General features: G+C 35.9%; 1 protein-coding gene across 1 annotated transcript; it reads left to right on the top strand.

The window, feature by feature from the left end:
- The first annotated feature begins 51,885 nt into the window (after nt 1-51,885).
- Pkib (cAMP-dependent protein kinase inhibitor beta) lies at nt 51,886-67,388 on the top strand. The gene is made up of 3 exons (XM_077801479.1): nt 51,886-51,898; nt 53,381-53,557; nt 67,321-67,388. Exons 1-3 carry the CDS (start codon nt 51,886-51,888, stop codon nt 67,386-67,388), a joined length of 258 nt encoding a protein of 85 aa, XP_077657605.1.
- Nucleotides 67,389-72,089: the final 4,701 nt, after the last annotated feature.

Here is a 72,089-nt window from a genome sequence, read left to right as displayed (position 1 = left end):
ATCTGTTCCAGTAATTATGAAGTGTCACATCTTGCACGATGAAAGCAATCCAATATAATCAACCTGCCACCAGGTAATGGTGCCATATAGGAACTCAGTGTTGGCATCTTCTACTGATAGATTGGGCAATGGCTAGCCAGGTTGGCTTTGGTGAGTGGAGTCCATGTTGCCGAACCCAGGTATAACCTCTTTCCTTGCCACCATGGTCATTATTCATGAGTCTACTGGAAAAAGACAGGATTGGCAGGGGGAAAAGGCACAGTTTCCACAAAATGGTTCACCCTCCCATTTGATTGTTAGCATCATCCTGTATTGAGATTACTTTTTGGTTAGTATTTACATCAGAAACAAATATCTTCATTTTTCCCATTCAGAGATGTCTACCAACACACCTCTTCTCTAGACATTCTTGCCACCAATTATTTTTTTTTCTTTCAAAATTGATGACCATTTAAACTGATGAATATTTAAACTGGTAGTCATAGCTCATGAGTCTAAAGGGTCATATACCTCTGACTATTTCTCCATTTAAGTAAAATTAACACCCAATTTCACCACTGGAAATTATTCTCACTGGAGGGATTTTTTCTTTACCATTCTTTCAGAGATTATTAAAAATTTTACCATTCTTTCAGACATTATTTAAAAGGGGGTCTAGTGCAATAAATGTTCACTTTCAGGTGGTGCCTGAATATCATACATAACCATCTGTGTACCAGGCACAGGTTTCTTTTTCAGTCAACTGGTTTTAGAGGACTCCCAATGAAGTTGTAGGTATGAGTTGGTATAGAGAAGGTAATGTGGCAGAAATGGAGACCATGGGCATTTGTGCTACTTCCTGATATAAATTATTTGTGTATCGGGGATTCTTGAATCCAATCTTGTATATATCATTTCCATTTAATATTGGAGTACTGCTGTGCATACCGAACTTTAAGGGTTAGTGAGTCAGAGAATAATTAGCTCATGACAAGTAGATCAGGTTTCCTGGTAACTAGATGGCCCATGGTTAGATGGCTTGTTACTTGTTACCAGTAACAAGCCAAAAGCTCTTTCTTAAAAGGAAAGTAGTGTCTGCAGAGGATGGCAGGATGTTATGGTTTAGATGTGAGGTGTCCTCCAAAAGCTCACTTGTGAGACAAAGAGAGAGAGTTTATAGGAGAAATGATTGAGTTGTGAGAGCCTTAACCCAATAAATTAATTAATCCCATAATAGGATTAACTCAGTGATGACTAGAGATTGGTGGGGCATGGTTGAAGGAGTTGAGCATTGGGGGTGTGGCTTTGGGGCATATATTTGTATTTGGCAACTGGAGTCTCTCGCTTTTTGATCATCATGTGAGCTGGTTCCCTCTGCCACATTCTTCCACCATGGTGTTCAGTCTAACCTTGAGCCCCGAGGAATAAAGCCTACTGTCTATGGATAGAGATCTCTGAAACTGTGAGCCCCTAAATAAACTTTTCCTCCCCCCAAATTGTTCTGGTCAGATCTTCTAGTTGTAGCAGTGAAAGAGCTGACTAAAACACAGGGTTTTGCTCCAAAACCTCAGGGTTCACTATGACTCACATATAGGGGCCTGCCAAAGGCTCCAAACCACATCCCTATCTGCTACAGACACTTCAAGCACCATCAGATATTAGGAATCATATACCCAAATGGCAGTTCAGCTTGCATTGCAACCTGAACTTGTATTTTATTCAGGGTATATTCAATACTAGCAGATTTTTGGACTGTTCATTAATTGGGCTAGAGTAGAACACCCAAATGAAGAGTATATTGCTTTCCAAATCCAGAGGCCTACTAGACATTGTCCTTGCTTTTGGGTTGTAGGTGGAGCCAAATGCAACAACTCATTCTTTACCTCTGAAGGGTTATATCAAAATGCCTCACATCATTAAATACATATAGAGACATTTATTGCAAAAGATCAGTCTACAAAAGTCATTACATATACAGACAGATGTAGATGTCATATCTGGAAAAATTATGATTCATTGTACACATAGGTTGTAGAAATTGGCTTCTTGATTAGATTCTAGGCAATAGTTTGCTTTTTAGTTATTTCTTTTTCCTTAAAAATAGAATGGGGTATTGCAGCTTTAATAGCGGTTCTTCTCTTCCTCCTTCACTTCTCCTCTTCCTTCTTTGTTGTTTTTCAAAAAGCAGTAACCGAAGTGACTTTTTCTCAACAGATTTTCTCATCCAGAACAGAAAATCTTCTTACCTGTAGTCTGAAAATATTAATCTCTTAGAACTGACACACTATTTAAAACATCCATAATATTGTTGGACCGTCAAGATCTTTGGGTCCAGGAGTCTTTTTCCACGTATTGCTGCCTAAAAAGTGGGGCTGATTCTGCTAATGGGTGTGAAATTTAATTTCATTTAGTTAGTAAGGAAAAATTCTAGAAAAAGTCCAGAAAGCTGGTTCCTGGACTTTGAGCTTTCTTAGTATGCTGTTTGTTTAAAATGTACTTTAAAAAAAAAAAAAAGAACAAAAGAAAGAAATTAGGTTGACATGTGACATGTGACTAGAGTAATATCTCTGCTGAGGAGTGAAAGGAGCACATTCCTGAGGGAACATTTGATTACTCATCATAAAACAATGTGACAGGGCTTCCTGAATTGTTTTTTTCCAGGTGACTACCAGTTTCTGCAGCTCATGTGACCTGCCTATGTGGAGTAATGGAGTGTACTGGGCCATTCTTTCTTTCATATGCTCTGGTAGCCAAGAAGCAAGACGTAAATTACTTTCACAGGATTGCAGTCTGTGGCTGTGGTGTTTTATGGGAAACTGCTAGAGCAACTTTACTGATGTTTTACAATTCCAGCCTGGTGTGTCAGGGGTAGTATAGAGGGAGTCTAATTCCAAAGTATGTATTTTGCCCTTTATGTTAAACTCTTTGAAATCTACTTGGCTTAACACAGAAGGATTATTTGAAAACAAAGAATTGAGGTGGGGTGAGGGCTTCCTCAAAATCAGCTCCTTCTTTTACCAGATGCTTTTCTTCCATCTCCATCCATGAATGGTAGGGCATCACCTCTGTTTTACTTTAGAATAGATAATCTTGGTGTTTGAGGCCCTCCAAACTCTCTCTTGCATCCTCCAGTCTTTTCTAGTCCTAATATCTTTGTTCTGCTCTGGCAGTAGGATCGAGGAACTTAGGCTTTGGAGTCAGACCAGGGTTTGGATTTTTATTAAGATGGTAGTTGAATTTTCTAATCCTTAGTTCCTCATAAACAAAATTCAGAAAATCAAATATGTTGGAATAAGATCATACATGTGTTAATTACCTGGTATGAAATACACACTTACAAAATGCTATTTTCCTTGCTTTCATCCCTTCATTCTCTGAACAGAAATATGTGAATAAACAGCATTTATGGTGGAGAGGAGAGGTGTTGCCCCTGCTAGTTCCTCAAGGTTTTCAACCTTGGCTCCATACTTTACACTGTAAAAGAAAAATCACATTGGTTACTAGTTGCCTCTAGAATTTTGTTTATATTAATAATAGGTATTTATTGAAAGTCTATGTTTAGGATTCCAAACCATATCTAAAGAAGACCATCAAGGCTAACCAACATTATTGTGTATTGCAGCTTTTAAGAACATAACCTGCTTAAAAAGAACAAAAAACAAACAAAAGAATATAACCTTCATTTTAGTTACAGGAATCAGATGTAACCCTTATTCCTAGTCATCAGTTGCTTAATTTTTCTGTGTTAATTACTCACAACTTGTTGGAATATATTATACTAGCTGATTATTTATTTTACTTTCATATTTTTTGACAACTTTAATATTGAGAAAAGAAATGTCAATATCTAAATACTTCAGATTTTTTTTCATGTAGGAAAAAAGCATGGTTCATGTCAGTTTACTTTTACTGTTCACACTACTAAAATGGCTATTTGATTAAATTACTTTTGTCCTTCATGTTTTCTCTCCCATGTTTCGATTCTCTACAGGGATTTCTAAATCTTATACTGAATTACCATACCGTCTATCACCATAAAATTCATTCATTCAATAATGAATAATAATACTGGGGCCTGAGGATATGGAACAAAAATGGAAATGATACATGCCTGCTATAGACTGAATGTGTTTTGTCCCCAAATCTGAAGTTAAAATTCTAATTCCCAGAGTTATGGTTTGGATGTGAGGTGTCCTCAAAAGCTCACTTGTGAGACAATGAGAGAGAGTTCATAGGAAAAATGATTGAGTTGTGAGAGCCTTAACCCAATAAGTTAATTAATCCCATAATGGGATTAACTGAGTGATGACTAAGAGGTAGGGCCTTTGGTGAGTTAGGGATCAGTCCTTTTCTCAGAGACCCTGGAGACCTCCCTCACCCTCTGTGAAGTCACAGCAAGAATACAACTACTTATTAACCAGGAAACAGGTCCTCACCAGATGCCAAATCTGCCAATGCCTCTTTCATGGACATCTCAGCTCCAAAACGATGTGAAATACATTTCTGTTATTTATAAACCACCCAGTCTATGGTATTCTGTTATAGCATCCCAATGGATAAAAGTACTTCCTTGATGGATGTAACTAACAGACTAGTAGTGAAAACAAACACAAAGAAACATAGGAGTAGATAATTACTAATCATGTTGAGTGTCATGGAAAAGATGCAGATTGCTAGAGTATATATCCTTAAAATGTATAATACTTATTTGTAGTGCTGATTCCTTTTTTAAAAGTTTTATTTTATTTATTTATTTTTATGTGGTGCTAAAGATCTAACCCAGTGCCTCATACATGCCAGGTGAGTGCTCTATCACTGAACCACAATGCCAACCCTAATACTTATTTCTTTTTAAAAGGAATTAGATAGCTTATTAAGATAGTTCATAGGAAAATATTTCTTTTAGGTTTTCTTTATAACATACTGAGAAGGAAATAGTCATTTGTACTCTGTTCAGCTACAGAGCTTGTAAACTTAAAAACTTAAAAGTTTTGAAATTGTAAAATTGAGCTCAATAACAAGTGTTGCATTTCAGTACTTTTTAAAAATCCCCCTTTATATTAATTTATCTTTCTTTTGTGGTATTGTGAGTTTTATTTGTCTAGATATGCTTAGGATAATTTTTTTTCCTCTCTTTGGTAGGATATCTTCAGGCTTAGCACCTCAAATATTTGTACATAAAAATAGTTGGTTGTGGAGCTATTTTACACACCATAGAACATGGTAGAATATAACCAAAATAATCTTTGTCTCCATTAAATAACACACACGGTAAATGTGTTACATAAAATAATATTGTATTGTAGACATATTGTCAAAAATTTAAAAAGAGTAACAATTGCATAAATCTCACTTTGTTTTTATATAAACTGCACATTAAGATTTGAAGCATATTTCTAAACAGCTGAAAAATCAGTTTATGGAGAATTCAATGAAATTTGCTTACTTAAATTTAATAGAGTAATTGAATTTGAGAAAAATAAATTTTGCCAAGATTTATCCTCATTGGTACCACCTACCTGGTTCTCACTGACTCTGGCCCCATAGTGCAGATGACCACTCAGTTATAGCTCCAGACATGCAGCTAGTCAGCCAGGAATTCATCTGCGAAGAATGGAATGAGGATTCAAGAAGGATTAGCTGAGAGTTGGAAGTCTCGGAGAGTAGAACAGAAGAGAAACAAGCGGATCCCTAAATTACAAATGTGGTACTTAGGTTGTAAAAACAGAACTGGAATATAAATGAAGCAAAATCATTTCCAAGGCCAGCCCCACCAAAGATCTTATGTTTATGCACACTGAGTATGTTTACCATGTGTATCTCCACCTCCCTTACCTCCTCAAAGAGATTGTCTTTGATATCTCCAAGTGATTTAAATCTTCTTTGAGTTATCATTATGCCTAGCAACACATTTTTTTTTCCTCCTTGGTATCCTTTATCAAAGTTGTACCTTATACACTTGCTTATTTTTTGGGTTCTACCTCAACTATGTACTACCACAGCTACTTCTAGTTCAATAAATATTTGTTAAAAGAATGAATGATAGTTAAAATTTTAATTAGTTATCCTTGTTGTTTCTCTTTATCCAACAGAACATGAGTCTAAAATTGCTTTTAGTTACATATTCATTGGGATCTTTCATCCATGTCACCAAAATGCTTGGAAAAGTGCATTTCCCCCCAGAGTGGTTATTCAGTTGGCTTGTTTGTGATCATCTACCCCCAAAATGTAGCTATTCATCCTGATCTAGTGTCACAATTTATGTTAATTTTATTAATTTTTTATATTGATATCACTGATATTTGGGTGATATTTGGGGGCCAATTTGGCTTTTTTAGTGCAGTTTGTAGAATTTGATAGTGAGGGGGATTTATGACTCAATGATTGCAGATATATTCGGATTGTCTCTTGTTTGGGGGATATCCATATTGTCGTTTCCTTTCTCATTACAGCTTGGTAGGAGTTGCTTGGACTTTCTTATGTGAATTTTTCAAGAAAACTGTTATTTGTCCTTAATTGAACACTTTTTTTTAGCTGTGTGTTTCTAATCTTTGAAAGATTAGGAAGTGATCCAGCTTAAACATTGGCTTTCAGTCACATCTCAATGTCCTCATAAAACCAATAAAATTTCTCTCAGTAAAACTTTACAGACACAGAAATCATGTGGCTCTTGTTTGATTCATTAAAGCTCATGACTAAACATCAGGGGTTTGCCAAATATCAGATATGTTGTGGTGCGTTTGATAACCTTAAAGAACCACAAATTCTAATTCTCTACCGTTGCCATAATTCACTGCAAATTTAACGTCTTTACATCATGCTAATTAGTACGTTTAGTTATCCCCTTATCTCCATGGGGGATATGTTCTGAGACCCCCATCAGATGCCTAAAAGCACGGAGACTGCTGACTTCTATTGTATATCATGTTTTTTTTTCCCCCTGTGAATTATAAGTGATACTTAGTTAGTGTGCTTAGATTTAATTCAGGATCTGAATTTTCAATCCTGACCCTAATACACATAAGATTATGGCTTCAGCAACCTCTTTCAGTCTGTTTTCTCATCAATAAAATGGGGATGATCATATCTTTCTAGAGAATATTAGGATAACTCTGATAATAATTAACAATTAATTGTCTACTATGTCTTGGTTTCTCTAGAAATTGTTTTTACTATATGTTTATGCCTTTGTTAGGGTACCACCAAAAGCAGAGCGTGGGAAAGTTTTATATTTTTTTTTGAAAAGTTCATAAGGACTACAATTATTCTTTGACTTATTATTTAAGGAGGGCAATAATAAAAACAAGCTTAAAAATTGGGAATACTTGAAGGGAGGAAAGCCAGAATAATATACTCTGTATGCTCATCTGTAAATTGGGGATAATAATTTGATTCATAAGATTGTTGGATTCAAAATTAACATGTATAAAAATTTAAAACCATGTGGAGTGCACAGGGATTGTTCAACATCATTATTAATATTTATATCATTGATAGTATTAGTGTTATTCATACTACTACTGCTTCCTTTAGTTCAGATCAGTAATTAGGGAGAAATGAATTTAAATCCCTAAAATTTCTAAATGGGCAACCTTGGGTATTAGCCTTTCTGAGCTTAGTCCTCATGTATAAAATGTAGATGACAGTGGTTGCTATCCAGTAAGGTTGCTGAAGGATGAATAGTCACAAAGTGCACAGAGATTTTAGCATAGTTCCTGGCACAGTCAAAGCACTTGGTGATGTGCTTTTCTGGGCCCGTGGAGAGACAGTGTGTCATGGCTAGGGCACATAGCAAAGCAAACCCACTCACCTCACAGCTTGGAAGTAAGGGAGGAAGATGAAGGGACAGGTTCCACTATTCCCTTCTAGAACATGCCCCTAATGACGTAGAACCTCTCACTAGACCTCAACTCTTCAAGTTTCCACTACCTCTTTACAGTACTACTCTGGGGAACAACCCTTTAGCAGGGGTCTTTGGAGGACATTTAAGTTCCAAACTATTGTAAATATCTTAGAATTAAATAAGCACATGATTACTCATACTAAGAAGATTCTGTTCCTGGGATAGTGCTTTAACTTAGTGATAGAGTGCTTTCTTAGCATACTGTAGGACCTGGATTCAATCTCCAGCAGTACACACACACACATACACACACACACACACACACACACACACACACAGTCCTTGTTCCTTTAAGCACAGAATCTTGATCAAAATAAGAGGAGGCAATCTTCTCCCATGGTTTTTATAGACTAAAGGATAATTGTGTCTATTATGTAGCCAAAGGGAGCATGTGTTTGTATGGAAATGTATGGTTCTTTAAGAAAACAGATTTGAAACTGAGTTGTAAATAGAAGAAAAAATCCCAGTAATTCACATGTTCATGAAATCAATGTGACTGTTCATCTAAAAAGCCAGCCATTTAAATGAAACTTTATGTATACATGGCACTTACATTTATACACTGGATATTCACACTTTGACATTTCTAGCTATTTTAGAATAATCAAAAGGTAGAACATATAAAGACATGTTAAGTGAAACAAACAGGCATCATAATCTACACTGAATGTTTCAGAAAAAGGAAAAATAAGTTCACGTTGGGATCTATAATCAGTGTTTTTCTCAAAATGCTAAAAGAATAAGTAGCTCCATAGATAAACATGATTGAAATATTGCACACTGTAATTCCCATTCAGAAATTCACTGAACATTAACATCATCTGAGTACATTTGTAGTAAGTTTATTTAACCTTTAAAAATATATTTATTAACATGTAATTCATTCACCATGAGAGTCACCCATTTAAGTATATAATGCAATGGATTCTAATACATTCACATACCATCACAATCCATTTTAGATCATTCTCATTATCCGAAGACAAAACCCTATAATCATTACCTGTGACCCCTCATTTTCTAAGCTTAAAACACCTCCCAACTAGATGTAGGCTACCTTGAACCTTCTTGGTCTGTATAAATTTACATATTTTGAACATTTTGTGTAAATGGAATCATACAACATGTGGTTTATTTCACTTAGCATGAAGTTTCAAGGTTTAACTGTGTTGAAGAATAAATCAATATTTCATCCCTTTTTATTATGGATATACTGCATTTTATTTAGGCATTCATCAGTTGATGAATATTTGTAATTTTACATCTTTGGCTATTGTGCTGAGCACTGCTATGAACATTCCTGAATGAGTTTTTGTGTGTGTGTGTGAATTTTTACTTTCATTTCTCATAGTCATATATGTAAGAGTGGAATGGCTGACTCATATGGTAACTATGTTTAATTTGAGAAAGTGCCAAAATGTTTTCCAAAGAGCCAGCACCATTTTACATTGCACTAATTGAAAATCAATTGGCCATAAATATGTGGTTTTATTTCTTTCAGTTCTGTTCGATAAATCTACATCTGTCCTTAGGTCAATAGCACATGGCCATGGTAACTATAGCTTTGTAGTAAGTTTCAAAATCAGAAGGTGTGAGCCTCCTGTTTTTTTCTAAGATTATTTGGATGTTTTGCATTTCTTGTATTGTAATTGAATCTTAGGAATCAGTATGTTGATTTCTGCAAAAATAAATAAACAAACAAATAAATAAGATGAAGAATTTTGATAGGGCTTATGTTTGATCCTGTAGACCTGTAGATAGGTTTGGGGAGTAATGCCATGTTAACCATATTCAAATACAAGATTCATTTGTACAAGCCCTGTCTTTATTTCTTGATGAGACTTATTTCAAAGTGGAAGAAGATTTCTAGTGGCATTCTCCATAGCACTCTTCTTGGTGGAACTCTGTTCAATACTAGAAGGCATTTCTGTCAACAGTGCAATGACACAAGACTGAGAAGGATATCATACAGTAGACTTGATATTTATCTTAGGACAGATTGATGGAAGAAAAATCAACAACAAAAAAAAAAAAATCTTTTTTTTTTTTTTTCTGATACTGGGGATTGAACCCAGAGTGTCATGCATGCTGGGCTAGTGCTATACCACAGAGCTACATTTAGACTCAAAAGTGTAACAGTTTGAAAACGTTTTAAAAAATATCAGTTATATATAGTTGCTATCTATTTCATCTCTAGAAGAAAAGATTTAGGGCATGATAGCTAGGTTTTTAGATGTTGGAGACTCCACACACGGAGTATGAAGCAAAATAATCAACATTATAAGTGGACAGACTGAGAACTGGGGACATGCAATGTACATTGTAAAAGTCTATTCTGGTATATTTACTAACATGTTTAATGTAGAAATATCATGTTAGTAATATTTGATATTCATAACAATAATCATCAAAAACTACAATAGGCTCAGTGATCAAAAAGATACTGCTGTATTGAATATCTTCTGTTTACCAAACAGGAGAAAAAGATTACAACACTTTAGAAAGATACTTCAAAAAATTTACAAAAGTAAAAAGAGTAAAATTGTCTGATTACATTGCCCAAGTGAGGTTATGGAAGTAATTTTATGGCACCATGGGTATTTTTTGGAGTTGATCTATTTTGTATTTTTCTTTCTGGTTTAAAAACAGAAAGCAGAGGCTTAGGGAAATATGTCTTCCATGAGTGAAGTAACAAGTTGGGCCAACTTTGAGATTAGTAATAAGTTTGCTGACAATTACTGAATACTTTATGAGTTTGGTGGAGTTATTAGTCTTATATTTCTAATGAGTCAACTGAAGTTTAAAGAGGGTAAAAGACACAGGGATTGTCAGTAGGGGTTCTGGCATGATTAAAGGGTGTCTGGTTCTAGCAGCTGTGTCTTGATGCCTTCCAAGGGAATACTTTGTTTGAATAAAGAATCGTGAAGGTTTAATTTAATGGCTCAATTCCTTAGCCTATTTCTGTTGTTTCTCTTTTTTTTATGATTGTGTCTTTTCTTCTATATTTCATTTGCTTTGAAGGTCTTCATAGAAATAGAACTTCAATGATTTTAAATGAGTGTGTTGTAATTTATGGGCATGATTAACTGTGTCATGGCTTATAAAGTTAATTACTAGAGGTCATAAGATGACACCTGGGAGCACTAGAAACACAAACCGTTATGGACATTTGGTTCATCTCAAGCCATTTTTATGTGTTCTTTAATCTACAATCTGTTAGTTTGGTTCTGATTTTCCTGATCCTAGGAATTAGCTACACCCTCAGGAATACTCTAATTCAAGGAAAGTCTCTAATCTGAGAAAATGTGACCTGAAAGAAGAGTCTATGATGCCACTGTGGTTTACTGGTTTAACCCAGTTTATACCCATCTCCTCTAAGAACTGCTAATAGTCTGTAGTATTCCCAAATAGAAGTCCCCAAAGTACTACAAACTGGGTGGCATAAAACAGAAATTTACTTTCTCACAATTCTGGAGATCAGAGTCTGAAATTCAAGTGTTAGCAGGGCTAGGAAGCCTACCGGGGCAGATGCTTCCTTGCCTCTTTGAGCTTCTGTAAATTTTTGAGTATGCCGTGGTTTGTAGATGCACCACTCGCATCTCTTCCCATGATGTTTTCCCCATGTGCCTGTGTCTTCACACTTGTCTTCCCTCTTTTCATAAGGACACAAGTCATATTGGATGAAGAGCCTACCCTACTCCCATGTGACCTCATCTTAACTTGGTTACATCTGCTAAGACTGCTTACAAATAAGATCACAGATACTGGAGGTTAAGACTTTAACATGTCATACTGGAGAACACAGTTTGTTCCATAACCCCAGATCTGTTATTGTTGTTACTGCTGAAGTGTGACCAACTGAGATTAATCCCTCAGAGAAATGTGGAGCTGGATGGAATTATTTTACTGAAAATCATGCATTTAGGATGGATGCTCTTTTCACCATCTCTTTCACAATGTGAATATATTTTCATGATTATATAGTTATTTTGATATTTGAAAATTCTCAATATGATTTTATTTCAACTAGTACAGCCTGATATGACAACAGTAATACTGCAGTGCAATGAAAAGATCAACACACGACAAAATCAATAGACTGGGCTGCTGATGTGTCTGAACAAGGTGCGACAATCAGAGAATGATTGATGTTTGGAACATAGCTTGCAGCAGCAGCAGCTACTTAGAGAATTAGTTTTAGTGAATCACCACAGCAGCTGCCATTTTTCTCAGAGCCAGATAAATCCTGACATGAATAAGATGCTGTTACAGGAAGTATAAATTCAGCTAGTTGTGAATAACACTTTGTATGAGACTTGTAGTCATTCTCAAATTTGGGGAAAGAGAGAATTTTGACATGAAATATATTTTTGTTGAGTTTTCTTTTGTTGTTCCTTTTTGAATTTGTTTATATCCTTTTAGCCTTAAAATTTAATTGAATTGAATGCTTTAAGGGGAAGCCTATTTAAAAAAATTGATTCATTTTCTAAGAAATCAAGTATATTTGTGTAATGCTTAGAATTTAACATGCCTGGTGAATAGCATCCTAGGGAAAAAATGCATCTTCATACAAAGTATATTAAAATATTTTTTTGTTCTGAATTTGCACTTTAGAGACTGTATGATTCATCTTTATGTCTCTGTGACCAAAATACCTGACAAGAACAACTTAGAGGAGGAAAGATTTATTTTGGCTCATGGTTTCAGAGTTTCAGTCCATGGTTAGCTGTCTCCATTGCTTTGGGTTTGAGATGAAGCAGGCCCAAGCATGTGGTGGAAGCATGTGGTAGAGAATGCTTTCCAGCTCTTGGTAGTCAGGAAGTTGAAAGAGAGAATGAGAGGGAAGGAGGGCCTAGGAAGAATATAAACCCTTCTAACAGGCTACTTCCTCCAACTAGGTCCAACCTCAACTTATAAAAAGAGACACCAAATTATAATACTTTGTTAAAAAATAATTTTAAACTTGGGAGATGCATTCTGGTTCTGTTTTGCTCTTCTCCTCTTTCGAACTATTATTCTAGGAGATTATTAAAATACCTGTTACTCTGTTAGTCATGCAAGATGGCAACATATTTATTGATGGTCTTGAGCTGCCTTAATAGATACATTTCTATGCTTTTTAAATGAATCAGGCTCCTCTAAACATGTTATTGATATTATCAAGGTAGAGATGGAGCATCTGATATCAAATATAATGCTAATAGTATATTTAATAAAAAAAATCATGAAAAAATATGGGATCTATCCACAGAGGCCTCTGAAGTAGAATCCATCAATTTTACTTTACCCCAAATTTCTTCTTCTCTGGTCCTGACGGTTGATGTAGTAAATTACTACTATTAAGTCGGTATGGCTTTGTGCCAGGAAGACTTGGATTCAAATCTTATCTCTGCTTGACATTAATTCTCTTAGAATTCAGGCTCGAAGCTTCAAGTATCCCATACTATTAATATTTATTTCTAGGGGCTTTTCTAAGTATTTAGTGGGAGAATGTTTAAACTATCTTGAAAATCATGGGCACTCAGCAATTGCTCCCTTCTTTCCCAACTAGTTAGAGTGTTCACTTTTATGTTTGATATAGTTTTCATCAGCTTTCTTTTATGAGCATAATTGCTTGTTTGGATGTCTGATGTAAATCTTCTACTATGGATATAATAATGTTGGGGGTAGGCTTACATTTTATTTCAATTTATTTTATAATTAATATAAAATTATTTTATTAACTATGATGCCTAACAGTTAACTCTTTAACCTCAGATACATCTTTTAAAAATATTGTAAATGTGTGGAACACATATGAGATTTATAAGCTGATTTCCTAGTATTTGAAGATTATGACATTGGTAAGAAACTCATACAGGCTAAAAAGTTTAATATCAGTGGAAACATTTAAAAGTTACTATCTTTACTGACGTTTTGCATACAAATGATAAAAAGCAGTGAGTGCCTTATAATAAATGAGAGTTCTCTGCTTTAGTGCTGTGTTTATGTGACATAAGGTAAGAGGGTAAGAAGAGGGACTTTCCTGGTTGGTCTGAGTGGTCTCAGGTCATAGTATAGCACCAGCTCTGGAACCACACAAACCACAACTGTGGAGGTACACAGACAGATGGGAGTGGCAATGTCAGTTTTACATATCAAATGCTAAGTATCTTAAAGCACAAGCCCCCAACTCTACTGTTGCTCCCACTCCTGACAAATACACATCTCCTTATAACTCAAAACAAGCAGAAATCTACACAACCCCAAATGCACAGCAACATTTGCTCAGGTATTTTGTTAACCACTTATACAGGAAAGGTCATTTTAGGGCAGTCCTTTCTACTTGGAATAGAAACAAGTAGTGTCTGAACTTTATGTAAAAAAATTGAGGGGGTGTGGGATTCCAAAATGTAGGCCAGTATTAAGAACATAAAAGGAGACTGATTATGAAACTCCAGGAGAAAACACTAAAAACAACAATAATAAAAACTATCCCCAAACAATTAGAAAGACCATGGATAATGCAATCACTATGTGAAAAGGAAAAGAATATTACCAACAGATTCTCTTCAAAAGAAAGAAAGGGAATATCAATTTCTCATACAAAACCAATTAGTATAATTGATTTCAATGAAAACACTGATAAAAAAATTCTGGAATCTCCCCTTTTGTCCCTTGGAGAGATATAACATACATTCTGCAGGCTAAAGAAAGCAAGAAAGTAATCTTCAGGAAAAAGCAAGTATGGTGTTTTTCATCCATATGAAGTAGACAGTGGAATGAAAAGCAGAAATCTTTGATCTACCTGCTTCATAGAAAATGTCCTCCTGGCCAAGTGTGGTGGTGCACACCTGTAATCTCAGTGTCTCTGGAGACTGAGGCAGAAGGCTTGCAAGTATGAGGCCACTCTCAGCAATTTAGTGAAGCCATAAGCAACTTAACAAGACTGTCTCAAAATAATAAATAAAAAGGTCTGGGGATGTGACTCAGTGGTAAAGTGCCCTTGGGTTCAATCTCCAGTTCCAAAAAAAGAAAGAAAGAGAGGGAGGGAGGGAGGGAGGGAGGGAGAGAGAGAGAGAGAGAGAGAGAGAGAGAGAGAGGGAGGGAGGGAGGGAGGGAGGGAGGAAGGAAGGAAGGAAGGAAGGAAGGAAGGAAGGAAGGAAGAAAGCAAGCCTTCTGATTGACTGATTGATGGGCTTATTGGCCCAGGCCAGGTGAGAAAGGTGAAGGGCATGATGCAGTGTTGCCTGAATGTTCCAAAATGCTGGTGACCTTTCAGCAATTAGAATGCATTTCACAAATGACATGGCTTCCGAATTCTTGCCTCTTAAGCTTCCAACATTGTATTATCAGCTTCGAAGCTTAATGTGAAAATGTGAGATCTACTAACACAATAAAAGTTGAGGAGGAGGATTTTGTTTTGATTCGTCATTTCTGTGCATTAACATCAGCCTCCTAGAAAGGATGAGTAAGTAGCAAAGTGACTCTGCTTCCCTTTCCCTTTGTTGTTCTTACTTCATTTCTTCCTCTATTGTGAGAATTAATAAAAGAAAGAATGATACAGGTAACTGTTGTTTGTTCTTTTTACTCTTGAAATTCTGGAAATTTAAATAGAAGCTAAAGTATGATTGAGACTTGGCTTGTTCAGAACCCTGATGAATGCTTTCCTATTTCAAGAAATGATTGCTTTAATTTTTCATGAAATCTTTAAATGGATTTAAGACGTTTATAGACCACATCAAATTCCCTTTAAATTTGTTTGTCAGCTTGAGTCAAAGTTAAGCTTATTATTCCATATTTTTAATCACTACCTTGCCTACGTAAGAAATAACATTCTTATTTTTTTCCTCCATTGATCACTGCTGCTTCTTCCTGCCTGTGTGAAACCAACCCATTGTTCAGTTTTTAGCACCTTCTGATCTCTGTTAGTTTGAGATTCTATTAATTCTCACTTTTTAAACTGTATGTTCTATACAAAATTTGCTGAAATTTCCATTTTCAATTGTTTCCTTCAGTCTGAATCCCAGGCCCATATTTCCAGTTACTTACCAAACATTTCCCCCTGGTTCTTCTGCTACCATCTGAACACCACCAGTTTGCCCTCATCTGTTATTTTGTTATTGGTTCTACTATTGTCCTAGCTCCTTAGAAAATCTTGGGAGTGTTTCAGCTCATCCCACTTCTTCGTTCAATGTAGCTTAGAAACACATTCCATGAAATTTTCCATTTTGATATATATTTTTTGTATCCATATATACTAGTTAAGACACGGGTTTGCAATTATAACAAAGTTGAAAAAATAACAGTAGATTAAACACACTGTAAGTTTTTTTTCTGTCTCATTTACAGTCCAGGTATGTGGCACCAGGCTTTTTAGAGGCTTGACAGTGTTGGAATGCAGGATCCTTCTGTCTTGCAGCCATGACATTCCCAGTGAGTTCTCTTTGACCACCTTATGGAGGTGCAATCCAGTTTGTAGGAAGGGGAGAGAGGAAGAGAATACTCTGCTTTCTTTCATTAAGCAACCTAGAAGTGCAATGTATCAGTCCTGCATGGGAGGCTTGGTTTTTCAGGGGAAGATGGCCAGCATCTCATTGGAGGGTTCTTCTGCCCAAAGGAATCTGTGCCACCGTAAAAGCCACCCTAAGTCTTAATATCTCAAATAATTAACAAACAATAAAGCACAAACACTCAAATTATATTTACAAAAGTGAAGCCCCTGATAGACCTAGTCTACATGGGTTTTGGAACTAGACTAGACCCCCCCCCCAAAAAAAAGATACATCAAAGACAGGGGTAAGGTTTAAAGGGTGGAGTCTTGCTTCTTGATGTCTTCTGGTCAGCAGATTGATTGACATCTTGGCAGGTCACACCCATCTCAGGTGCTGTGTGGGATCTTTGACAGAGCTTAAGGAGGTTCACCTGCATCAGGCGACCATTCTCTGAGGGGGTCCTACAGGGAGTTCACAATGCCAGACCTATTCCCTCAGGAGGGTGCTATACACAACAGTCCATTTACAGCCATGGACAGGTTATGACACTTGGTAATATCATCTTTAGCTGTATACCCAGCTAAACTTTCTCACTCTGTAGAAGGGAAAAAGAAAAACTATTGGCAGTCAACTAATATTATCTGCCATATCTTCCTTACTCCAATTTTACCATCTAAATCCTTTGGTGGATTTTTATTGCCCATTACCAACATTACTTCTAGAGACTTTTAGCTGGATTTGTCTTTGCTCACTGTCAAGCAACCTCTTCTTTTAAATATTCACTTTTGTTGTTGCTGTTAAACCTTGTTAAAACTGATCAGTAGCTCACTAATACAAAACTCTTTATAATCTGAACCTAGTTTACCTGTTTCCAGTCTTTTTTCTGCTTTTATTCTATGATTAATTAATCTGTTCAATAAAGGTGTGTCAAGTGCCTACTCTGTGTCAGACAAACTCACTCTTCTTAAGCCCACTCTTTTGGGTTCTGTGGATAAAAAGCATTCATTTGTCTAGTGCTACCATGATTCAGCTCTTTGATAATTACTTTCACCATTGTCCTGCTGGAAAGTTTAAATATTTTACATCTTCTTAAGAACAGCCTTTAAAACTAGGTCTTACAGTTGAAGTGGTTAATTTGTTTTACAGAGTTCAATGATGTTCACCTAACACATTTCAACTTTCATGTTTTTATATAGTTTAAAACAGTGATTTGCTTTTAAAAAATAAAACATAATGGAAAAGAATACTTGTTGAAGCAGCAACAACTAAATTTAGTAGTTCACTGAAATTGTAGAATAGTTGAGTGCAAGCTTTGATTAAATTATAACTCATGTATTATAATTGTTGAGTTGCTTATTTGTTCCCAAACAACTTAACTTAATTCCCAGTCCTCCAGACTGATGTGTGAAGGTCTTTGAAGAAGGATATGCTTTTTACTGGGTTTCTCTTTCAAGCAACATTTCCTCTTCACAATCCTAGTTAGAAATTTACATAACTAACCTGCCATCATTTTTATATTTACACTTCACTTTTCAGAGAAGTTGCCGGATGAGGTGAGATATGTATCTGTTATATAAGTTCAAGAGCAAATATGTATTTAAGATTTGGTAGTTTATTTATCATAGATTTATTTTGTACAAATTTTGATTTTTTAAAATATATTGCATTAAAATAGTATTTGTCATGATTTTTGAGCACCTCCAAAGTTTTGTGTTAGAAGGTCAATGGATCTTTCTTCTTTGGGCATGTTGTTTGCATATTGACATGGCTGGCTGCTTGAGTAATTAAAACTTCCAAATTATAAACTATTAATTTGGAAGAGAAAATAAGTATTCATTATTTTACCAAACCCTAGTAGAAGAAATGACCTTGAGTCTTAACCTGCTTATAGTTTATGTAGTGACAGCTGAGATTAGATCGGGATATTCAGGTTAGCTAGTCCTTGAAATGAAGGAAGGGGCACCAAAGCAAAGAAGGACAAGTATCAGAATTTATCATGTAAGCTACTTCATTGTATTCTGTCTTGAACTGGCTACATTTCTTCTGTTTCCAGGCTGATAGCTTCATTTCTACAGCTGTGTGTCCATATTGTTTTTAAACTGTAGCTCCATTGGGATAAGGAGCCTGGGAAATAGGGAAAAATGGGTGGAGCCTGGGGCCTATAAGATTGTGGTCCCTATAGCAGTCCTATATATAACATCTATATTATACTATGGCTTGCTGCTAAAGAGTTTGTTTGAGAAGAAAATATTCTTCAGATAAAAAAATATATATAGTTTGAAATTACTGATCTAGGCGATATTTAAGATCTCTGCTAGTTCCCACTTTTCAGTGTTTCTAATGTGAGGGATTTTAATGGTAGAAATAGGTAGAAATCATGAAATAAAATTAAAAATTTAATTATGGAAAGGGTATAAAATTATAGGAGTTTTAAAAACACCTTTAAAAATGCAGATAGCAGTTTTTTATCTAATTGACTTTATATAGAGAATTCCTGTTTGCAGTTTCTACTGGGTCTTTGCAAAGAATTCAATGCAAATAGTTGAAAGAATTAGAACCATTAAAGTTTTTTATCTTGTTTTTTAGGGGTTCATATTTTCATTTTCATATAAAACTTTGAATTTTAGACATTTTTACTTTATTACTACTTCCTATATGATCATTTCTTCATTTTCTTTTCTCTTCCTCATCTCAGTTCCTTATATCTGGTCTTCAGATATAGGACTCAACTAAAGGGAAATGGTCCCAGGTTGAGAGTGAGGGGAATAGCAAAAACCATTTGAAAAGTTTTATATAGGAATGAAGTTAAAATTTGTCTGCTTTTGATATTAAAATTCCTCCAAGGTGATAAAAATCTGCAATCAGGCAGCTGTTTAGTATGAAAAGCACCTCATGCACCTTGACTTTCAACAAATTATTTATTACATTCCTCCTACCTTCTGCAAAACACTGTGCTAAGGATAAGACAAGTGAGTCACCACCCATGCTCTCAAAAAGCTTAAAAAATATAAAAAAACAAACTTGTGTGAGGCAGAAAGGTAGAAAGGAATTAGAAATTTACAAAGCATGTGATAAGTGCAATCAGAGAGATGTAACAGGGTGAGTACAGAGGTGCACCCTATCTATGCTGAAGGTAAATACAAAGCTTCTGGAAAATGGGTGCCCAAGTTGACCCAGAGTGGATGAACAAATATTAGTATGTGTTGGGGAGGGATTGAGGTCAAAGGCTTCTACCACAGCATCAATTTAAACAAAGCACAGAGGTTCTTTTAGCTGGGTACAACTCCAGAACATTGAGCATGGGTGAAAAAGGAGAGGTAGACAGAACCAGCTCCTGGAGGACAGCTTCTATCATATAAAAGACCTTGGACTTGATCCTGTAGGTGATAGGCTGAAAGGGATTTATCCTAGAATGGTCTTGAGAAGATATAATGGAATTAGAAATATTCCACCTGACATCCACATGAAGAATGGATTTGTAAGGGGCAAGCATGAATTAAAAAAAAAAAAAAAACAAAAACACTTAGAACATCTTGATAGTCCAGGAAAAGTGAGTAGCAAACAACTAACCCAGTAGGAGTGTGGTGGAGGGAATTTACAGGGTGCCCTGTTCTTATGAGTGGCTAATGCAAATACTAATGGGTCATACTTTTATTATTTTTTACCCTTCCTCATCAGGTGCTAAGCCTCAAGATGTAGGGCCATTCTGTGAATGGGAATTGTATGTATGTAGTTTATTTGAATTTCTAGAAGCCAGTTAGTTAGATTCCTTCCACATGCTCCAAACATATGTGCTGAAAGCTTGATACAATACCTCAGGAAACTCATGAAAGGTGTCAATGATTCTCATATTCTGAAACTGTATTGTATTTCTACAACCTCTTCATGGTATAGCCCATGCCACATATTTTCTTACTGTGATCTTTTCCATATTCATGTGTACAAATTTTTGCTGTAAATTGGTTAGTTTTATGTGATGAGTTTTTCAATGTGCCATTGAGCCCATTGAGCCCTGGTAGCACTTATGCAGTATTCATCTACTGGGTTTTGTAGCTGGTAATATCTCTCTCTCTCTCTCTCTCTCTCTCTCTCTCTCTCTATATATATATATATATATTATACATAAATACATAAATATATGTACTATTATATACCTATATACATAAATATATGTACTATAACATCTTTTTAAAAAAATTGTTCTAATTATTTATACATGACAGTTGTAGCTGGTAATCTTGGGTGTTAACTAACACTAGATGTTAAACATTAAGACCTTTTGAATTTTAATAGAAAACTGTGTCATCAATTGGAGGTTCTACTTTCCCCAAGAAGGTAATACAAAAATTTACCAATTTTAATTCAACCTAAAAAACTCACACAGCCAAGATATTTAAAATTTGAATATTTATTTATTTGTTTGTATTATTTTTTCTAATTAGTTGTACATGAGAGTAGAATGAATTTTGATTCATTGTACACAGATGGAGCACAACTTTCAATCCTCTGGTAGTACATGATGTAGAATCAGACCATTTGTGCAATCATACATGTGCCTGGTAATGATGTCCATCTCCTTCCACCGTCTTTCCTACCCCCTCCCCTTGCCCTCACCACACTCCCCTTTACCTTATCCAAAGTTACTTTATTCTTCCCATGCCCCAATCCCCCATTATGAATCAACATCCACTTATCAGAGAAAACATTTGGCCTTTGGTTTTTTGGGGATTTACTTCACTTAGCATTATATTCTTCAACTCCATACATTTACCTGTAAATGCCATAATTTTATTTTCTTTAAATGCTGAATAATATTCCATTGTGTGTATATACCACAGTTTTTTTAAATCCATTCAGCTATTGAAAGGCATCTAAGTAAGTTCCACAGTTTATCTATTGTGAATTGAGCTGCTATAAATATTGATGGGGCTACATCAGTATAGTATGCTGATTTTAAGTCCTTAGGGTAAAAACTGAGGAGTGGGATAGTTGGGTCAAATGGTGGTTCCATTCCAAGTTTTCTAAGGAATCTACATACTTCTTTCCAGAGTGGTTGCACCAATTTGCAGTCCCACCAGCAATATATGAGTGTATCTTTTCCCCTACATCCTTGCCAAAATTTATTGTTGTTTGTATTCTTGATAGTTGCCATTCTGCCTGGGGTGAGATGGAATCTTAGAGTAGCTTTGATTTGCATAAAATTTTATTTTTTAACTGGACTATCATTTTTTTCTGATCCTTCATAGTTTTCTTTTACTTTGCTTATTTTTTTTTTTAAATTTACAGGACGTAAAGTTTTCTTTCTAAGCTTGCCTTAGAAATAACTGCATGTTTTAACCAATGATTTGTAAGTATCCTTTCTTCTCTATTTAATAAATTCAATATTGATTTTGTAGAAGAAGTAGTTCCTTTAATAAAACACTTGGCCAAACATAGATATACAATCTTGAGCTGGAATGCAAAATTTATAAATTTGTCATTCTTCATAAAACAAAAAGAGGTCTCAATCAAAAAATATTCATAAAATCTATTTGTAGCTAGTGAATATGTGATTTATTCTTTAGAAATTTCTATTTCTTGGGGCTAGGGATGTGGCTCAAGCGGTAGCGTGCTCACCTGGCATACAAACAAAGGTGTTGTGTCCGCCGAAAACTTAAAAAAAAAAAAAAAGAAATTTCTCTTTCTTGATGTCACTTCTGTTATCTTTTTTCCATTTGTCGAAACATCTGTGTCTGCATATTTTAGAAAGTTTGTAACATCAGTAAGAAGGAAGATAGGGATAAAGCATGAACATGAAAGGGGGAAGAATTTGTATTTTTTAAAAAAGTTCCAAGGCTTTGGACAACTTTTTTATTTTTCATTAACACTTTTAGTGAGTTTTTTTTTTTTTTTTAAAAAAAACAAAGGTAGGTCTCACATAGCTAAGGTCTACTCAATTTCATTTTATTTATGAAATGCTTGTTCATGTGCCATAATTATAATTGTGGTCAAACTGGTTGGTTCAGGATAGGGAATATAGGAGGAACTTTCAAGAGTTCAAGAGAAGCACGCATTTTCACAAATCTCTTAGAGGAATTTAGAGACATCAGCAAGAGAAAAAAAAATCCTCTCCTTATAATATGTCTAATAGTGATAACAGTTTTATACTTTAGTCCCTGAAAGAAATTGCACTAAAGCAAACAATCAGCATTTGAGTTTAGGAACAGAAGGTCCAGGACCCAGGGTGTAAAGACAGACCAAGAAATCAAGGTCCTATAAGTAAATTCTGCAGAGTGGGCTCCTCACTGACTGCCTGAGATCCTGGACAAAGTACTTCCAGGCCTTTTCAGGATAAATATTTGTGTCTGAAAGTTGCTGACTCAAAATGATGCCTACCTTAGATCATTTTATGATTCCAGGAAGTCCATGAAACCTTGTTGCTTAGTAGTTGATAGTCATTTTATCTTCATTAATCTGTGATTGTTATAATGACCCTAACATTTGTTGGTAGCCAATAAAACCAACCAACAGGAACTGAGACATATTTCTTACTTGCTTCATCAGATAAGATCTTAGCAAATTGTTTAATTAAAAGGTGGACTCAGCTCTTAAGCCCACATTATGTAGCAAGATAGGCTGCTTCCTAGCTATGTGACATTAGTTTTTGGTTCTAATCCATCCCTTTATTGATCTTGTGATCTTGGGCAGGTTACCTGTATTCTCTAATGCTTTATTTTGTCAGAAAAATGAATGAAACAATGTTTATATCACAGGGTTATTATGGGGATAAAATGAAACGATGAAACCATACAGTATAGACAGTGAAATAAACCTATATAGAATCATGACATTGTATGTTTTGTATATTGTTTTGTAGACCTTGGTAAGCATGTATAAGCTATTTTATGATTGAAATTAGTATTTATAAAATCACTGAACAAATTGTAAAAATGTAGCTTCTTGGCCCCACTCCCTGGTATTTTCAGCAAGTGTCTTAGATAATACACATGAAAGTGATCTATAGGTTCCCCTCTGAGAAACATGAATTTCCCTTTAAGGACGATCCTCAAACTAATGGATTATCAAAGCGAAGAAAAGCTTTGTAAAAAGTAAAAGTAAACATTCCTTGTCTCCACCTTGGAGTTTCTGCAGATTGGAGCAAGATTTCAGAATTTATGTGTTTTCAAAAACTTCCCTTCCTAAATTTTGACATTGGCAAAACACTGCTTTATCAATTCTCTGTGTCTCTAATTTTTTAAAATTTTTTAGAAGCAGCGTGTGCTTCAGCTAGTCCTGATCAGATGACAGGAGTGAAAAGAATGGGTGTGGATGTCTGTACTGAACAAACTAGGAGATTGACAGTCTTCTCACTTCAGAGATGCAGTTTTCAAGCCTGTACATGCCAGACAAGAACTTTTCTCAGTCACAAAGAACTCTTGAAGACCATTTAGTTCAGTTCTCTTATTTCACAAAGGAGGAAATGTAAATTTAGAGATTTGTCTAAGGTCACTGAACAAAACTGGGATTAACAATTGGATTTACGTTCCAAACTCAGCTTCATCTCCATCACAATTGGGTGACAAATTCTGCCATTTCAGAAACAGGTAATACTTGTGAAACCAGTTTTTCTAGTGCTGAGTTAGGCTTCAGAGCAGGTAAGCAGGTGAGCAGGTATACAGAGTGTTCTATGAGTCAGCTTTCCTAACTGTCCAGCTGTCTGAAGGTGAAGAGTCTTCCTTTCCAACTCCAGGTTAGCAGGAAGGCCACTGAGGGACTGCCATGGTCTCCAGGAGAGGGAGTTTGTTCCTGCAGTGTCTTCTCTGTTGCCTTCTTGACGCTTTACCTTGTCCACAGCTGGGCCTTTTCTAAAATCCCATGTCTTTGCTGTTCACTGAGAAAGAAAATCCAGGAGAAGGAACAAGCTTCTAAAAGAAGATGGAGTTCTCTAAAATAAAGGGTGAGATCAGCTGATCTGTCCTGGGGCTTCTCAATATTAATCCGTTGTCCACATGCTGAGAATATCACGTACACTGTCACAGTTAATCATATCAACTGCAGGAGGCATAATGCAGACTCCAAAGACACAGAAGCTGAGGTTTATGCACTTTGCATTAAGTTCTCCTCATTCTCCTTATTAATAAATAGTGGTACCCTGGGTTCAGACAAGATTTCTAAACTAGGCATGTCTATTCCAAAGCACATGTATCTAAGGTTAGATCACTCTGCTTTCTCTTTCGCTCTGGCACATATAATTCTGTGGAAATAGGCCAATTGTAGAACACAAATAACATGAGACTTTATGGATTGTTAAAAAGAACACAAAAACTCTACCTTCCAAATTACCATCATCTCTTATTTAGAATAGAGACGATGCCTCCAGACACATCTCTCCAATCTACTTTTCCTCTTTCTCAATCTTTTCCATTTGCTGCAGACAGAGTGACTTCCCTAAAACTCGATTTTGATTGTCAGACTAGTGTTTAACATCCCTCAGTGACTTCCCATTACTATTAGGGTAGACCAAATCCTTAACAAGTCTGAGTGATGTGGACCTACTAATCTACTCACTTCATCTTTCTCTTTTTATTTGTGCTCTGACCGAAATAGTCTTCCTTCAGTTTCTGAAATGTGTTTTTTTTTCTTTTCTACACAAAATATTTTTTGCTCCTTCTATACCAATTCCAACTATGTTTATCCCTTTGTTTTTCAACTCGGACCTTTAATGAGTCAGATCCTGACATATGCATAACACCTAATAATTTTTATTTAAAATTTACTACAGTTTGTAATCATATGTGGATTTGTATCAACTACTTTTGTTTTGAGTTTTTTTGTCCATTCAATTCCATAATAACAATTATAAAACTGTTTTCCAGGGCATATGATTGACACTCAATAGATATATTTTTCATGTGAATTAATAAATTCACAAATGAATGAAGGTTGTTTTGGATTAATTTGTATTTGGTAATTGGTTTGATAAAAAAAATAGAACATTTCTTTTATTCTTGTAAAATAAAGTGAGTTTCCATCATATATAATATTATTTTTATACCCTAATGATATAAGATAACCCTTGGCATTATATTGTAATTACTTTTCTATTCAAACAGCATAGGAGTAATTACCAAATTGGCATATTTCTTTTTGAATAAAATCAATTAAAACAAAACAATTAAAACTTGAAAATGGTAACTATAAAAGTACAATATATCATAATTCAGTGTACAAGTGAAGGATGGAAATGTGTCATGCCTTGGTTTTAAATGTCACATCTTTATTACATTTGCTAATTAAATGAGGCTTTTTTATCTCAGCTTCCCTGGGGGGGGAGGGTGGAGCAGAATTTTCAGGAGTGATAAATTAGTGTTCTAGAGATAGATTCAATGACATAGATATATAGCAGAAGATTTATTGGAACATTTGGCTCTTGCAATTGTGAAGACTGACAAGTCCCTTGATAGATGGTCTAAACTGGGACCCTGAGTGCTAGTCACATGGCTTAGTTCAAGTCCAAGGTCTCAAAACCAAGGACCCCAATGGTGTAATTCTCAGTTTGAGGCTAAAGGCTGAAAACCCAGGAGTAAAATAAATGTACTATTTTTTCAGTTCTTGCTAGTGTAAGTCCTGGAATCCAAAAGCCAGTGAATTTTGGGTTCTGATGTCCAAGGACAGGAGGGGAAGAGTGTATCCCAGCTCTAGGGGATGGAGAAATACAGTCAGTCACCTTCCCTGTGGTTTTTGTTCTTTTTAGCCTCTTCTCCCTCATTCTTTGGGAATTACCTGCACACATTAAGGGTGGATCATCCCCAATTAGTACACTCAGATTTGCATACTAATATCCTCCAAAAACACTCCCATAGACACATCTCAAAATAACACTTTACTAGTTTTCTAGGTATTCCTAATCCAGTGAAGTTGACACGTAAAATTAGCCATCACAAGTGATATTTTATTTTTTCCATCAAAAAATATTTTATTTTTCCATCAACCATGCAACTCTACATAGTAACAAATGAGGCTTAAATATGGCCTCAAGAAGAATGTCTTAAGTGGTGATGGGCTCAGCGCTCGAAATTGGCTCCCAGAATTTTAACTGAACATCTGTTTCGACTAGGGGATAAACTCTAATGCAGCTCATTTCTGCATTCGGTTCTCTAGATGTGTTACTGGGGCACCCTGGGATTGTCTGCTGAGTGCTGACAAACTTAGTTGTCTAACTTTTCAATATCTAAAAGTCTACTGAGAAGAACAGTTTAAATAAGCACTGAAAAAATTTTTTTTATAGTTTGTAATTCTAAATAAAAAGGGGAAACTAAAGATCAATGGAGAAAGTTTTAAGAGTTAGAGATTAAAGTTATAGTTTTCATAGAAAATAGGGTTCTAATCACAAGCCTATGATTTATGATATAAGCCAATGTTGCCAACATGAGGGTTCTGGTATCCTAGAATTCCATAAAACTATGTATCTGTGTCTAAATAAATGCTGTCAGTACCCATATACTCTACAATTTTCCAAGTATATATAGATAATTGCTGTGAAAATAAGAATTTCTTAATTCAGAAAAGCATTTTTCATTGGTTATATATTTTCTCAATTGACAGAATATCTAAAAAAATGTAGATTCTTGAAATTTAAGAGGTATCTTGCCATTAAACTTCAATAAACATTGTCATAGTTTCTATACATTAGGACATGCAATCTTTTAAAAATTATTATTACTTACATTTATTTAGTATTTCTTAAAACCCCCAGGTTCTATAAATCTGTCCCAAGTGCTACCTATTACATCATATAGTCCACTGCTCTCTCAGCTAACTACTTTCGGCTGTCTTCTAATGCTGCTCTAATCTATGTCATCTTAGGGTCATCTTGAGTTTCCCTTTATTTTCCAAATTAGAAATATCACTAGGATGGTTAAACTTTCAACACAGTTGACTTTACCAAAGCCTTGAGGATAATACAAAGGAATTATAGTTACAGAAATGGGAAACCTGGAATTGAATATTCATTACCACTGCTACTAGAATCTGTTAGATATGCCCATCCACAGGGATCCTTAACTAGTTGGATCTTTGCTTATCTTCTCACCTTGTTTAATGTCTGTACACCTTCTACAGGCAGGATTGTTTCAGATAAATCTTGCCTCTCTGGAATCCCATCTTATGTATGAATGATCTGGTGTTGAAAACTGGTCTTTACTCTTGAAAATACTGAAAGTTTTTTATTTTCTTCTATTCTCTTATAGAAGAAATCTGGCCCAGATATCCAGCAACATAATATCCAGACTGAATTTTGAAACTAACCAGGTGTTCAGTCAGAACAGTAATCTGGTATCTTTTGCTTGTCTTTGAAATCAGGATTGCTTGTTCTTATTTATTTATTAACTAGCTGATGATTAACATTTTTTCTAATTCCCAAATTTTCAGATGTCAAAAAGTTACTTATGGTGTGTTTTGTTTTGTTTTGTTTTCTTCTGACTATCTTAAAAGCATTGATTAGTTTGATTTTGCATCAATTCCATTAAATCATAAAATAGGGAAAAGAAACTTGATTAAGTATGTGATGATCAAGGTCAGATATACCTGTGAGTCTCTTATGCAAAATGTACATCTTATTATTAAAAAAATCTACTGAAACATTTCTATACACTTTTTAATTCTGAAAACACACTTATTAATCTCCCCCATATTGAACTTTACAAGATCATTAAAAATGTGTAATGAAAAGTGAGTCACTTTTCCCTAAGTCATAGACAGTGATAAAATTAGGAGCTGCATCATGTTTCTACCACTACCTTTTAAAATTTTTAATTTCTTATCAATTTTCTTTAGTTATATGTGACAGTAGAATCCATTTTGACATACTTATAAAAGAATGGAATATCTTGTTCTAATTCAGACAGACCCCAGTACATCTCCTTCCCCTTCCCTCTCCCTTCACCCTGCTTCTTTCCTGCTATTGATCTTGCTGCCATATACCTGTGCTTATTTTTTTAATTAATTTTTTGTTGATGTACATGATGGTGAGATTCACTGTGGTACATTCCTATATATACATAAGAAAGTTATGGTAGGTTCATTCCATTTTTTTCCTTTTCCCATATCCTCTCTTTTCCCTTCATTCCCCTTTGTTTACTGAACTTCTATCCCCTAACACCTTATTGTTGGTTAGCTTCCATTTATTAGATAAAACATTTGACCTTTGTTTTGGGGGAAACTGGCTTATTTCACTTAGCATGATCATCTCCTGATCCATCCATTTACGAGCATATGTCATAAAGCCATTCTTATTTATGGCTGAGTAATACTCCACTGTACATGGATACTACATATTCTTTATCCATTCATCTGTTAAATGGCACCTATGTTGGCTCTGTAACTTAGCTATTGTGAATTGTGCTGCTATAAACATTGATACATCACTACCCTTAACTTAAGAAATCAAAGTCACCACTGAAAGAAATTGTGCAAAAACACAGGTAGTACAAAAAACTACACTTTTAAAAAAACTAAAAGTTCTATTTATAGTAATAATTATTTTGTGTATATGAAAAATATAGACAAGAATGACCCAATTTATGTTTCTAAGATATTTTAGGAGACAAATTTTAGAAAGAAATTAAGGAAAAGAAGAATCTCAGGCTTAAAAGAATTTATAGCATGAACAAACACAGCAGCAAAATGCCCATCAAACTTGACCTTAGTTGAACAAATGCCTAATGAAAAAGAAATACTCGATATTTCTGCTATGACTTGCATAGCTTACCTTAGATTACAAGTACATCAGAGAAACATGATGTCTTCTGCCGCAGAATCTACTGTGAATCAGGTATTGAATGTTGGTCATGGCAATTAACAATACTTTAAATTATAGAGACTATTCAAGTCAACTAAAGGTAGGCACCTTTGCTTTCTCTCCATGCTCTGTAGAGGATGTGCTGGAGAAAGCCACACGTGCAAGTGTGCATCAACAAAACAAGCACCTTGAACATCACACTGTTTCTCATTAGTTCCACAGCTTGCACTAGAGGCTTCTGAAAATGCCAGAAGTTCCCCTCTCTCTGTGCCATGTGAGGGATGATTATCTTCACAGTCCACCAGACCCCAACGTGCAAGGCTTCAGGTCTCCTGAAACTTCAGTACTCTAGGGTGGAGAATGTAGCTTGTAATTTAAGGGTCAACTTCTCTGAGACTGAAAGACCCAGGGACAATCTACTGGTGACACTGTAACTTGGAGAAGAACTTACTTCATTTCAAGAGAAATATTCATGCTAATTAGATTGGTTGTTAAATTCACACTTTTTGGTGCAAATAAAATAATATATTTTAGCTAAAATATATTTCCAACTAAAAGATATTCCAAGATTTTAAGTTTGAAGTCCAAAGCTTTTCAAAGGGAAATGAAGTGACTTTCAAATACTTAGAAGTGAATTAGAATAAGCTTTCATCACTACTTCCTTCTGTAGTTTCCCACTGTTTCTGATGAATGGTTGGAAAGCTTAGGTGGGTTTTATTAAAGCAGGTTTGTGTGTAAGATAAGAGGAGTCAATGAGATGACAGGTAGCAGCTACTTAATTACTGGAAAGAAAACTCAAATCTATATTCCCCTGCCTACAATGCAAAAACAAATAAGAGGATATTTTGGTTATTGAGGGAAACTTACATGAAAAGAATCAGGGAAAATGAGTCAAAGAGATTACAAATCTGCTAATATTAGACAATTGATGGTGCTGGGAACACAAGTTTAACTCTAATCCCTTGACCAACTTTAAAATCAGGTAGAGGATAAAATACTGATCACTCAGAAAGTTATTTCTACCACCTTTCCCAAGATAACTCTCCTTTTCTTTAGTTAATTTATGAAAAGGCCACCATTGATGATTTGATATTATGGCTTAAGACTTTGGGTTTTCCCTTGTAAGTGAACCACATATAGAGCATAACCCTATTGATGAATAAATGAATGATTCCCCAAAAGCTGGGTTGGGTAGAATGACAAGGAAGAGTATATTTGAGGAGCCAGGAGCTGGGAAGGCAAGCCAGAAAAGCTTGATGAAGGAAGATGATGAAGGGGTACAGGGCAGCTGGTCTGGGAAAATCTGAGAAAGAATAATAATTGCAATTGATCAGAATGTTGCAATGAGATTGTCTCTAATGGTTCCGAAATAAGCATACAGTGCCTCTTTTCCCTGTTTTCACATATTCATTCTCAGTACTTAACTTACCACAAAAAGTTGTTTTATACCAACCACATTTCCAAAGATTGCTTCTGTTTATTTTTTATTCCGAAAGTGAACATCTCTAAGTGATGCACCCCAAAACATTAGTTGAATCCAATGAGATCTTCTTCAATGTGCCTTTTCCTTGGTCCATTTTTTTATATGTTTTTGAGAGATGTGGAGATTTTAGTCAGTAGCATTCAGAATATCCAGGGCAACTCTTCAGGGCAAACAACTTTTGGTGAGCAATAGTTTCCACCATTTTTTAATATAGCCAAGCTTCCTTTCCTCCCTATCTTTTCCTGCTTAGGAGGATGTTGAGAATTATCGTTAAGAACAGTAATTTGCAGATCACTATGGAGGTAGATTTTCTGTGGGGTTTTTTTTCTTTTAGTTATTTTAATTCCAATGAATTTGGGGGAATTTTCCCATGCTAGAATTCTTCAGTATCCTTAATCAAATATAAAAGGATAACAGTGAAAAATCTAATGTGAAACAGAATGGCAGTATGGCTTGAAAGGTTTTTCTTGGTTCATACATGCTGCCTAGAGTATAAATGTGGTGGTACTTAAAATGCCAACCAAGTTCTTTTATCAAATTGCTAACAGCATCTTCCTGTCTGCACAGGCAGAATTTGCAAATGAAAAGCATAGCACAATGTCACTGTGATGTGATGTTCATTTAGAAAGCATCCATCGGACACTACTACCCACTGTCCACCCTTAGAGTCGGTTTGATTGGCCTCCAAGGAGGTTATGGTCTTCACAGGGAAGATGAATCACCCACATAGAATTGTTCATTGAACATGATATTAAACTGGTTTATTGTTGAAAGGATTGGTTATCAGAGATAACATCATTGTATGTCTTGACAGAGGCAGTCTAGAGATAGTTAATTCTGCAATATTGTTCAATTTTTAATTTATTATAAGAAAAATTTAATAAAGTTTGAAATTGGATGGGTATGTCTCCAAAGCTTAGTATATGCATTGTTATATTAAAAAAACAATAGGTCTGGGGATGTGGCTCAAGCGGTAGCACGCTCGCCTGGCATGTGTGCGGCCCGGGTTCGATCCTCAGCACCACATACCAACAAAGATGTTGTGTTCGCCGAGAACTAAAAAATAAATATTAAAAATTCTCTCTCTCTCTGTCTCTCCTCTCTCACTCTCTCTTTAAAAAAAAAAGATTACTTAAAAAAAACAATAAATAACCTGTTAATTTGGATGATAACATGATGTTAGACACTAATGCAATATGATCTATAGATTTTTTTTCTGGTGCATTATTTCAGAAATATGGAAGAGATTATGACCTAATCTTTCTCCAACTCAGTTACTCTCAAACTTATTAAAATAGTCCCTATGATGTTTGTGATACATATGGTGTCAGATGTACTGAATCAAAGCTGTATTTAGGAAGGTACTGGGAATTAGTATTTATAACAGATTTCCCAGCTGAGGTTTGTGAATAGACAATTGTGTGAAACACTGTGCTAGTTCATCTGGCTCAGAATTAATTTTCAATAAGTAAGCTTTTTACCTATCTATTCTCTCTCTTGACTCCTATATTTATATCTATCCACCCCCTAAATGTATTTTTTAAAAAATTTAGAAAGAGCATATTTGCTTTAAATTCCTTCTGTCGGTCTTCAGGCTGGCACAGACAAGATGAAATTTTCCCAGAGTCCTCATTTTTTTTTCCTGTCTTCCCTTTTCCACAATTTAATCAAGTGTTAAGGTGAAAAATCTGGTTCTTAGTGGAATGGCACATAAGAAAGAAGAGGAATTAATTTACACTACTGGTGTCAGGATTTAATATGATTATGTTAGCAAAGCTATAAAGGGAAAATATCCAAAGGTTATAAAAAAAACTGAAAGAGGTCATTGTTAGAGCAGATGGATGGAGCAAAGTACCTGATCATTTGACAGCTACTGAGCTGAAAGGATATTCAGGTCTCCATGTGCATAGCTGAGAGAAGGTCATCAAATCTTAATTAGAACTTTCAAGGGGAAAGTTCAGAATTTCCCAGTAAGCTACATATTGATTTGTGTTACTGTATAAAAATAACTAAAAAGACTGGTAAGTAGAAGGCAGTCACCTGTCAGTTACCCCAGGGAATATAATAGTGTCTTTTCCTTTGCTGTGTTTTTTGATGGCTTCTTTTCTTTGTAACCAGAAAATCTCTTTCCTTAAAATAGAAATTTGTTTTCACATTTTAACAAAAAACTGAAAGGTGAAATATACCAAAAAGCAGTCCAAAATTAAACTTTAGAAAACCTTAGAATCATTGGTCTTTTACAATAATTAGTGAGTTCTGCCAATTATTGTGACATGTTAGATAAGTAGCTGGTAAAACTAACACACCTAAAAATAACATAATAATTAAGTAATAGATAAGGTTATATCATCAGTAGTAGGAGTTTGCTTCCATTTTATTCCATGAAAGAATTTTAAGGTATCTGAATGCATGCATGTATTAATATAGGGATTATATAATAGTTAATAAGAGATATAGAGACCAAAAATTCATTCAAAATTATGCATATTATTTAAATCACATGACCTACATTTTTAAAATCTAAAAAAATGAATAAAAGTTTTCACATCAGAGGAATTGCACAAATAACATTTTGAATTTAAAACTCTATGGAGAATATGTAGTTCAAAGAAAAGGAGAGAGAACATTTTTTTGAAGTGATTTGTGCATATGGCAAATGGCTGAACTAGGTGAGTTATTGGTGGCTTGTTTAGAACTGGAGGCATTTCTATTGTATTTTAATCCCTTCTAAGCTTATGAGGTCTCTCGAAGGGAGGTAACATAATGAAATAATTGTCAAGGTCATTGTACTGTCATGTGTAACTAATTAAAACTCATAAAATAATAAATAAATAAATTTAACACACTAATTAAAAAAGTTCATGTGTCAAAATTATGCATAACAGGCTTAAATCCTAACTTAAGCAAATTTTCTAACCATCTGGAAAACTCGATTTTGTTTCTCTCACACACACTGACTTTTGTTATAATGATAAATAAAACAATGTAATAAATAAATGTATAACTTACAAATGTATATAATGCAACTGCCTAGCTAATGGCTCAATTATAGTTGAGTGTGGTAGCACAAACCTCTAAACCCAGCTACTTGGGAGGAGGAGTCAGGAGGATCTCAAGTGTGAGGTCAGCCTCAGCAATTTAGTGAGACCCTATCTCAAAATAAGATATAAAAAAGGCTAAAGATGTAGCTCAGTGGTAGAGCACCCCTACGTTGAATCCCCAATAACACCAAAAAAAAAAAAGAGTGGCTGTTTAAATTTTTATGGCTGATAATATTTTTAATTATCAAATTAAAAATTTCTTTACTCCTTTGCACTTTCTGATTGCTTTTTATAGACACTGTTCACTGACAAATGGTATAAATAATCTGGAACAAATGATCTTCTAAGTTTCTAATTCTATTTAAAATGCAAACAAATAGGCACAATCTTGAAACATTATTTTTGACAACAGTCTGACTTTTTAAAAGAAAAGCTGAGATTGGGGAACTGAAAACAAGGATTAGAGTGAGAAAAAGGTATGTGATGACAAACAGTTTTCATGTTTCTGGAAGGAACACGAATCATTTCTTAGCTAGTGGGAGAAGTCAAGATATGTTGAGAAGCCAGCCATTGTCTGAGTCTTGAAAAAAGTCTCAGGGACTCTCTCTGAGTGGGTGAGCAGGAAGGGGATAGCAAAAGAAAGTTAACTGGGGTTAGCAAATCAATGTGTAGAGAAGACTACTTTCTAAAAATTTTGTTCTAATTAATTATACATGACAGTAGAATGCGTTTTGACACATCATACATAAGTGGAGTATAACTACTCATTTTTTCTGGTTGTACATGATGTAGAATTACACTGGTTGTGTAGTCATATATGCACATATGGTAATAATACTCAATTCATTCTATTATCCTTCTTGATGCCATACTCCCTCCTCTTCCTCCCCCACCCCACCAAATCTAGAGTACCTCAATTCTTCCCTAGCCCCCCACCATTGTGAATTAGCAACCATATTAGAGAAGACATTCAGACTTTGGTTTTTTGGAATTGGATTATTTTGCTTAGCATGATATTCTCCAGCTCCATCTATTTACCAGCGTATGCCATAATTTCATTCTTCTTTATGTTGGAGTAATTTTGCATTGTGTATATCTACTACAGTTTCTTTATCCATTCATCTGTTGAAGGGCGCCTAGGTAAGTTCCATAGTTTAGCTATTGTGAGTTGAGCTGCTTTCAACATTGATGTGCTTGCATCACAGTAATATGCTGATTTTAAGTTCTTTGGGTAAAAACATAGGAGTAGGATAGTTGGGTCAAATGCTGGTTCCATTCCAAGTTTTCTGAGGAATCTCCATACTGCTTTCCAGAATGGTTGCACCAATTTGCAGTCCTACCAGCAATGTATGAGTGTACCTTTTCCCATATATCCTCACCAACATTTATTGTTGTTTGTATTCTTGATAGTTGCCATTCTGACTGGAATGAGATGAAATCTCAGTGTAGTTTTGATTTGCATCCCTCTAATTGTTAGAAATATTGAATTTTTTTATATATGTTGATTGACTGAATTTCTTCTTCTGTAAAGTGTCTGTTCAGTTCCTTAGCTAATTTATTAATTGGAATTATTCATTATTTTGGTGTTAAACATTTTGTGTTCTTTATATATCCTGGAGATTAATGCTCTGAGGTGCAGGTGGCAAGATTTTCTCCCATTCTGTAGGCTCTCTCCTCATTATTGTTTCCTTTGCTCAGAAGAAGTTTTTGGTTTGAATTCATCCTATTTATTGATTCTTGGTTTTACTTCTTGCATTTTAGGAGTCTTGTTAAGAAAGTCAGCTCCTAAACAAAATGCCTACTTTTTCTTCTATTAGGCACAGGATATCTTTTCTAGTCCCTAAGTTCTTGATTCACTTTGAGTTGAGTTTAGTGGAGGGTGAGAGATAGGGGTATAAGATCATTTTGTTACCTATAGATTTCCAGTTTTCCTTGCACCATTTGTTGAAGAAGCTAGCTTTTCTCCAGAGAATGCTTTTGGCATCTTTGTCTAGGATGAGATAACTGTATTTATGTGGGTTTGTCTCTGTGTCTTCTATTCTGTTCCATTGGTATATATATATATATATATATATATATATATATATATATATATATATATATTTATGTGCTAATAGCATGCCATTTTTGTTACTATGGCTATGTAGTATAACTTAAGGTTTGGTATTGGATGCCTCCTGCTTCACTCTTCTTGTGAAGGATTTCTTTGGCTACTCTGGGTCTCTTATTTTTCCAAATGAATTTCATGATTGCTTTTTTTAGTTCCATAAAGAATGTCATTGGGATTTTAATAGGAATTGCATTAAATCTGTATAATGCTTCTGGTAACATGGCCATTTTGACAATATTAATTCTGCCTATCCAAGAACATGGGAGATGTTTCCATCTTTCTAAGGGCTTCTTGGATTTCTTACTTTAGTATTCTATAGTTTATATTGTAGAGGTCTTTTATCTTTTTGTTAAATTGATTCCCATGTATTTTTTTTGAGGCTATTGTGAATGGGATAGTTTTTCTAATTTCTTTTTCAGTGGATTCATCACTGATATATAGGAATGTTTTTGATTTATGGGTAATGCTGAAAGGGAGAGGTGTCCTAATTACTGAGGAAGGGATGTGATTGACTTGTTTAAATAATTTTGTAGGCAGCAGAACTAAAACTGCTACTCAATAATGAGCAGAAACTGTGCCTGCTTCCTTTGATAAGGAGGGCTGTTTGACTTGGGAACCTTATCTATGGGGAAGGATACTTGTGAGAGACTTTTTGAGATCATTTTAGCATATGTCAAGCTTTAATTTTTGACCCCTTGATTGTTGATGTCAGTTTAAATCTTGATAATAACTGGGACTTCTAGGGATTAGCAAAGGTATTACTATAAGTAAGCAAAGTAGCTAGTGGACCAGGAAGGAGAAAGAAAACCTCTTGAGCTGGCAATCAAAAACATAAACTTTAGAAATGTCTGCAAGTAAAGCCAGTAAATGCAATTTAGAGACATGTATAGAGTAGGTATCCTAAGGTACGCTAATCAATGCCTGTGACCATAGTGACACTCAAGGGGAAGGGGAATGATTCCCACTGTGTGGTTTAGAGAGGAGTTCTTTAAAAAGCATCATTTTTCTCAAATAGGCCACCCCCTGGGGCTGATTACCTGTGTCCTAAAGAGGAGGTTAAATTTCTATCTAACGCCTGCTTCAAGATACCAGCATTGTGTATTGTATGAAGTGAAATGAGTACCCTGGTCACTATCATTAGTGTCAATAACTCTAAAAGGGATGGCATATTCTGATGAGGTCTTGAGTTGTTGGCTTAACAATCTGTTAACTTGATTTATGTTTTGAGTGTCTGTGAAGAAAGAGATTCCCGTGTTCTTAATAGCCTAAGAGTTTGTGAAAATGTATAGATGAGGCCAACTGGACAACAAATCCAGTGCAAAGATGAATGTGTGAAGAGAGCCAATTGTGCCAACCATTGGGTTTTCTCCTTATTAAGAGATATCCTGGCTAAGGGATGCAAATTGGCAGGCCCCACTGAGCTCCTTTGTATGTGGTGGTGGAAATGATCACCACTGCTTTTCATTCAGTTGATTCCAAGGGACTCCTCAGGTAATCAAGGACTTCCTTCAGCATCATGCTTTATGGCAAAAGACTGAGTATATCACCTCCTGCAGATAAAATATGTAAAAAGAACCAGGTTTGCCTCCAATTTGTAGGAAGGTAATCTCAGTAACCATGCCAAGCTCATCTGGGTGCTGCCTCACTGACTCAAAGCATAATGAGTATCATTGTTACTCAAGGTCTGTGAGATTTTTTATTCTCAGAAAAGCCCCAATATGAATCCAGAAATTGTCACTTTAATGGCGTATAATGCAAAGATAGGAAAGACATATTTTTTGCAGCAGAAGCTCATGGGAACTTATGACCATCATAGATCATCATAGACCTCCAGGAGGCATGAGCTGAAGTTGCTGAAACCTCCAAGGGTGCTAACTGGAGTGTTCATTGCTAGCAATTTGGACGATTCTGTGTTTGCTTGGAGGGATTCTATGAGATGGGACAATTTGTCAGTAATTGCATTAACTAGATTAAAATTTGCAAATGAATATGTTGCCTCTAGAACCCAAAAGGAATTAAAATATTTTGGACTTGACTTGACCTTGTGGATTCTGAGAGAGTCAATGACTGTTTGTTTTTTGACAGTGTCAGGGATGGAATAGTCCTCAGTTTACCAAGATACTCTTACAAAGAGGCAAGGCCTTTTCCTGTGGGCAACATAATGACCCATGTGCTTTTTGTGATTTTTTTTCATTTTTACTGTTGTTACTGCTGGTCACTGGACAAATTTAGTGGTAATGATGGGAAGGGTCCTCTCTACCCTGATTATGTTTATAATTTTCTTCATTCAGAGAGCATGAGGTGAGTATCATCAGCAGCACATATTAAAATTAATTCAGAAGCAATGTTATATAGACAAAAAAATGCTAATCAGTGCCCTTTTATATTGGCTACATAAGATCTTTTGGTAAGTTTTTAATTTCAGTTGGGTCAAATTGTGGAACTTTGTTTAGGTCATTTTTGTTGTTTTCCTTTCTCTGTATCTGGATTTTTCATCTTTCTTTTTTCATTTTTACTGTTGTTACTGCTGGTCATGGATAAATTTAGTGGTAATGGTGAGGAGGGTCCTCTCTATGCTGATTATATTTATTATTTTCTTCCTTCAGAGAGCCTGAGATCAGTATCATCAAATTCAAGGATCTTTCCCTATGATAATGGTTGATTACATGGTTTAAAGATGCTGGACTGGAGTTTGAATTAACCCCTTCACAAAGTGCTATAAAGGTGCCATGCATGTGTTCCTCTAACACCATGGGTTATGTTCTTCATTGCTAGATGGACATGGTTCATGGGAAGAATTCTAGGTCTACAACTCAAACTTGGATCAAACTACTCTCAACCAGATTCCCACTTTTTCTGTCTTATGAATATTCTTTTCTTTATTCTCTGCACAAATTCCTTGAGAACATTTAAGGTTTCTATCCAGGAGAATTTGCAGATTTCCATTTCTGTCTTTGTACAATCACTTGTGGTACAGTCCTTTGGAGTGATTATGGGGAAATGTTTAGGATTTTGGTGCTTCCCTTGTAAGTGCTGCCTCTGCAGGAATTGCCAGTCCATCCCCCTGGGGTTGAGGCTCCCATCCAACAAAGTCATTTGTCTGTGGATTGGATGCTGTGATTTTTCACATTATAAAAATCTTCATGACTAGGTCCATGATTGCAAAACTAGCTTTTTGGTGTGCTAGCAGGCAGTCATGCTGAGCCCAGGCACATTGGTTTGAGGTTCATATTCAAGTAGCAATTGATCAGTTGAGTACCAAATATTCTTCCTCCTCCCAGTTCTTTTTTTTTATCACATCGGTACCTGCTCCATGAATTGTGCACCTTGATGCCACTGGGGGTCAGGAGAGTTTGAGAGATGAAATCAAGTGAAGGAGTAGCACAAGAGACCAGCAAGGTCACTACCCTTGCATGAAAAAGGAATGGCAACCTGGATGCCATGCTTAATTCTCCACAAGTTGGTAGCTTTCTTCCTTTTCACAAACCTTGCAAAGAGTTATCCTTGGGCCTGTTTCATAGGTACGCAGTTTTACATGATGTTTGCATAACTGTCCCAAACATCCAGTGGTAGTTACCAGACTAGACACAGTGACAAGAGAGCATAGCCTGAATTTTGCTAAGCAGGTCTGATGTGCTGTCTGCTTGAGGTACATTTTTTGCTGTTCTTAGGTGCAGACCCCATCTTCCAAACATAGGATGAACCTAATAACACAGCTTGCCAAGGTATAGTTATAAACAATTTTCATCTTAGAGATAAAAACTTTGTAGTATGGAAAGAGAAGAAAATGGTTTACAAAGACCGCACAGTGTCAAACAGGCTTCATTCAAGATCCCCAGCAATTAGCAGTTGTCTCAAGTAGCTTTTGCCATATCTAAGAACTAGTTAGCCAAGACTAGTTAATTAAAACTGACCAAGTACCCTCAGGACATGGTTGGGAATGCCATGTGGTTCAAGATACCAGTGTTCATTATTGCTTCCTATTCACCCCATTGGTGAAGAAACCATTGCTGCATGTATTCATTTTTACAATTAACTCACACATACTTTCAGAATGGGGATGAGATATTATGCTTCTATCACAATGTTTTGTCTTTTTCTTACTATTTCCACAGAATATTACATCAAATAAAGGATATAATAGAGGTTTAAGAATAAATGGTTAAATGAAGACTCAGTCTTTGCTCAATAAATATTTGGTGAAGTGTAACTGAGGAAGGAATGAATGAGGATAGAATGGGTTCTGGTCATGCCCTGTCCCTTTCTAGCTAGGTTTAACCAAGCCATGTCATTTCTATCATCCTCATCTTTAAAATGTAGATGTTAATGACTACCCCACAGCACAGGATGAGAGAATTCTCAAATTACTTTAAAACAGTGTTGATCAACACAATGCTGTGATTTTTCACATTATAAAAATCTTCATTATATAAAATTTAGAAAACAATAAAACTTAAAGAGGAAAGTAGAATCATTTATATAGAAGACCACCCAAAAAGAACTATTAATGTTTTCAGTGTATTTTCCTTACAATGTTTATTCGATATATATTTTTTAAATTAATATATACATACTAGTTTTGAACTTCTTTTTTCATTTTAATGTTTTCTTAATGTTTTATTTTATTTTTTTAAAGACAGAGTGAGAGAGGAGAGAGAGAGAGAGAATTTTTAATATTTATTTTTTAGTTCTCGGTGGACACAACATCTTTGTTGGTATGTGGTGCTGAGGATCGAACCTGGGCCGCACACATACCAGGCGAGCGTGCTACCGCTTGAGCCACGTCCCCAGCCCTTCTTAATGTTTTAAAATATATTTTAGACAAAATTTTTCATGAACTCCTTTTTTGTGTTGCATTTATATAATACTAAAGAAACAATAAGAGATTATATTTTTATTAAAGATTTTTGTTCAAATAAAATACCTCCACTAAAATAATTTTGCTTCTATTATCTTAATTGCAGGTTAATGCAAAAATACATAATTTGATGAATAAAAATATTTTGATAGGATGATTTTTCAGTATAAGTAGTTTACTATTTGGGAGTTTATTTTTTTCCTTTTTTTGGCTCTATGACCCAGAAAATCCTCAAAACAACTCTTAAATTTTTGCTACTGTGATTTTGATTAAATTTTTTGCTTGATGAAACACTAAAATGATTTCTTCTCCTATAAAGAAAAAATAAAATACCAGAGAGGACTTAGAAAACAAATCAGAGCTTGAAAACACTCAAATCGTTTTCTGTTTTTCTCAGTTGGAAGGAAAAAGGGAGATGAAAGTTATATTCATTCAAAGAGGTACTAGAAGACATCCCAAATAATTTTTCTTTAAATTTATGATGTAGAGACATTACTGAAACTTTAAAATTGTGTAAATTTTAAAAAGCATATTATCTATAAGTCAACTTCCTTTATTTGGTATAATTAAGGAAAGATCTATGAATGATTTCAGTCCTCAGTTGTGGCCCTTACATTTGCCATTGTGTTTCACTATTTTTGACTGTATTTAATTGACATAGTTGGTATGTGCTCTAAAATATTAACTTCCAATAAAATTTCTCATTTTAAAACTTTGATTAGAAATTTAGCATTATGTGGGCCTTAAAAAGATTTTATTTTTAGAGATTGTGTTTCTAAGATATAATAAAATTTTATCAAATAATACAATATAACTTCTAACCAAATAATATGCAGAAATGTATATATTATATGCTTGTGCATGTGAGCCCTGAAAAAATTCTGGAAGCATATGTACTAGAATTGCAACAGTGCTATCATTGGCCAATGAGATATGAGGCATTTTGTTTTTTCTTTTCTATGCTTTTCAGAATTGTCATTTTTTCCAACAATGAACATATATAAATGTCATATGCAAAAAAAAATTTCAAGAAAGAAAAAATGGAAAAATAATTCTTTCATTCAATAAACAAACATATATAGGGGTACTTATTAAGTGCCAGCCATGTTTTTTTTAATTAGTTGCTCATGACAATACAATGATCTTGACATATCATACACTTGATTCAAATGGGGTATGAATTCTCATTTTTCCACATGTACAGATTGCAGGATCACATGCTGTGTGTATATATGTGGCTGTATGACCAATGTGATCCAGCCATGGTTTTTAGTGCAATGAAGACATCAGTGAAACAACCTACAAAAACTTCTGCTTTATGGTGCTTGAATTTCAGTGATGGAAGACAGAAAATAAGCAATAAATGCAACTGTAAATAATCAGGATATGTGTTAGAAGCTAACAAATATTAGGGGAAAGTAGACCAAGGTAAAGTGGGGATCAGGAGCTCAGGAGCTCAATAGAGGACATACAATTTTAAATGGGGTAATCAAGACAAGCCTTATTGAGAAAGCAGGGCTTTCTCACATATTAATTTTATGACCCTTCCCCACCAGCAACATTATGCCATTATAATTTTAGTCAGAATTGCTTTTCAAGTATCCTGAAGAAATTGAGCACTCAATCCTATTTTAACTGTTGCAGAGAATACTGAAACATAATTTATTACTCAAAGTATGTGTAAATATTACCTTTAGGGAGAAACTCCCCCAGAGATAGTATAAAGGTGATGTGGTTTTCTTTGATAGATTGCTTATCTGATTCTTATGTTACAGAAAGATAGCCAAGTTTGAGGAAGAGAATACATGTATGTTTGGGTGAGGGCAGATTATAAATTACTTTTAATGTCTTTTTTAATTAACACCAAGTTTTTGGAAATGTCTCAAAGTAATCTTTTTTGCTTTACAGCCCATAACATCAGGGGCCATCTCTAGAACCACATGAAAATTGTGGGTTAACAGGATAATTGATGTTCATAATGGTACTGTATTATAGTGCCTATAAACTAATATGACTAATATCTAAACAAATTTAATTTGTGTAGTTATTATCCAAGTCATTTATTGCCATTAGTTTGCTTGGATTCAAGGCAGTAAGATAAGTAATATTAATCCCACTTTTGATAAATGTAGAAAGTCAATTAACAGAGAAATTAGATGTTTTGCATGAAGTCAAGAGTTCATTGGGAGGCAATGAAGGATTTAACTACAGGAATGTTCACTTCTAGGCAGCCAAACTTTGACATTTCTCCTAATGGACTGATTAAGAAGCAAGAGGACTAATTTAAGGGTGGTTATTACTTAAAATAATATGTGCTAATGTGGCTAAGTAATACTATTATTATTAAATATTAATAATATTTAATAATACTATTAATGCTCTACCTTGATGTCTACATTTGAAATAGTTCTTTTGAATAAGGGTGAATCTGAATTACTTAAGGAAGCTATGAAAATAACTTGGTGCCATTCTTAGTACAAAGAGATGTGTGACCAAGTGACATAAGTTTTTGATTAAATAGTTTACTATAAACTGTAATGGTATTGTACTGATAGACTCAGAAAAGTAGTTTGAGGAATAAATTTGTAGCTTCTTGAAGTAATCTATTTGATGAATATGATAAATATACATATATAAATTTTGGTGTGTTATTAAAAATAGTTCTGTTATTTTGTATCACAAAGTATTTTCCTTTCAAAGACAGATATATGTACAAACAAGTTGTACAATTTCTTAAATAACTTGAATTATATTTAAATCGAAAGATCAATTAACCTACAATTTTTTAAAAATTAATTTTTAGTTTTAGATGGACAAAATACCTTTATTTAATATTTTTATATGATGCTGGGAATCAAACCCAGTGCCTAACATATGCTAGGCAAGCACTCTACCATTGAGCCACAACCTTAGCCCAACCCTACAATTTTTTTTAATCATAGATGTATCACTCTAAAAATAATCATAGGCAAAGAAAATCAGTTTAGAAGATAAAGGGCTTAATTTCTCCCCTTATTGAGAATAAAAATGGTAAAAGGGAATCTCATAACTAAGGGAGCTGGCCTATTAGAGTGTCAAAGGATTGTATATATGTCCAAAGGAAAGCTGGTTAATTGCGGTATTTACTTCAGGTTGTCAAGTTGTTCAGTTTAGTGTTCATGAATCCCTTCCAGAGATGACCTGTGTCAAAATGGTATAACATCAGATGCTTGGATGGCATAAGAGCTGGTGCTGTGAGTTTTTTCATTGACTACTGCTTTGCCAATGGCAACATATACTTGTTACCCACACTTGGAAGACATTGTGTTTGCTACTAATCTACAGCCTGCCTCCAAAACTATTTTAATATTAGTTTAATCAAATCCATTTTAATATTATAATTGGACTTTTGGTCTTAAATATTTTCTGAGTCAGCTTTTCATCACTGTGACCAAAATATCTGGCAAAGACAACTTAGAAAAAGAAAGGTTTATCTGGGCTCATGGTTTCAGCAGTTTAATCCACAGTGGGCCAACTCAATTGCTCTAGGCCTAAGATGAGATGGAACATCATGGCAGAACAGCATGGTAGAGGAGCACTGCTCAATTCATGGAAGTTGGAAAGCAGAGAGAAAGACGGAGACAGAGAGAAGATGGAAGATGGAGGCAGAGGGAAGATGAACCATTACAAGGCATGGCCCAAGTGACTTACCTCCTTTGGTCCATTGGTCATTCCTTGTCTGCCTACAGTTACCACCAAGTTAGTGTGGACCAATTAGTCTATAACTCTCACAATCTAATCATTTCACCTCTAAACATTTCTGCATTAACATAGGAGCTTTTGAGGAATGCCTCATACCCAAACTATAGTATTCTTCCCTTGGCCCCCAAAATCTCATGTCTATCTCAAAATGCAAAATGCATTTAGTTCATTTTCAAGAGTATCCATAGTCTTACCAATTCCAACACAGCTGAAAAGTCCAAGTCCAAAGTTTCATCTGAGACTCAAGCTAACTCTTGGCTCTAAATCCCTATTAAAATCAAACTCAAGTTACACATATCCAATATACAATGGTACCCAGTAAACATTTCCATTCCAAAATGGAGGAAAAAGGGCATGGAAATAAGGGATGGGACCAAAATAAGATCAAAGTCTTAGCCAGGCAAACAGATTCCTTAATTCTATGTACAACATTGTTTTAGTCAGGTTTTTTGTTTTGTTTTGTTTTGTTTTATTTTTGCCACTGTGACCAAAAGAAAAGTTTATTTTGTATGGTTTTAAGTTTCAGTCCCTAATCAGCCAGCTTCATTGCTCTGGACCCTGGGGTGAGGTACTACATCATGGTAGATGAGTGTGGCAGAGGAAACAGTTCAGGACATCTTACCAGGAAGGAGAGAGGAGAGGGGAGAGAGGGAAACAGAACTCTTCACCACAGACAGAATATAAACCTCTAAGTCATGACCTCATTCACCCATCTCCTCCAGTCACACGCTACCTACCCACAGTTACCACCCAGTTAATTCTTATCAGGGGATTAAAGCACTGATCAGGTTAAGGCTCTTATAACCCAATCAGTTCACTTCTGAAATTTCCTGCATTGTCTCACACATGAGCTTTTGGGGTATACCTCATTTTTAAACCATAACAAATATCTAGTTCACATAGTAGCATGATGTGCTACATAGTAGCATGATATGTCAAGGGACTTGTGCAGTCCTACCCCTTTGGCCTTATTGGCTGCAGCCCACGTGACTTCTCTTTTAGCCTGGCTTTTTCTGCAGCCACCTGCTTCCTCAGCAAACAGTCCACATTATTGGTATCTATTATTCCCTGGGGTCCCATTCTAGCTTTGGCTTCACCTTCACAGCTGTCAAGGCCAGCCCCCAGACATTGCAACCCTGGCTTCTCAGGCCTTCCTTAGAAATATTGGGGGGAATCTCCATAACCCCTTAACTTGAGCATCCTGCATTCCTGCAGAAATATGCAGTAGCTGGGCACTGTAGAATCATGACTGCAGTGGTTTCTGTGTACATGTGTGGCATCATTCCTACTTGGCTATGGCTCTCAGCAAAAAAGCAGAAAGAGAAAGGAGAAGAGGACACAGGAAAAATGAACCCTACCAGCGAATGCCCTAAGTGACCCTTCTCCTTCAGCCATGCCCCATCTCACCACCCCAAGTGAATTCAAACTAGGATGGACTGATTAGATTATAACTCCCACATTCTAATGACTTCAGCTCAGAATATTCATGCATTAATATAGGAATATTCATGCATTAATATAGGAGCTGTTGAGGACATCTCACATATAAATCATAATGATTATTTTATTCTTTGGTGCCTTTCAGTCATTACTATGAATATTAATAATAAAATTAGTAGGTATCAGTTATTCATTCAACGTTTATTTATTGACTTTTGAAACAACTATGTTCCTATCATAAAAAAAAAAGTAGCAAAGCCTTTTCTACTGTGATCATGTTGGTCAGAGTTAACTTCCCCTTCTCTCCTTTCTACTGATATCATCAACAATCATTTGACATTTTAAAATCACCTCTCCCATTAGAAAGGGAACCAACTTCTTAGGCTTCATACAGACAGGTTTCATTTGTACAAGAAAGGAAGAATACAGGAACTTCAAAACTGTGTTTTTTCCCACATGTACAAACTCAGTTCTGGAGCTTTTTTTTATTGTTCTTAAAGTGGCTTTGTACCTCTTTTGAAATCTAGAAACATTTCACGTACAGAAGCAGTTGGAAAAAGATAAGTGATGGATAGTCTGAGGGCAGCTTCTCACTGAAATTTGCTTATTCATGATCTGAGACCCACTCAAATGCCATATTCCCCATGAAGCCCAGTTCCAAATATCTATTTTGGAATGAATCACTCCCTTCTCTGTACATGTGGTGAAGCTGCCTTGTGTGTATCCTTCACAGATCCAGTTAAGGCATGTGAATTCTCTGACTCACTGTGCCAGATTCCAAGGTAACTAGTGTGGTGTTTTGGCAGAATTTGTGTTAAATTAAGTATTTTTAATTAAACCCAGATACTTCTTACAGCAAGCTCTCGTACCTTAATAAAAAAGAACACAACCAACATTTGAGTCATTAAATAGAAATTAACAATGAGAAATAAATGAAAAATGAAGAAGCATAGGCAGGGTTTGAGGTAAGGTGGGAAAAAAAGAATGAGTTTGGTTCCTTATAATCTATGCTAAGTCCTCTCATTTTGGATGACTTTGAAAAGGGAAATAAAAAAGTGAGAGGTGAAAGGCCCTAAGTATGTAACACAAGAGGAATGCTCTGCTGTGGTTTACAACCACTTAGAATTGCACTAACCTAAAAGAGAAGTGAAAATATCACTGTCTGTTCTGGTGACCACCCACCACATATAGCACACATAGAGATATGCACACACATGCATACACCAACCCCATTAAGGATCATGTCTTAAATGTGCAAGTCTCTGGATTCAAACCCTTATAATGGAGGGAGAAAACAGATGTTTATTTAAAAGGAAATCTGTTTGGATTTTGGGAAAACATGTTGATGTACAGTGAATTTCATTATTTCCCTCTGGGTAAATGTTTTCTTTTATTATGAAAAGGAACAGAAGGAATAATGGTCATAGCAGAAAGAGTACTGCCTGAATTTAGGAAGAACTATTTGAAATCAACTGGCTATATTATATTGATGCATTCATTGCTTAAGTAAGCATCTGCCTCTGGAAGGTTGAACCTTTCAAATTTGAAATCCTACAGTAAGAAGTTAATGATTCTTTGGGAAGCTGAAGGGGTTGGAGGAAATTGAATAGCAAACATCTCCCTGAAATTCTTGATGGAGAGTATATATAGAGTATATATAGGGTGATGAGTTAAAAGTGATTCCCCACTGCCACCACCACACTAAACAAGGGGGCTACATGTTATATTGCAGTTACTTTTCTTTCTCCTAATACTTATAAGTCCATATAATTATCCTAAGTGCTCTCATCCTCATCTGAGTATCTTTGTGCTGGAAATGTATTCACATTTGAGTAATGCTTCCTCTGGAAGAATACAAGAAAACCAATTTGATCTTGCATTTTGAATTTTATATGTCTAAGTGGTCAAAAATTATCTGTGGGAAAATTACTTCAATGCTACCACCATTGTATGCTGAGAATCTGCCTATGCAAATATTGAGCAAGAACCTAAGCATAAAAAAGATATGTGTATTAGCAAACAAAATATAAAATTCCTTTGGCTTATAGTAGAAGCTCAGAAATACTATATGTTGAGAAATCTTAAAGAGCTATGTCTCTAAATTAAAAATAATATTTTTATGCACATGTATATTTATTATGATCTCTGTTTAGCCTAAAATGGTCCTGCTATTTAGTTGAATTGGATATATGTTAAAGATTCACATTTTAGGAGTGGACATTTTACTTATTTCTAAAGACTGGGAATTGGAATTGCAGGTCAAGAAAAGTAACTGGAAAGAACAGATTAAATTTCATCTTACTGGATGGTGGGTTCTTCTTTGTAATTTGTGGGCCAAGCATAGGACTCTGCACTTAATAATTTATTAGGATTTCCATCAACGTTAACTAGATGGATAAATACATCTGATTATGTTGACACATAAAGATGCAACTGTTCTAGTCCTTTCACTGTGTTTAGAAGAGTTGTAGATATTCTGAAACACAAAATCATACAAAATTATGATCCTTAGGCAGAGAACACATCCAGCATAAGGTGTTAAGATATTAAGAGCTGAAGAGCTACAGATAGGCATCTGATTTTCTTCTCTCCTTCATTCCCTCCCTCCCTCCCTCTTTCTCTCTCTCTCTCTCTCTCTCTCTCTCTCTCTCTCTCTCTCTCTCCCTCTCTCTCCCTCCCTCCCTCCCTCCCTCCCTCCCTTTTTTGATGCTGTGGATTGAATTGATTGAACGCAGAGCCTTGAACATGCTAAGCCTGGGTTTTACCACTAAGCTATACCATCAGTCCTCTAGTTATCATCTGAGACCATTGTCTGCTTATCTTTCTCTGTCTTTGACCAAGAAAAGCACTGACTTTCCACAAATACATGTTTCTTCTTTTTTTCCTTTTTGTTATTCCAATTTTTTTTCTTTTTAAAAATAGCCTGCTAGAGAACAAATTTAGTAGGTAAGAAGTTTATTTGATGTCCTACTACAGTTAGTGATTTCACTGTGGGAGATGAGATGAGAAATGAATGTAGTCATGTAGGCTTGCCTCTTCGCAGTCTTGGCTTCAAGTAAGGACATTAGAGGAAAGCATGTATATGAGCTATGGAAATGGGTTGCCTCAATTGGGAGACTGCAAAAACTTCCATTTGTTATAGTTATGCTTGCAACATACTGACATACTCTTTTTCTGAGCCCACTGGGAGCTGACTAGTGATCTGATATCCTTGTCCATATCCACCTACATGGATATGTGTATCTCCAGTACTTTGTTGAGCTTGAACATTCTTGTCCTCTTCACCTGTGCTGATGCTGTGTTTAACATGTTTCAGGGACTGCAAAGAGGTTGGCATATGCATAGTAATGGCTATGTAATGGTCTTTTGTTAAGGCATCCTGAAACCTGTGTTTTTAATGCAGATGGAGTGTGTCCTAGGCAATGTAGATTACATTACCTTGCTGTGGGAATGACAGGACTTCTGTGAAATCACCAAGTGTCCAATTGTTCCAGCTCCCATGAGCAACCACCCTTGACAAAACAGAATTCATCCAGATTCCTCTGTGAATCTTGTGAAAGGAAAGAGGAAGTGTTGCTAGTGAGTCAGCTGCCTTCATTAGCAAGCATACACATGATTACCTTTTTCAGCCCAGAAAATTAAAAGAGCCTGGAAATTATTCTCTCTTCAATTTTCTTAATAGTGTTCCCTTGTATTTCTATGGATTATAGGTTTCAAATGTCACAAAACATCTGAAGAAAAAAAATCGTCTCTATATTTGCATCACCTTTATAAAACTGAAAGCATTCACAACCAGTTTTGTATAGGAAAATATCAGCACACAAGTAAGATGGCTATTGAAGGGAGGGAGAGAATTTCACCTATAGAAGTGCTGTTGTTGGCTTAAACTGTCAAAATATTTTGTTAGAGCCTTACTGTACTAGATTTTCTGTTTACTCACAATTTTTACCAGTGAATATCTTTAATATTTTTATATTACAAAAGATGTGTTCATGATTATAAGTCAAAATGCATAAAAGGCACAAGAAATTCATTCATATTCTCCTTGTTTTATTTATCATTCACAAATAGGACTTTTATTCTTTAAACAAAATTGAGATCACATTACATTAATTTCTTTTCTCATTTTTTCCTTGCACTGTAAACATTTCTTTATAAATTTGTTTTATTTCACAGTGTGTCATGGACACAACTCCATAGGTAGATCTAACACGTTTTTTTTAACTTGGCTGTAAAAAATTCTATAGCACAGTATATGTAGTTCATTCACATTCTTTTCCTATTGAACTTTCACATTATTTTCAATGCTTTAATAAACCTCCTTATCAAGAAATTTAAATATCCCAGTTAAGAATTACACTATACAAATTGAAATTTGTATATCCAATATACAAAACACAAAGAGAATTAGAAGCTCTTTTTCAACATAAGATTATATTCCTTTAACTTGCATCTTGCTCAAGGAATTGACTTTTTAATTTCATATATAGAGCATTTAAATATTTAAAATAGAGCATCTTAATTTTTTTATATCTGTTGCTATTGGTAAAGCTCTATCCTTGTCCCTGGTACCAATCGAATACCAAAAACACAGTTTTGAGAAAAAAGTAAAAAGAAGATTTATTGCTTTGCTAGCAAAGCAGAAACATAGGGGACTTCAGTCCCAGAGGTTGTGATTGTGTCCATCAGCAGGAACAGGGGGCTTTTAAAGAGGTGACTCAAAGGCAACAGTTCACGTGTTCTCTGTTGGAGTTGTAATTCACTTGCTCATTTGGGAGATAGTCAATTCTGAGGTCTTCTGGTGCCATCCCCAAAGTCTGGATTACTTCAGATTACTATGGTGGGTGTGTACTCAGGGACAGATAACTCTGCCTAGGATGAAGAAGAAAGGTAAAAATAAATTGCAGTGGCAGAGCAGCAACGGTTATATTCAAAGCATAAAGTGGACCACTGTTACATTGCTGTCTTCAGTTTTAAGATTTTGGACTTTGAGTTATCACACTGCTCTTCCAAGCTTATCATGGTTAACTTGTTTGGAGTTACACAAGGAGATGCTTCACATATATAAACACTTGCTCAAGGCTATAATGTACCATGTGGTGTTAACTGAGGACAGAGTGGAGGCCTAAATATGGAGTCTGCTTCCAAACCACTGTCAGTCACTTGTCGGAAGCCATAGAGAAGAAATCTTAATTAAAAATCAAGTATCATGGCTATAGGGGCTCACAAGTTAATAAGATAGAGAAGAACATGTGAAATGGTAGTAATTTAGAAACTTATCTCTCTTTCTTTCCATACCCCCTGTAATTAAACACACACACACACACACACACACACACACACACACACATTTTCCTATAAAAGTCAATGAAAAGCACAATACTAAAGGAACTGTACATATGACTAGTTTCATATATCACGGGGATTTGGAAGATTGTTTCTTGATAATCCATGTTATTTTTCTTTCAGAGTGAATTGAAATTGGATTTGTAGCCATTAATGCCAGATAAGCAGCTATGCAACTTTAAATGAACTATTTAACCTCTCTGAGCCCTAGTTTTTACAGCTACAAAGTGAGGGTCATATTTTATACTTCATAGAATTATTGGGAGGTTTAAATCAGATAATAGATAATATAAGTGTTCATGCAGTATTGAAAAAAATGCTGGTTTCCCTCTTAAAATAACTCAAGGTCTCTAGTAGGAAGATTCTTATTGTTAAGATTAAATAGCATCCATAAAAGGATTGCACAGTACACCTGTAATCCTAGCAGCTCAGGAGGCTCAGGCAGGATAATTGTGAGTAGTTCAAAGCCCGCCTCAGCAAAATTGAGATGCTAAGCGAATCAGTGAGACCCTGTCTCTAAATAAAATACAAAACAAGGCTGGAGATGTGACTTGGTGGTCAAGTGGTTCCCCTGAGTTCAATCCTTGGTAACCCCCCAAAAAAGAAGGGTTACAGAATAAAAAGAATGTAGTAAGATATAAATAATCATGTCAAAAATCAAACATGTTAAACATTTTTATAGTTACAAAGAGTTTCTATTATCTTATCTCATCTGTTTTTTAGCAGAATCCTATGAGCCATAAAGGTCAATTGTTATGCCTAATATATAAGGAAAAAAAAGTGTGACTTGTATAAATTAAATGGCCTGACCACTGTTGCCTTACAAGTGTATAACGGAGTGAATTCTTTTTGACTAACAGCCCAGTGCTCTTTACATTACTCCAATCTATTTGTTCATGCCGGACAGTTGGCAAGTATCAAACAATTCAAAATCTAATGGATTCTGAGATTGTGTCTGAATGATCCTTGGAAAAAGAAGACAACATCTAAAGTAGTAATGGACTGCCTCTTTTCTTGGTCATTTTCAGGATACTCCTGGCTTCTTGAGGACCATGCTAAGCTCAGTATACATTTTTTTTTAAGGTGCTTTGGATCAAATGCATCATGTTTTGTGACTACATCACTTTGTTTCTAGCATTTTCTGAAGGTAGCTATTTGGAAAGGACTCCCTTCCAACTACTGTGAAAAGATTGGTTTCCTTTGTGTAGGCTAGGAATCACATGTTCCTAAGTTCCACAAATGCTGAACTCCATCCCTTTCTTGATCCTTAGGCCATTTTGTGAACAGATGTAACCTTTCCTCCCACACATACCTTCTTTTTCCCCTTTAAGAGTGCAAATGAACCTAGAGATGGATAGTATATCATACCTCTGTGCTCTCAGTGCCTGGCTAAAAATATGACATATGATAATATCTTTAAAAATGCTTTTGCTTTTGAAATACTATTCCAAGTTAACTTTTTAGGAAAACTTTTTTTGAGGAAAAACATGTGAAAGAGGATCAGTTTTGAATGTGCCATGACACTTCCCTCCCTCCTTGTATTCATGTTGATCTCTTGAGAATTCTTTCTTGAGGACAATTCCCAGGAAAATAATGGATGCTGAGAAAAGTACTAGCAATTACCATGTCCACTTGAGGGCAAGACAGTAAAAGAGGTCCTAACTCTCCCTAACATAAACATGAGTCTATTGAAAACTGGCTTCAAGGCCAGAACAGATGGAAGTACACAGCTCTCTGTGGGAAAGAGCCTTTTGAGAGAAAGTAGAATTTCTGATTTTCAAAGAGTAAGAAAAGAGCCTGTTTTGTTTATTCCCACAATTATAGTGATTTGGTTTCAGCCTAAACAAGCACCACAAGCAAATACTGGCAGGCAGAGTCTCTCTGAGAGCAGCCAAACAAATCAGTTTCATTTCCTTCCAAGACCTGGTTTGGCTGATCCATCCATAGAAAAGCAGAACAAAAGGCAGGGCCTACTGCACCCTAATGTTCCAAGTGGCTCATTCAGCTCAGGAGTTATTTATAGTAATCTGGCTCCTGCAGAGGACTTCCTGCTCTGTTCAGCAAATGGAAGCTCCAGGACCAAAGTGGTAGACGTAGCTGAGGGTGTAAGTGGTGCTTAGATCTGCTAGCTCATTGTGTTTTTGGTCTAGCCATGCCTTTGGACCACTGTGGTGAACATTGCTCTCTGAACAGGCTCATCTTCTTCTTGTGTTTATTCTATTTGTAGATGTTGCTATGAGGACAGATTCATCAAAAATGACTGATGTGGAGTCTGTGGTCACCAATTTTGCATCTTCAGCGAGGACAGGCCGCCGCAATGCCTTACCAGACATCCAGAGTTCAGCTGCCACTGGCGGAACCTCTGATTTGCCCCTCAAACTGGAGGCCCTCTCCATGAAAGAAGGTAGTGCTCTTAATCCTTGCAAAATCAGCAGTACTCCTGGCTTTTTGTTGTTGTTGTTTCGTTTTTTGTTTGTTTGGTTTTGTTTTCTAAAACCTCTCAGGTCTTGTTTAAAGCTAAGTAGATTTTTCTGGCTTTCTGAGAGAAGACAAAAATTTCATCTTTTCATTTAATAGTATATATGGGAAAATAATATTCTATTTCTTTATTGAATGTATGTGATCATACACAGATCTAATAGAAATAGAGTTGAACAAAAATGATCCTCCCTTTAAGGAACATACAAAATTGATTGAGAAGCACTCAGAAATGAAATAATTTTCTTTCTCCCATTCCTTAGCCAATAATTCTGGAAGCTTCTGCTTCATTGTCATATTCTACAGTCCTTCCACTCCTTCTACTGAAGAAGTTTATTATCAATTCCAGATGAAACTTTTTAAAGTGAATCATTTTTCAACTAGTAGAACAAGTTAAGAAAACAGTGAGCTGTCAAAGCAAAGATGGAAAATCTTGGATCTTTCTCTATTATTTGCATACAGTTCCTATTGCTTCCTGAGTTTAGGCTTTTGAAAATAAAAATAAGGATATTGTTTTAGTCAGCTTTTTCATTGCTATGACCAAAAGACCCAACAAAAGCAATTTTAAGGAAGAAAAGTTTGTTTAGGGGCTCACAGTTTCAGAGTTCTTAGTCCATAGAAAGGGGGCTTGAGATGAGGCAGAACATCATGGCAGAAGAGTGTAGGGGAGGAAAGCAGCTGGGGACATGACACCAGGAAGGAGAAAGTGAGAGCGCACCCCCCTTCATGGACAAAATATAAACCCCAATACAACTCCATCCACACATCTCCTCCATTCATATCCTACCTGCCCATAGTTACCACTCAGTTAATCCCTGCCAGGGAATTAACTGACTGATGGAGTTAAGACTCTCAGAACCCAATCATTTCACCTCTAAACCCAATCATTTCACCTCTAAACCTTCTTGTATTGTCTCACACATGAGCTTTTGGGGGACACCTAATATCTAAACTACAACATGTATTTTCAATAAAAGTATTAGAAGAAGCCCTTCACTTAAATGTGTAGATAAAGATTAGAACTGGGGATGAAGCTTAATGCTAGAGCACTTGCTTGGCATGCATGAGGCCCTGGGTTCCTCATTATCTATAGTCATCTACCTCTTACAACTTGGTAAACCTCACAGGAGGACAATGATGCCTTATAACAAATCAGCATGAAGTGACAGAGGGTGGCATCCCAGAAAACTAGAAAGTCTCAAAACGCCTTTTCTTACCTCCACTCTTACTATTTATTTGATCCATCATTCATCTTAGTACCTACCACATGCTAGACACTCTAAGAGCTGGAGGTATACAAGTGAGTAAGGCAGTCATAAACTCCTGCTGTCCTACATCTTATATTGCAACAGGAGACTTAGATTATGTATAAAGAAATATATAAATTAAGAATCAAAGAACTAAATTAGTGGTGTGGTACAGTTATTGGGTGACTGTTTTAGGAGAAATTAGGGAAACCCTCTCTGAAGTCTGAAGAACAACTCTATATTTTGAATAACTGAATAATCCTGCTACCAGAAGACAGGAGGTAAGAGGTAAACTCTGCAGAAGGAGCAGCTGGTAAAATACTCATAGGGTGGAACCAAATGAATGTTGTCAAGAAATAAGGACTGGTCAACCATGGCTTGAGGGAAGCACATGATGGGGAAGGTTCTACAAGATGACTTTGGAGAGATGAGCCAGTGGTAGATCTTGTGGGATTTTAGAAATTTGGGTAAAGAAATAAACTTTCATTTTTGAGTGGGAGGATTTCAAATGGGGGAGTGAAATCTCATTTGGTGTTTTAAAATATTTACTCTGTTATGTGGAAAATGGATTGTAGGGAAGCAATAATTTAAATAGTGGGATCAGTGAAGCAATCCTCATTAGGAAATCTTTTCAGGCCAAATTAAACATTTAGACTTGCAAGAACACATTGGTACCATTCTACTCAGAGGTGTCCCAGTAAAGAAGCTTCAGCAGGCAAGCAGGGAAGTATCATGTAATCTTCTAATTTGGAAGCCCTTATAGGAATTCATATGGCAGACCTGGGAATTGTCTCTTGTGTCTCCTCCTCATGAAGTGAAAACTCAGCTGCAAAGAGACAGGTCAATAGGAGCAATGGGCTAGAAGCTGAGTCTCCTGTGAGCTAATACTCTAACAAGTCCTTGGACACTGCTCTCTACTTCCCAGCTAAAGACATGCTCGTTTATGAGAGTCACTGTCCACAGGGAAGCCCAGTGCTATGGTTTCCTACAAGGCACCTAGAGTTCATATCTAGATTTTCTTAATATAGACGTATTTTACCATTTGAGTCATATTTATCATAAGTTTAGAACCAGGATGACATTATACCTTAGTATGGTTTCCTGGGTAACAGAGCTAGAAAATTAATCCCCAGTCAAGTTTGTCCTTAGAGTAGGAGAAAGCATTTTTGCTAATCTTTACTCAAGGAGAGATTGTTGCATAGTCCAATTAGAGATGATGGCTCAAAATAGTAATGATGGAGAGAGGTGGGTGGGTTAGGAATAGGTTTTATAGGCAGACTTGCTAATGAATTGGATGTGGTGGAGATACCTATGACAAGTCTAAATGGCCATATTAAGTAAGCAATTGGATATGAAGGCCAGAGAAAACTATTTCAGATATGTACATTTTTGAGTACTTGACCATGTAATTGTCAAAATATATTTTATACAATAGAGGAGAGTGTGCAAATGAAATTACCCAAAGGAGTAGATTACTTTCATGGGAGTACATTACCTTTCAATACATATGGAAAATAATGTAAAAAGGAGAAGGGAACTTAGAAAGTCCACCCTTTATGCTTTTATTGGTGCATTATAATTATACATATTCATATTTGCTCCAGTTAATTCCCCAGTAATTTCCTTTGCCTCCTCTCCTCCATCCCCTTCCTCCTGTTCCCCTTTCTATATTCTTCTTCCCATATATCCATATTTATAATATATTACACATATAATATATATTATATTATATATTAACATATATAATATATTACACATATATATAAATATATATATAAGTATAAATATATATATAATTGGTGAATTGCAATTACACATAAAAGTGTAGTTCATTGTGATATATTCATACATGCATATAGCACAATTTGGTTAATTTTATTCCTGTTCTTTCCATTTTCCTCTCTTCCTCCCCTCACCTTGATTGCTACCTCAACTCTACTGGCCTCCCTTGTGTTTTTATGAGATCTTCCCTGCCCCTTTTTAAATTCTGTTTTTCTCTATAGCTTCTAGAGATGAGAGAAAACACTCAACCCTGGATTTCCTGAGTCTGTCTTATTTTACTCAGCATGATGCTTGTTTTCCATTTGCATCCATTTACTAGCAAATGATATGATTTCATTCTTCTTTGTGACTGAGTAGAACTCCATTGTGTATATACACCACATTTTATTTATCCATTTCTCTATTGATTAACCCTTCATGCAGGTTCAGTGGCTTGCCCAAACTCACAATTAGGTGATGGTAGAATCTCTGTTTCTAAGGCCATCGCCTTTCCTATTGTATCAACTTTTCTCATGGAAATTCTCTTGGATGTTAATATATCACATACAAAAAGTATACTGTGGTCAAATAAATTTGGAATTGTTGGCTTAGCCATGATTGGTGTTTTTACCCTTCTCAGAATAAATAAAAACAAGAATTTTTATGAGTTTTCATTGCAGAGATTTTAACATGCACTTGTGCCTATAACACTGTAAGGATGGGACAAGCAGCCTCTTTGCCTCATTTCCTTGACCATCTTTGAAGAAGCATCTTACAGAATTATTGTTCTGTGAGGTACTCTGAAAGCATTGCACTACAGGTCATGATCTAACAAGGGGTGGTAAAAGCAACTGACACAAAGAAGAGTAAAAAACAGGGATAAAAATAGAAAAAAAGTGGATAATTCTGATTTATCTTAACCTATTTTATTAAAAGCATAACTCAGTAAATAGTTCAAGTACCTAAAAGATACATCATTGGATTCAGCAAATAATTTTTATATAAAATTATACAGGTTACCACTTACATAAATATAACATTTTTTGTTTGTTTTCAAAGCTAGGCTTCTGGAGAATAGAATCAACCCAGATAATTTAGGAGGCAAGATTTTCTTACTTTTCCCAAAGTTATTATTCATTAGGAGCATGAGAATGAGAAACAAGTGTTCAATAAGTTTATTCACATTTGAAATGAGTGGAACAAGTTTAAATGGAGAGTTTGATGTTTAAGACTTAGAGAAATTATGTTAAAGAAATATGTTAAAAGCATTTCACGATTACAGAACAATAACAGTAACTATCCTTGGAAGTGCATAATATTATATGCAAAACAACTGTTTTGTTTGACTACTCTTTTTCTTTCATTAACATCAAATACACAGTTAAGAACAATTATAGCCTCTTTGAGTAGTTTGGCATTTTGTTTTATCTCTAATCATCTTTGAATATGCTTCTAAGCATGTGCTTTCATAATTCAATGCAAAAAGTGAGACTGGTAAAGAAGTAATTTGGAACCATGTTTCGTATTTTTAGCTGACAACCTGAACAAGATACTAGATTGTCAACAGATGATATCCTGCTAGTCCGCATCTAACCAGTAACATGAGTTTCTAGTTCATTTCACAGAAGGAGAACTTCTTCAGGGGCCTTCATATCACTATCACTCAAATTAGATAAAAATAATATTCTTTATGAACAAGAGTATAATTTACTTATTTGACTTAGAGAATAGTCATTATTCTCTGGAACAAGAATATTAACAGAACTGACATTTCTTCTTAGAAAGTCATAATGCTTTCTAAGTAGTTTGCTCAGAATCAGTGATAGCAAATGTCGCTTAAATCATTCTAGGAATAATCTGACAATTTATATTTCATATGGGTCTAGAGTACCATTTCCTGTCAAGTCTGTTTTCCTGAGGGAGTTCTTTCAATGAACACTTATTAAGCACCAGGCAAGTGAGTGTGACAGCTAAGACTCGGACTCTCTCTTGATCCTGATTCTTCTTGCAACTATTATCCCATTTCTGGTTTTGTTTATAACAAAATTCTTTGAAAGACTGTCTGCTTTTGTGCCTCCCGATGTTCTTTGCCCCATTCTTTCTCTAAGCCTAATACAATTACACCACCCAACTGCTATTTCAAGCTCATAAACAACATTGTCTCTGCTAAAATCAGTGGTCCACTCTTCCTTTGCATCTTGCATATCTTTTAGCAGGTATATCATGATTATTGCTTCTTCCCTGAACCATTTTTCTTCCCTTAGCTTTCAGAACACTTTGCCCTCCTGGTTTTCTCTCTGCCTCACTGGCTGCCTCTCCTTGGCTTCTCCTTTCTCATCACCTCTGTCTCTTAATGGGTTGGAGGGTACCAGAACTCAGTCTTTGGACATCTTCTCTATCAGTTCTCTAACACTTGTACTATCCAGTTTCTTGGGAATAATGGTCATCTTTCCAATAATTCAGATTTGTGCCTCTAGCCTGGAGATCCCTTCAACTTCATAGTCTCATATATCTGTCTAGTTGTCATCAGTGTTTACATATCTAATAGAGACTCAAACTTAATGGGTATAAGAGCAAACTCCAGATATTCTTCCTAAAAGCTATTTTCCTCCATCTTCCTCTTCTCAGTGAGTGGTAATTTTATAATTCCAGTTGATAAAATAAAAAATACTGGAATCATCCTTCTCTCCACTCTTTCTCTCACATTTTATATTTCATCCTTCAGCAAATACTATTGAAATTGGTCCATAAAGCTGCCTATAACATATAGCTTCCTGCTACCTCTTGGATTCCATCTTCTGATTTTTATTCTTCACAATGTCCCACTAGGCAGTTCCTTTCTACTCATTGCTGCCTTGGACATCACTATTGTCTTTGCTTGAAATGTTCTTCTTCCTGCTGTCATAACTTCTCAATTCTACTCAAATCTCCCTTCCCAGAGAAGCATTCCCAGCTAATCCTATGTAAAACTGCAACCTCCAGCTCCAACATTTCTTGAAAACTCCTATTTCCTACCTTTGCTTCAATATCCTTACTGCCATTTCATTTCTCACATAATATACATTTTACTGATTTTGCTTATTGTCCATATCATTCACCAGAAGTTCCCTGAGAGCAGAATTTATGCTTCACATACAGTATGTGCTTAATAAATATTTGATGCATACAAGTTGAAGTTCTGAATAGAGTCCATCAACTTTATCTTCAAAGATGCCACCGATTGGCAGGAGCAATTTGCAGAGACTAATAAAGATTTAGTATTATTTTAATTTTATTTTTTTTATTTTTATTTATTTTTTTTAATGTTGGTTGTTCAAAACATTACATAGTTCTTGATATATCATATTTCACATTTTGATTCAAGCGGGTTATGAACTCCCATTTTACCCCGTATACAGCTTGCAGAATCACATCAGTTACACTTCATTGCTTTACATATTGATATACTCATGTCTGTTGTATTCTGCTGCCTTTCCTATCCTCTACTATCCCCCCTCCCCTCCCCTCCCCTCCCCTCTTCTCTCTCTACCCCCACTACTGTAATTCATTCCTCCCCCTTGTACTGTTTTTCCCTTTCCACTCACTTCCTCTTGTATGTAATTTTGTATAACCCTGAGGGTCTCCTTCCATTTCCATGCAATTTCCCTTCTCTCTCCCTTTCCCTCCCACCTCTCATCCTTGTTTAATGTTGGTCTTCTTCTCGTGCTCTTCTTCCCTAGTCTGTTCTTAGTTACTCTCCTTATATCAAAGAAGACATTTGGCATTTGTTTTTTAGGGCTTGGCTAGCTTCGCTTAGCATAATCTGCTCTAATGCCATCCATTTCCCACCAAATTCTATGATTTTGTCATTTTTTACTGCAGAGTAATACTCCATTGTGTATAAATGCCACAATTTTAATCCATTCGTCTATTGAAGGGCATCTAGGTTGATTCCACAGTCTTGCTATTGTGAATTGTGCTGCTATGAACATCGATGTAGCAGTGTCCCTGTAGCATGCTCTTTTTAGGTCTTTAGGGAATAGACTGAGAAGGAGAATGGCTGGGTCAAATGGTGGTTCCATTCCCAGCTTTCCAAGAAATCTCCATACCGCTTTCCAAATTGGCTGCACCAATTTGCAGTCCCACCAACAATGTACAAGTGTACCCTTTTCCCCACAACCTCGCCAGCACTTATTGTTGTTTGACTTCATAATGGCTGCCAATCTTACTGGAGTGAGATGGTATCTTAGGGTGGTTTTGATTTGCATTTCTCTGACTGCTAGAGATGGTGAGCATTTTTTCATGTACTTATTGATTGATTGTATGTCCTCCTCTGAGAAGTGTCTGTTCAGGTCCTTGGCCCATTTGTTGATTGGGTTATTTGTTATCTTATTGTCTAATTTTCTCAGTTCTTTATATATTCTGGATATTAGGGCTCTATCTGAAGTGTGAGGAGTAAAGATTTGTTCCCATGATGTAGGCTCCCTATTTACCTCTCTTATTGTTTCTTTTGCTGAGAAAAAACTTTTTAGTTTGAGTAAGTCCCATTTGTTGATTCTAGATGTTAACTCTTGTGCTATGGGTGTCCTATTGAGGAATTTGGAGCCCGACCCCACAGCATGTAGGTCGTAGCCAACTTTATCTTCTATCAGATGCCGTGTCTCTGATTTGATATCAAGCTCCTTGATCCATTTTGAGTTAACTTTTGTGCTTGGCGAGAGAAAGGGATTCAGTTTCATTTTGTTGCATATGGATTTCCAGTTTTCCCAGCACCATTTGTTGAAGATGCTATCCTTGCTCCATTGCATGCTTTTAGCCCCTTTATCAAATATAAGATAGTTGTAGTTTTGTGGATTGGTTTCTGTGTCCTCTATTCTGTACCATTGGTCCACCCGCCTGTTTTGGTACCAGTACCATGCTGTTTTTGTTACTATTGCTCTGTAGTATAGTTTGAGATCTGGAATCACTATACCACCTGATTCACACTTCCTGCTTAGTATTGTTTTTGCTATTCTGGGTCTTTTATTCTTCCATATGAATTTCATGATTGCTTTCTCTATTTCTACAAGAAATGCCGTTGGGATTTTGATTGGCATTGCATTAAACCTATAGAGAACTTTTGGTAATATCGCCATTTTGATGATGTTAGTTCTGCCTATCCATGAACAGGGTATGTTTTTCCATCTTCTAAGGTCTTCTTCAATTTCTCTTTTTAGGGTTCTGTAGTTTTCATTGTATAAGTCTTTCACCTCTTTTGTTAGGTTGATTCCCAAGTATTTTATTCTTTTTGAGGATATTGTGAATGGAGTGGTTGTCCTCGTTTCCATTTCAGAGGATTTGTCGCTGATATACAGGAATGCCTTTGATTTATGCGTGTTGATTTTATAACCTGCCACTTTGCTGAATTCATTTATTATCTCTAATAGTTTCTTTGTAGACCCTTTTGGGTCTGCTAGGTATAGAATCATGTCATCTGCAAATAGTGATAATTTAAGTTCTTCTTTTCCTATTTTTATGCCTTTAATTTCTTTCGTCTATCTAATTGCTCTGGCCAGTGTTTCGAGAACTATGTTGAACAGAAGTGGTGAAAGAGGGCATCCCTGTCTTGTTCCAGATCTTAGAGGGAATGCCTTCAATTTTTCTCCATTCAGAATGATGCTAGCCTGAGGCTTAGCATAAATTGCTTTTACAATGTTGAGGTATGTTCCTGTTATCCCTAGTTTTTCAAGAGTTTTGAACATAAAGGGATGCTGTACTTTTTCGAATGCTTTTTCTGCATCTATTGAGGTGATCATATGGTTCTTATTTTTAAGTCTATTGATGTGGTGAATAACATTTATTGATTTCTGTATATTGAACCAACCTTGCATACCAGGGATGAATCCTACTTGATCATGGTGCACAATTTTTTTGATATGTTTTTGTATCCGATTCGCCAGAATTTTATTGAGGATTTTTGCATCTAGGTTCATTAGAGATATTGGTCTGTAGTTTTCTTTCTTTGAAGTGTCTTTGTCTGGTTTCGGAATCAGGGTGATGTTAGCCTCGTAGAATGAATTTGTAGTTCTCCCTCTTTTTCTATTTCCTGAAATAGCTTGAAAAGTATTGGTATTAGTTCCTCTTTAAAGGTTTTGTAAAACTCTGCTGTATACCCGTCCGGTCCTGGGCTTTTCTTAGATGGTAATCTTTTGATGGTTTCTTCCATTTCCTCAATTGATATTGGTCTGTTTAGGTTGTCTATATCCTCCTGACTCAATCTGGGCAGATTATCTGACTTAAGAAATTTATCGATGCCTTCACTATCTTCTATTTTATTGGAGTATAAGGATTCAAAATAATTTCTGATTATCTTCTGTATTTCTGAAGTGTCTGTTGTGATATTGCCTCTTTCATCCCGTATGCTGGTAATTTGAGTTCTCTCTCTTCTTCTCTTCGTTAGCATGGCTAAGGGTCTGTCAATTTTATTTATTTTTTCAAAGAACCAACTTTTAGTTTTGTCAATTTTTTCAATTGTTTCTTTTGTTTCAATTTCATTAATTTCAGCTCTGATTTTAATTATTTCTTGCCTTCTACTTCTTTTGCTGTTGTTTTGGTCTTCTTTTTCTAGGATTTTGAGATGAAGTATGAAATCATTTATTTGTTAGTTTTTTCTTTTTTTAAGGAATGAACTCCAAGCAATGAATTTTCCTCTTAGAACTGCTTTCAATGTGTCCCATAGATTCCGATATGTTGTGTCTGTGTTTTCATTTAACTCTAAGAATTTTTTAATTTCCTCCTTGATGTCTTCTAAAACCCATTGATCATTCAGTAATCTATTGTTCATTCTCCAAGTGATGCATGATTTTTCCTTCCTTCTTTTATCGTTGATTTTCAGTTTCATTCCATTGTGATCAGATAAGATGCATGGTATTATCTCTACTCCTTTATATTGACTAAGAGTTTCCCTGTGACATAATATATGATCTATTTTTGAGAAGGATCCATGTGCTGCTGAGAAAAAAGTGTAGCTGCTTGATGTTGGGTGGTATATTCTATATGTGTCAATTAAGTCTAGGTTGTTAATTGTATTATTGAGTTCTATAGTTTCCTTATTCAACTTTTGTTTGGAAGATCTGTCCAGTGGTGAGAGAGGTGTGTTAAAGTCTCCCATGATTATTGTTTGGTGGTCTATTAGACTCTTGAACTTGAGAAGAGTTTGCTTGATGAACATAGCAGCCCCGTTGTTTGGGGCATATATATTTATGATTGTTATGTCTTGTTGGTGTATGGTTCCCTTGAGCAGTATGTAGTGTCCCTCTTTATCCCTTTTGATTAACTTTGGCTTGAAATCTATTTTATTAGATATGAGTATGGCCACTCCTGCTTGTTTCCGCAGTCCATATGAGTGATATGATTTTTCCCAACCTTTCACCTTCAGTCTATGTATATCTTTTCCTATCAAATGCGTCTCCTGCAGGCAGCATATTGTTGGGTCTTGTTTTCTGATCTATTCAACTAGCCTGTGTCTCTTAATTGGTGAGTTTAAGCCATTAACATTTAGGGTTATTATTGAGATATGGTTTGTTCTTCTAGCCATAGTTTGTTTATTAATGCTATTAAACCTGATTTGTTTTCCTCTTTGATTATTTTCCCCCCTTTACTGTCCTACCTCCTACTGTTGGTTTTCATTGTTGTTTTTCATTTCCTCTTCTTGTAGTGTTTTGCCAAGGATTTTTTGAAGAGATGGTTTTCTAGCTGCAAATTCTTTTAACTTTTTTTTGTTGTGGAATGTTTTAATTTCATCTTCCATCCTGAAGCTTAATTTCGAGGGATACACGATTCTTGGTTGGAACCCATTTTCTTTTAGCGTTTGAAATATGTTATTCCAGGATCTTCTAGCTTTTAGAGTCTGTGTTGAGAGATCAGCTGTTATCCTGATTGGTTTACCCCTAAATGTAATCTGCTTCCTTTCTCTTGTAGCTTTTAAAATTCTCTCCTTATTCTGTATGTTGGACATCTTCATTATAATGTGTCTAGGTGTGGATCTCTTATGATTTTGCACATTCGGCGTCCTGTAGGCTTCTAGGATTTGGGATTCTGTCTCATTCTTCAAGTCTGGGAAGTTTTCTTGTATTATTTCACTGAATAGATTGCTTAATCCTTTGGTTTGGAGCTCTATGCCTTCCTGTATCCCAATGACTCTTAAGTTTGGTCTTTTGATATTATTCCATAGTTCTTGAATGTTCTGCTCATGGTTTCTTAGTAGACTTGCTGAGCTGTCTATGTTCTTTTCAAGTTGAAATACTCTGTCTTCATTATCTGATGTTCTATCTTCTAAGTGATCCACTCTGCTGGTAGTATTCTCAATTGAGTTTTTAAGTTGGTTTATTGTTTCCTGCATTTCTAGGATTTCTATTTGTTTGTTTTTTATTACCTCTATCTCCCTGTGAAATTGATCTTTTACTTCCTGGATTTGTTTGTCAATGTGATCTTTCATTGTCTGATTTTGCTGTCTCATGTCTTCCTTGAGACTCCAGATCATCTGAAGCATGTATGTCCTGAGCTCTCTATCTGACATTCCATCTGTTGCAGCTATTACCTCTTCTAAAGTTGAGTTGACCTGCATTGCCTGTGGTCCTTTCTTTCCTTGTCGTTTCATACTGCTGGCGTTTCTTTCTGCTTGGTGAAATTGTTGTGTCTTTGATATTTTCCCTCTATTTATTTATATTGCTCTTGTATAGTTGAAAAATCACCCTTGCAGGGCAGGTAGTGGCTGTGATCCTCCTCCAATTAGTGTGATCCGTCTACCATGCTGGCAGGCCCTAGGTCTGCTCTGCTGGTCGGTCAAAGGTCCGCCTACCCAGCAGGCGCCAGGGGCACCTGTGTCACTCCGTAGGTTGCTGGGCCTAACCTCCCGGTGGGTCGCAGGTTCCCCTAGCTTGCAGGCACTGAGGGAGGGGCCGGTTCCGCCCCTCAGCAGGCTTTGGGCCCGATCTGCCGGTGTTCACAGTCCCGCCTACCTTGCAGACACTGGGGGAAGGGACGGGCCTGCCCCTCAGCTGGCCGACGGACCTGTCCTAGTGGGTCCGGTCCGCGTTCCCTGCAGGCGCGTGTAGCTGCTCTGTCACTTGGCTGGTTGCTGGGCCTGACCCGCCCGCCCGTGGGTTGCAGGTTCGCCTAGCTTGCAGGCACTGGGGGAGGGGCCGGTTCCGCCCCTCAGCAGGCTTTGGGCCTGATCTGCTGGTGTTCACAGTCCCGCCTACCTTGCAGACACTGGGGGAGGGGACGGGCCTGTCCCTCAGCAGGCTGCCGGCCCTGTCCTCGTGGGTCCGGTCCGCGTTCCCTGCAGGCGCGTGTAGCTGCTCTGTCACTTGGCTGGTTGCTGGGCCTGACCCGCCCACCCGTGGGTTGCAGGTTCCTAGTATTATTTTTAAATGGAAGAACAAAAGAGTGTACATTTTGAAGGATGGCAGGGAACATGGTATGTGCAATAATTGAAATTGAAAAGGCGTCTTTGTTAGTTTGCGATGGCAGTGATTTGAAGAAATGAAGGAGCCAGAGAAGGGGAAAGACAGATGACATGTAGTGGTGCAGGGTTGAAAGGGTGGAAGCAGGGGATGATCACTAGTCCACTTCTGGATGAGGCAAAAGGGTTTGGGATCATGAAGCTATTAGGCCTGGGTAGGAGGAGCAGGAGCAGGGCCAGCTCCAAAGGTGTGCAACAGGGCAGTTACACAGGGCTTGGGCTCCTGAGAGACCTGCACTACTCTTGCCATTGAAAGCTTTCGGAATTTATGAACAAGTTTGCTGCATTTTCACTTTTCATGGGGTGCTGGTAAAATACAAAACCAGTGCTTAGAAGTACTTTCCCTGTAATAGGAGGAAGAACATGACGAGTAAGCCCAGATTACAGAGGGTTTTAGAGATTTAATGGCAATAGAGCTCCTATCTGATGACTTTGGTTTAGTTTTTCCTGTGAAGTAGAAAGTCGAGTCATCTAGGTCAGTTTCAATGGTACATGCCTGTAATCCCAGTAGCTGGGGAGGCTAAGGCAGGAGGATCATGAGTATAAGGCCAGCCTTAGCAGCAGCAAGCTGTAGTAAGACCCTGTCTCTAAATAAAATACAAAATAGTGCTGAGGGTATGGCTCAGTGGTCAAGTGTCCCTGAGTATCAAAGAAGAAAGGAAGGAAGGAAAGAGAGAGAAAGAGAAAGAAAGAAAGAAAGAAAGAAAGAAAGAAAGAAAGAAAGAAAGAGGAGTCATCTAAATGCAAAGGGAGTAAAAGGTATGAAGAACCCAGAGAAAACAAAATGTAGCACAGGGAGGTGGTTAAGGTGTGGCTCATGGAGCCATTTGGCTTGGGTCCAAGCTGTCACTCTGTCACTTACTCTATGACTTTGGGCAGTCATTTAACCTGTTTGTGCTTCAGTTTACTATTTGTAAATAGAGATTGTAATCACACCTTAAGAGACTTTCTGACTTTCTGACACTTAACAACTATAGACTAGAAGAGAAAATTGATTAGGAGAAAGTAGATCCTCAAACCTGCTCCTTCATATAGTTTCATGTCTGGATTGAAGACAAAATATGTGCTCGTCAAGTATAAAATGATCAGGGTAGATAAAGGAAAAAAAACAACTTTTTTATTATATATATATATATAACCTTTTATATTATACATCATGTTACATATATATAAATATAAATTTATCTTTTTTTCCAGATGAAAAAAAGAAAGATGAAGAAACAACCAAAGACCAATTGGAAAATCCCCCAAATGAAGAAAAATGAAGGCTGATAATTAAGAGTGCTGAGTTTATGCACTTTGAAAGACTTAGTGGCTATGTTTTCCTGAGATGTTTGATCTGGTGGTAACTGTGGTGACATGTGTCATTAGATAATTTTGTTGTGGCGCTATTCATCTGGATTGCAACCATGATGTCCAATGTAGGTTATTAAATGGTAGGTTACTTACAAATTGCATCCAAGGGGAAAGTTAAGAAAGTATGAGCACTTAAATACATATCATTGTCTGTAAACCCAACAAAATTCACTGTCCTCTCATAGATTTATTTAGCCAGATATATGTTAAATTCCATTTTTATGGGGATAGAGAAGAGGTTTATTGACAAGTACAAACCAAACACTATTATTTTAAAACTTTGTAGACTTTGTAGGAAATTATATTTTGGGGATAAGAAGGAATAATAGTAAAAAAAATCACATAGATTGAGTATGTTTATTTTTAATCAAAATTGTACCAGATTTTTCCCCACCTTAAAAAGTTTTTGAAAATATTGTAAAAGTTTAACAACATAAGCATTTCTAGGATGTTTTTGTCTGATATTTTGCTTCTATTCTGTGCACACTGTGATTTTTCATGTGAATCCTTAGAATGTAACATTTGTGACAAATTGTTTATATGGAATATGCCTATTAAATGACTTTCTCTTCTTTAATTATGATATATGTACATGTGTGTATATTTTATTTTAATGTGAATTATATTAAATCCTTTACTAGTCTCTTTACAATGTCTTTTATTATTCTTAGGGCTTTTGTGTATGTATTATGTCTAAATTTCCTCAGGAATGCAGATCTTTTGATATCTTTCCTAAAGTAGCTTAGCAAAACAGTAAACACTTAAGTATTTGATCTATAATCTAAGTGGAGATAGCAAAACACATGCTTTTAACATGTATTTAAGCACATATTTAAAAAGGATCAAAAACAAACCAAAGCATTAGTAAGTTTTGATTTATTAAGTATTTTATGAAAATAATAAACTTCTGGTTTTTAAAAATGTTGATTTAAAATAATTTATTTTAATTTTCAGATACAATGCATGCAATTATAATTTGTGGACTTAATCTGTATATGTTAAAAAAATAAACTCTTTCACTAAAGAACTTTGTTGCCAATATAAGTCTCCTTCATTTTATGTTCTGAAGTACGCCACATGGGATATGGTGATGCATTCTGAAGGATGAAGTTAATAGTCTTTACAGCATAAACCACCTCCTGCTTATTATTTTATTGACAAATCCTACCCTTAAGTGTCATATTTTCATAGGGATGTATTTCAAATAATTTTGATTGTTTTAAGTTCTCCAATATAAATTTTTAAAAAATAATATTTTAGGTGCAGTGGGCTAATTTAATATTCATTAAAATGTATTATAGCCTTAAAATTGTTTTTCTGAAGGTTGATGACATGAGATTGAGTTACAGTATGAAAAAAGATGAGAAAAGAAGGGTAGCTTTCAACGTGGGTAGGGAGCAGTATGTCTGCTCTAGGACATTTGGCAATGTCTAGAGACTTGGCAGGCCTGGGAGAGAGGGAGCTACTGGCACCTAGTGGGCAAAGGCCAAGTGTGCTGCCAAGCAGCAAAGCATACAGTAGCCCTATAGGACAGTCCCACAGCATAAAATTACCAGGGTGCTAATTGTGCTGAGGTTCAGAAACTCTAGAATAGAGTTAAACCGGAAGATTTTGGATTCTGATCACCTGGGTTTGAATTCTAGCTCTGCTAAACATTAGCTGTGTGATCTTGGACATTTTACACCATTTTTCTAAGTCTCAGTTGTATCTCTGGAATGGTATTAAAATTAATGCATACTTTATGTGGTGGGTGAAAGCAGTAAATGAAATGGCAAAACAATTGAATAATGACTGGTAAAACAATTATTTATTAAATACTGGCTATACCAGTATCATATGCATATACATATATATGTATATGCATATCTCCAAGGTATGAGATATTGACAGAATATTTGCCAACAGAAGAATTCCACCCCCACCCTTAGGAGCCCAGACTAAGCAGAATAATATGCCAGTAGTATTTTAAAGTAAAACTGGGTTCACTTCTCAATAGTTTTATTATTTAAAAAATTCAAGCCATTTGTGGAGAAACTAGGGTACTTTGCTGTAGCAAGTAGTTACTTTCAACAAAGCTACCTCCTTGGTGCTTATTAAAGAATGACTCTGTACCCATTTTTGCCATTGTCTTTGTACAAGGCACCCACTTTACCTAATAGGTAGAAAGTCTTAATACTGCTAGATAACAAGGCTAAAAAGGAACAATAAAGCTATAAAAAGAGACTATCTGAAAACTCTGTTCAAGGAAATAAAAAGAAGAACATGCTAGAGACCCATTTTGTGTTGTGAATCCTGAGATGTTTTTGTACTTTGGGCAGGAAAGGTTTGAACCCTCTTAAATGTGAATGCCTATAGAGGTAGGTGTCTAACTTGCAAATGGAGATAATGTATTCACTCCCCTTTTGCTAGTTCAAGTCGTTTGAACCTCTTGGACAGATAGTGTAAAAAGAGATAAAGATAGAAAACAGAATAAGAGAAAGATGCTTCTAGAGTTTCTAATCTGTTGTCCTGTCTATGGAACCTGGCAACTTGAAAGTATTAGCTTTGCCATTTGCTCTGTTTTGAGTTATTTTACTCTGTACTTCCATTTCTTCAATGTGAAAACTAGTGAATTATTACAAGGATTAAATGAGTGAATACTGGCAAATTGAAAAGCGAATGCCTGACACAAAGCAAAAACTATTATTATTTGCCAAAAAACATAGGGTTATAGATACTTTAAGAAGATTAACTTAGATCTATTGATTGCTCACCACATTGTTGCCCAAACAGATTTTTCTCCTTTCTCCTTTACTCTCCTTTCTATTAGTAGCATGCCCTTGGCTAAAAGTAGGGCTGGTTATCAGTGAATTCTCTCTTTATATATTTTGAGTTATTAATGTCAACTCTTGGAACATCAAAAATCTGCAGTTAGAAGACAGAAATATTGGCCCAAACAAAGGTTGAAACAGGAATTGCTATTAGCTGTAAAAAAATCCTCAGATGGCTTTCTTATTAAGCACCCATCAACAGGAATAATTATTATAGCCAACCTTGAGTGATTACTGATTACAAAGTGCCAAGTAGATCCCTTTGAAGTTTCATAAAAATAATAATAAAGAATAGTCATTCATGTTTTTCATTTTATTGATATAAAAAATGGATTCTGGGGGTGCCCTTGAGAACTCACAGAGAAAAAATAGCAAAGGTGACCAAGGACAGGGCGCTGAGAGCCAAGATGTGCCTTGCTTCTATTGCACTAACTGGTAGTCTCTGTCAACACCAATTCACTCAGCTTAGTTTTATTAAATTTGTTGGAATTCCAGTTAGAGTTTCTAGGAAAATTGCAAAGCTGTATTTGGGAAGTATAAGACATTAGCTGTCAAGAAGCACTCATATCTTAGCACAAGTGATTTTATTCAGGTTTATTTTTTCTTCCACTTTTTCATATATTCCAGAGTAGGATTTAGACAGCAAAGACCATATCATTTCATTTGCCATTAACCTTTAGGATCCTGAAGGAATAGAAAGTTTGTGAGAAGGCCATGGCTCTTCTTTTTGAAGTGAGGCAGCCCCTGGAAGAGGTAAGGGGAAAAAGTCTGGATGGAAATAAAGATAAGTACCATACTCAAATTCAAACTTGATTCCTTCCACCTGTGGTCTGGAGCTGCCCAGGACCATGAAAAGAGCACAGTGACATTTTGAGACATTTGTGTTCATCAGCTTTCCATTACTGAGACAAAATACTTGAGAAAATAAACTTGAAATGAGGAAAAGTTTATTTGGGCTCACACTTTCAGAGATTTTAGTCCATGGGCACTTAGCCCTGTTGCTTTGGGCCTGTGAATTGACAGTACATCATGGTGGAGCACATGGGAGAGTGAACCTCATGACAGCTGGGAAGCAAAAAGAGGAAGGGGCTGGAGTTCAACTACCTCGTTAAAGGGCATGACCCCAATGACCTAGCTTCCCTCCACTGGGCCCCACCTGCTAATGGTTCCATCTCTTCCCAGTAGTTGACCTTTGGAGGACATTCAAGATCCAAATTACAGCAGAGGGAACCACAAAAGTATCCTTATGAACTAACTCCGAATATTTTAAAAGCGGGACCTCTTAGGCAACTAAGATAATCTCATTGACTCTGTTGGTGTACTTTAGGGAGAAGTACTATTTTTCAATATTGAGGGGGTGGAGAAGCCTTTGAAGTGCCATCTGGGACCAGGGGGTGGGGGTGGGGTAGACTACTGTGGCCTCAGTAAGACATTCTTCAGGAAGCAAGACATTAAGAAACAAAAGTCTTTCTGCCCTTGAGAGTCTAGGGAACTAAATTTTGCAACTCTGTGAAACCACTCACAGTGCTTTAGACGTATTAGGCATTCAAATAATCCTGCTTTATCATAAAATTTCACCTAAATTCCAAAATTGGATTTCCAATAGTGGAAGGAATTTGATTTTTTAATCTTTCCTTTCTTTAATGTCCTTATGTTGTAGAGAACAATAGAAGAAGAAGCATTGAACTATTGGTCGATATATGTATATTTGGTTCTAGGATTTTGACTTAAATTTGACCTAAATTAACTATGTACCTTTTGGTAAATTATTTTGCTCTTGGTGAGTCTTCACCACTAATG

Source organism: Urocitellus parryii, chromosome 8 (assembly GCF_045843805.1).
Source record: "Urocitellus parryii isolate mUroPar1 chromosome 8, mUroPar1.hap1, whole genome shotgun sequence".
NCBI lineage: Eukaryota > Metazoa > Chordata > Mammalia > Rodentia > Sciuridae > Urocitellus > Urocitellus parryii.
The sequence above is the reverse complement of the archived record's forward strand: the minus strand, read 5'-3'. Positions and strand labels throughout refer to the sequence as shown.

Bases quoted from the DNA above. Each gene is read 5' to 3' on its own strand.
- Pkib (XM_077801479.1), top strand. The intron at 53,558-67,320 runs GTAGTGCTCTTA...CTTTTTTTCCAG, and splicing joins GGCCCTCTCCATGAAAGAAG to ATGAAAAAAAGAAAGATGAA.